This window comes from Nicotiana tomentosiformis, chromosome 4, assembly GCF_000390325.3.
Source record: "Nicotiana tomentosiformis chromosome 4, ASM39032v3, whole genome shotgun sequence".
In the NCBI taxonomy this organism is placed as follows: Eukaryota; Viridiplantae; Streptophyta; class Magnoliopsida; order Solanales; family Solanaceae; genus Nicotiana; species Nicotiana tomentosiformis.
Genome location: NC_090815.1, coordinates 41367552 through 41439640, shown reverse-complemented (window position 1 = coordinate 41439640; position 72089 = coordinate 41367552). Strand labels below are relative to the sequence as shown.

The window sequence follows — 72089 nt, the reverse complement described above, 5'->3', positions numbered from 1 at the left end:
TAGATTTCTGGGTTTCGGATGCTGCCCCGGATGCTATGGCAGCACTTCACTGCCAGCCCTTCTTTCAGACGCGGCCTCGGATGCTTCGCATCCGCAGTCCACTCCTTTGCCAGTCTTTGGGAATTTGGTCATAACTTCTTGTAGAAATGTCTAAATGACAAACGGTTTGAAGCGTTAGAAACTAGACTCGAAGATCTTTCATTTGATAGGTTGTCCAATACATAACTCCATATATATGTGTGGATATTCTTGTCCAAAATTATTTTTTGTGTCGAAACCTTCTAGAAATATCCAAATAAGATTCGGGGCATACGTTGGAGTCCAAAATTACCATTCAGACCTAACGGAACCATCAAAACTTCTTTCCGAGGTCAAATACTAAAAAGCCAAACTTAGTCAACTCTTTTTCATTTAAGCTTCCAACATGAAATTCATTCTTCCGAACTAATCCCGAAACACCTGAAAATCAACACCGACGATTCACAGACGTTATAATACATCATATGAAGCTATTCAAGACTTCAAATAGTTGAAAGGAGCATAAATATTCAAAACGACAAGTCGGGTCGTTACACTTAACTCACTTGAAACGATACTACTGCTAAGGTACGACCCCATTCATTTCTTTTCATTACATATTGGAGTAACACTTGCAGGCAACGGTCAAGGAATGATACAACTTTTAGGCCTGAAAGCACGCATTGCACTCTTTTTCCCTTGAACCAGTTTTGTCCCAAATGGGTTTTCTGGCAAGGTTTTTAACGAGGAAACAGTGGATCTTGCTAACTTAGAATTGAAGACTAGCTATGAACCGGTGTCAAGGATCACGTCAACAGTATCTGAGGCTTCTCTAAAGTTCGGCCTCTAATATTGGGGGGCTTCACCCTCGGACAATGATTTTAGCAAGAAAATAAACTTTATGCTCGAACAATCTAGGCTCGCTGGATAGGACTTACTGTAAGGACCAAACGGACAAATGAACCGTAACCACATAGACCACCCAAGCCATAACACAAAGCTTGAACACATTTGAAACTTTGTATATTGCACACAGAAATGAAAGAAAGTTTCTACCTTGCAGAGAAATACTTTGTCTCTAAATAATTATTACATTCTGTTCCCTTAAGACATCGAGCCCAAGGGTTACCTCTATCCGGGTCCAAGGGATCACTCTTATTCGGGGACTCTCGTCCAAAGATAGACTCGGACGGCTTAGGCTATCGAAGCCCGGGGGCGCAAAACCTATTAGGCAGTGCCCGAACTTTAAAAGCTACAGCCATTCCCATTCGGGGACTGTTATCTTGTGCAAGCCCGTATGACTCGAGATAATAAGCCCATTGGGAAACACACAAACTTTAAAGGCTACGACCATCCTAGAACGGCTCGGAGACGTCCGAGACCCGTAACCAAAACATAAGGCCTTCAAAATTTCTAACCCGGTTCAAAGGCTACCTTCGGCAAAATTATAACCTAAAAAATCCTAGGTAAATACTTCAGGGAAAGCTTCCGATCATACCGAGCCACCACGTATCTTGAGCAAAATAATATCGAGAACGAGCCTTGTTCGAACCTCCGAACGAGACCTAATCTTTGCAATCGTAAAGAAAAAGGCAAAAAAGCTTGAAATGTGTCAAAGGAAAAAAGCCTTGTATATATATTAAAATATCTTGACAAAAGCCAAACGGCCTCAACAAAAAATACAAAAGTACAAAAACATCTACAAAACACCTAAGCAGCCTGGTCCTCGCCGGAGCCCGCCTCATCACCAAGACCATCGAAGTCCTCTCCGGCCCCGAATCTGTCAGAACCCTCACAGTCCCCTTCATCCTCGGGATATGCCAACTTATTGGCCTCGGCCTCAAGCCCCTTAGCATTTTTGATCTCGACCGATAAAGCAAAACCCCGGGCATGTGCCTTCTCGAGGGCCTCCCTTCGGGACTTCCACTTCACATATTCAACGATATCTTTCAGGCGGTCTTGGGATGCCTCAGCATCAACTTTGTACTGGGCCACCATCTCATCGGCATCGGCCCTGGTTATTTCATCCACTAACTTGGCTGCTTTAAGCTCTTTGGCGAGGGTATCTAGATCGGCAACAACCGAGCCCAGTTGAGACTGGAGCTCTTCGATTGTTTGGGACCGGGCCTCAGATTTCTCCCTCATCACTTGAAGTTGAGACTCCGCTGAGGCCAATTGTGCCCGGACAGTCTCCTTTTCCGAGGCCAAGCAATCCATCTTGCCCTTCCACTCTTCGGCCTCGACCTTGATTATATCCGTCTCGGCTCGGAGTTGGTCAATCCGATCAATCTTCTGTTGGACCTACAAGTTTTGACAATTAGTCACCGTGTCTAGCACATCATTACTAACTTCAAAGATTTTTACCTGTTCCACTAGGTCGGCGTGTTCTTTCTGAGTCACGTCCAACTCGGCTTGAAGGCTCTTAACCTCTCCTTCACGTTGCTCGCTGAGAATTTTGTACATGTGTCTCATCTCAAGAAGCTCTTTGACTTCGGCCTCGAGTTAGCTCAGCTCATCCCGATACCGGAGGAAGGTTTCATGGTGAAGCACCAAGGCCTGCAAATATGAGAAGAAATATTAGGACCATCAAGAACTAAAGCTGAAAAATGAAAATGTTTGGCAACACCGTACCCGGTTCAACGCCTGTTGTGCCTCGTTGAACATGCATGGCACATCCACTGCATTTATTTTTGCCTGGCCTTTGTCGGTTACCAGGCACCGGAGGTAACTAGCTATCCCAATAGGGGCGGAAAGAACCCGGGCATCCTCCAGAACGGTGATGATAATTGACCGCTTTCGACCAGGATCCGCACTTGGGGCAAGGAAATGGTTGACCAGTATCGGGCTCGAGTTAGGCCCACCTGCCTCCGAGTATGAACGTTTCCTCGGTACCTCTAAGTCACCTAACCCGGTAGCGTCCTCCATGGCGGTGGAATCCACGCCATAAAAAAATCAGCGGAGTGGATCATCTGCTCTATGGACCCCCTCGTTGGGTCGTTCTTCCACCATTTGGGCCTTGTTGTACATAGACTCGGTAAACGAGGGTGCCTCGGTGATATCTATCACACCAAGTGCCTCCTTCGGGGCACTGCCCGATCCCGGGAAGCCTTAGCCCCAGCCTCCTCATCGACCTCCCTAGCCTGAGGAAGATTAGCCTCGCTAGTCTCTGGTTCAACGGCCCCCTGCTCTTCGAGGGGCGACGGCTCGTGGGCCACAAAAGGCTCTTCCCCCTCGGACTCGTCCCTAAGCCGATAGAGCAAGTCTGAAGCTGGTGCTCGGGAGCTGGTGTTTTCCTTTGGCTTGTGCACCAACCTTCTCCTTGGTTTCTTTTTCTCCGAGCTAGGGGAACTCGGAGCCCTCCTCTTTTTTCTCTCTCCGGCCTGCCCCGGAGCAAGAGACTCAACAAGCAAGTCCTCATCCCCGACTGGAGGCCTAAGATTGACGTTCTTAGGCAAACCTGTAAAAGAAAGTAAAGGAGATAAGGACGCGATGTTAGAAGAAAAATTTCAATACGACTTGTTCGGGAAAAGAACCTTACCATGGGAACAGGCCTCCCAATGGCCTTTTGAAATTTTGCGCCATGAGTGCTCGGAGTAGGGCATCTATGACACAATGCCCTAGACCCATTCCTTGAGCCGAGGGATAGCATTCGGAACTCGAGCAAGGGCTACGACATAACAAGCACCGATAAGAAAAGGGAATATAAGGCATAAAATCGGCACTTAAAGGGAATACTTACGTGATGCATTCCACCTTTCGGGGAATGACCTCCACTCGGCAGGTACCAGATCGGCGGTCCTCACCGAACAAAACATCCTTGCCAACCCCGATCCTGGTCCTCGTCGATGCTCGAGAATGGGTTTTTGCTGGCCCGACGTACTAGCTTTATCAGCCCCTCCTCCCTCCCGTAAGATTCAGGGATTGTATAAGCGGAGTAGATGATCGATGGTGAACGAGCACCCATCTATTTTGTTCAAAATGAATTGGAGGAGGATCGCGATCCTCCACAGTGATGGATGAATCTGGCCAAGGCATACGTTATACCTCCTACCAAGTCTACCGGGCCCAATGCAAAGGGATAAGTGTAAACACTTAGATATCCCTCGACATTGGTGGTAATGGCCTCTTCGGAGTCGGGGTCCACTATGTCTTTGTCGGCCCAGTTGCAGTCTTTTCGGACCGTGGGGAGGAACTCTTCGGTAATTGAGCAGATGTATCTCGAGGCCTCCTCACACCGACCCTGTACAGAAGAAGGCTTCTCAACCTTGAAGTAGTCGGTGACCAAACAACCACCGGGAATGAACATCTTCAAAGGGGGCTCTTCCGCTAGTTCATCAACAACCGTATCGGGGACGGTCTCCTCGACCTCAGTGGTCGGTCGCGAGGAAGAAGGAGCATCCTTCTGAGGAATAAATTTTGAGGTTTTTGCCACTGTTATGGAAGAAAAAGATTGGAAAAGATGGAGAAAGATTAAAAGTTGAAAGATCAGACTTGTTGTCTTGAATAGGAGATGAGTAAAAGTTTTTGCGAAGTAGTGAATAACCTTGAGTAACGGAGTAAAAACGCTAGAGAGTATTGAAATCCTGAAGGTGCGAAGGTAGAAGATTTGGTATAAAGTGAAAAATGAACATAAAAGGGGGTATTTATAGGAGTTCAGTGATGTTTCGCATCCAGGGACAGCCGACCGGCAGGTGACATGCATTTAATGCCATTATGACATGACTGACGAGACATTTTGGGTGTTTTGTCGTTTCTGCCGCGATGTGTCGAAGTAAGAATCGGGAGCTCATGTCGTTTCTCGCCATTTACTCTCCGAGAAATGAGGAGACTATCTGTATACGGGTAAAACCGGGCTCATGATATACCCTGGTCTCTGAAAAAATAAGCGAAGCTCGAGACATGATGACAAGGGACCGAAATCGAGGCATAAGTCTCATCGAGTCAGAATCCGGGGACATGACACCCGCCCTCGAGAATATCGGGGTCATGGTTCAGAATTGGTCCTAGTCTTGAACGACTTCAAAGAACATTATCGGGAAATCAAGCACGGTCAATGGAAGGCCATAATATTCGTGACCAGTCGGATATCACGGCAAAGATTTCGGCACGTATCGATGAAGAACCGGCAATCAGTTAATCAAAGGACTTTTTACCTTTTATAGAGTTGTACCTAGAGTAGGATTCCCCTACTATATAAAGGGGGTCTGATAATTCATGACAGCCATTGTAAGACTCATTCCAAAGCAGTATATTATTATTTTCTCTGTTATTAGCTCTTTCTCTTGTTCATCAGTGTTGGCCATAGTGAGCCCGGATCGAGGGTGAATATTTCACTAAGGCTGGAACTATCCTCCTAGTGTGGTTTAAATTCATTTTATCTTTGTTTGTTCAATTTGACTTAATTTATCGCTTTGTATCAAATTAATACGCGTATCCTTAGAACCACTTATAAATTTTATTGTTATACGATTTTGAGGGTAAACAGTTTTATCACTGGCATAGAAGAAACAAAGAGTGTTATATTTTCTGTATTGCTGTAATAAACAATTAAACTTTCTGAAAAAATAAAACAAAAAGTTAGTAATACTTGTTTAACGAAATAGATTCTGAAAAACAAAAAAAAATAGTATAGGAATAAATCGAGCCCACTGAATACACAGTGTGTCCTTAAGAAAATTATTCTCCTCAAGTACCCGAGGTGCTGGAATATATCCTCCCAGGATAGAATGATTTAACTCACCAGTGTATTGGTACCAAAAACTCTGATGAACTGCGAACCACTCAATGGTCGTAAAACACACTGAAAAATATTGTGCACAAGAAGAAGAAGCTCAGAAAAATTTCTTAAGGAAAGATTTAGAAACAACCATGGCTGTTGGAAAAGGGGTGTTTGAAATATTACGGAAAAAATATATTTAAAATAATTTGGGAAAGAAAACGGGCCTGACCGAACCGGGTCGCAGGTCATGGGTTATTCCGGATTGAATTTTTCGTTAATTATTTAATTAATGAATTGAATAATTGAAAGGAATTTTGTCCAAAAAGATTAATCAATCAATTGATCTTTGACCAAATCCGAAGCCGAAGCCGAAGCCGAGATGAGCGAGAGATGACGACGACGGCGCGAGGCTTGCCTTTTTCTTAACTCTTTAAGAGCTAGAAGAAGAGAAATTATATATATACCCATCAAAAGCCTTTTCTTTCTCCGATATGGGACAATGTCCCTTTACCAAGGGAAACTCAAATATTTCATTTTTCCTCCATTTCTCATTCACCTTTTAAGCTACACAAGCTTAAAATCCCAACAATCCCCCACGTGAATGGGGAATGGCTATAAAATAAAGGAATGCACGGATGCGTGTGTGTTTTACATGCAAGAATTAATTGCATCTGGATAAGTAGGTTTCCCTTTGAACTTTCCATAGTGAACTTATATCGGATATACTCGGTCAATCGGTAGATTTGATATCTTTGAACCGTCGATCTTTGTTGTATACCTAGACAACATAAGTCACACAATCAATCCTTAACCATCTATGGTTCTCACGGTTGTGTTCGTTTTAGCCATGAACATCGCCTAGTTTCATGAGTGCTTAGAGAATGGGCCTTTACTTTCATTCCCCTTAAAGCGACTTACACTTCACACTCACATAGGTGATTTCTAAACGTGTAATCCTATAGACACACTATCTGGTCATATCCTGCCAGACTTAACAAATCATTAAAAAACCTTTAAGCTTTGTTGACTCATCAAAAAGCCTTAATGCTTTACCTTGATTTCTGAACATTGTCTTCATCACGAGAATGGGTTGAGTTATTTGACAATGTTGAACCGTCATTCATAACTTTGTTTGATCTCTTTGAACCTAGCTCGTGGTATCTCCAGTCTGCTAGGTAGAGTTACCGTCATGATGACTTGTCCTAGACCTTAACCCCATTCCCTTTGATGATCTTTCAACTGCCTCTCTAGATAGGCCTTTTGTAAGTGGATCCAACACGTTATCTCTTGACTTTATGTAGTCAATTGTGATAACACCACTAGAGAGTAGTTGTCTAACGGTATTGTGTCTCCGTCGTATATGATGAGATTTTTCATTATACATAACGCACCCTGCCCTGCCTATTGCCGCTTGACTATCACAATGTATACAAATAGGTGCCAAAGGTTTGGTCCAAAATGCAATATCTTCCAAGAAATTCCGGAGCCATTCAGCTTCTTCACCGGCCTTATCTAAAGCTATGAATTCAGATTCCATTGTAGAACGGGCGATGCACGTTTGTTTGGATGATTTCCAAGACACTGCTCTACCCCCAATTGTGAAAACATATCCACTCGTGGATTTAACTTCAGATGATCCAGTGATCCAATTTGCATTACTATATCCCTTGATCACGGAGGGATATTTGTTATAATGCAAAGCGTAATTTTGGGTATGTTTGACATACCCCAAATCTCGTTTCATTGCCATCCAATGTATGTGATTGGGATTACTTGTAAACCGACTCAGTTTACTAATAGCACATGCTATATCTGATCGTGTACAATTCATGATATACATCAAACTTTCCAATACTCTTGCATAATCTAATTGTGAGTCACTTTCACCTTTATTCTTTTGAAGTGCATAACTCACGTCAATTGGAGTCTTGGCAATTTTGAAATCCAAATACTTGAACTTGTCAAGTACCTTTTCAATGTAGTGAGACTGTGATAATGCTAGACATTGTGGAGTCTTGTGAATTCTGATTCCTAAGATCACATCAGTAATTCTTAAATCTTTCATATCGAATTTGCTAGCCAACATGCGCTTAGTAGCATTTATATCTGCCATGTTTTTGCTCATTATCAACATGTCATCAACATATAAACAAACAATGACTTCATGACCTGGAGTATTTTTAATGTAAACACATTTGTCGCACTCATTGATTTTAAACCCACTTGCCAACATTGTTTGGTCAAATTTGGCATGCCATTGTTTGGGTGCTTGTTTAAGTCCATAAAGTGACTTAACAAGTTTGCACACTTTCTTTTCTTTACCAGTTACCACAAAACCCTCAGGTTGTTCCATGTAAATCTCTTCCTCTAATTCTCCATTTAAGAAAGTTGTTTTAACATCCATTTGATGGATTTCAAGACCATACATGGCCGCTAGTGCCACTAACACTCTAATAGATGTTATCCTCGTTACTGGCGAATAAGTGTCAAAGTAATCAAGGCCTTCCTTTTGTCTATAACCTTTGACAACAAGTCTTGCCTTATATTTGTCAATAGTGCCATCAGCTTTCACTTTCCGTTTAAAGATCCATTTCGAATCTAAAGGCTTATTTCCTGGAGGAAGATCTACCAATTCCCATATATGGTTATCCAAAATTGATTGAATCTCACTATTGACTGCCTCTTTCTAAAATGCTGAATCAGAAGATGACATAGCTGCTTTAAAAGTTTGAGGCTCATTTTCAAGCAAGAATATCACAAAATCTGGTCCAAAGGAAGTAGATGTTCTTTGACGTTTGCTACGCCTTGGATCTTCTATACTTGGAGTATTTTCCTTTGGTTCTTCCCGAGGTCGTTTAGGTCTTTCACTTAACGACTCACATTCAGTTTTATACGGATAGATGCTTTCAAAGAATTCAGCATTATCTGATTCCATTACCGTATTAATGTGAATTTCGGGATTATCGGATTTATGAACCAAAAACCGACATGCTTTACTGTTTGTAGCATATCCAATGAAAACACAATCAACAGTTTTTGGTCCGATTTTAACCCTTTTAGGTAAAGGAACTTGTACCTTTGCTAGACACCCCCACACTTTAAAATATTTCAAGTTGGGTTTTCTTCCTTTCCATTTTTCATATGGAATAGATTGCGTTTTGCTGTGGGGTACTCTGTTGAGTATTCGGTTAGCTGTAAGGATAGCTTCGCCCCACAAACTCTGCAGTAATCTGGAACTTATTAATAAAGAATTCATCATTTTCTTTAATGTCCGATTTTTCCTTTTCGCAATTCCATTGGATTGAGGTGTGTAAGGTGCAGTAGTTTGATGGATAATTCCATATTCCGAGCATATTTCTGCAAATGGAAATTCATATTCTTCACCCTTATCACTTCTAATCATTTTGATCTTTTAATTCAATTAATTCTCCACTTCATTCTTGTATTGCTTAAATGCTTCAATTGCTTCATCCTTACTATTAAGCAAATAAACATAACAATATCGAGTGCAGTCATCAATAAAAGTAATAAAATACTTTTTCCCACCTCGAGATGGTGTCGACTTCATATCACAAATGTCAGTATGAATTAAGTCTAAAGGATTTGAATTTCTTTCAATAGACTTATAAGGATGTTTTACAAACTTAGACTCAACACATATTTGACATTTTGATTTATTACACTCGAATTTAGGCAACACTTCTAAATTAATTAACTTCCGCAAGGTTTTATAATTGACATGTCCTAAACGAATATGCCATAAATCATTTGACTCCAATAAATAAGAAGAAGCTGCAATTTTATTCATACTGTCAACAACCATTACATTTAGTTTGAAGAGGCCCTCTGTGAGGTAGCCCTTTCCAACATACATTTCATTCTTGCTTACAACAACTTTATCAGAAACAAATACACATTTGAATCCGTTCTTAACAAGCAAAGAAGTAGAAACTAAATTCTTCCTAATAGTAAGAACATGAAGAACGTCATTGACCGTTAACACCTTGCCGGAAGTCATCTTCAGGAATATCTTCCCATAACCTTCAATCTTGGTTGTTGCAGTATTTCCCATGGAAAGCTCTTCTTCGGGACCAGCAGTAGAGTAAGTCGCAAATGCTTCCTTGACAGTACAAACATGTCGAGTGGCTCCAGAGTCAATCCACCACTCCTTCGAATTTCCAACTAGGTTGCATTCCGAAAGCATTGCACATAGATCATCAATGTCATAATTCTTCTCCACTATGTTGGCATGTCCCTTCTTCTTATACTTTTTCGGGAGACGACAATCAGGGGCTTTGTGACCGGTTTTTCTACAATTGTAGCAGCTGCCCTTGAATTTCTTTTTGTTCTGCTCCTTAGTCTGTCCAGAAGACCTCTTTCTCTTCTTACTTTTTGGAGCAGTCTCCTCAACGATATTAGCTCCCATGATCGTTGAATTTCCACGAGACTTCTTCTCGGCTGTTTTGTTGTCTTCCTCAATCTTGAGACGAATCACAAGATCTTCCAACTTCATTTCTTTGCGCTTGTGCTTAAGATAGTTCTTGAAATCTCTCCACGAAGGAGGCAATTTTTCAATCATTGCAGCCACTTGAAATGCTTCATTCACGACCATACCTTCAGCAATAAGGTCATGAAAAATAAGTTGAAGCTCCTGAACTTGGGTTCCAACAGTTTTACTGTCTATCACTTTATAGTCTAGAAACTTGACAACCATGAACTTCTTGAAGCATGCATCTTCAGTCTTGTACTTCTTCTCAAGTGCGACCCATAATTCTTTTGAAGTATTCATCGCACTGTACACATTGTATAAGTCATCCTCTAAAGTGCTTAAGATATAGCCTTTGCAAAGAAAATCTGCCTGCTTCCACGCCTCAACAATCATGAATTTCTCGTTGTCCGGCATGTCCGCAGCAGGCACTGGAGGTTCTTCACTAGTGAATTTCTGCATACCAAGTGTGGTAAGCCAGAAGAATACCCTTTGCTACCATCCTTTGAAGTTGGCTCCGGAAAATTTTCCCGGATTCTCTGCCGGTGGAACAGCAGTCCGGCTTGACGAGGCTATCGTCGTTGCCGCAATAGTCGGAGAAGAATTTCCGTTATCAATTGTTATTTCTCACTGTAAACAACAGAAGAGTTCAATTAATGGCAAAATCAGAACAGTGCACAATACTGTTATTAACAAAAAAAAATAATATGTATAATAAATAAAACCGAAGTTTTTATATATTGTTTTACAGAAAAATGATGAAATTTTTATGTTCTTCAAATCGTTTTACGAATTTCAATACTCTGATGAAGTTTTTATATCTTCAAATCAGAATAGTAAAATTCAGAAGGAGTAGAAAATCACACAGGTTTTAATCTCCATAAACAAAATACAGGAAAAAAAAATTCCTTAAGAATGTTATATTTTCGGTATTGCTGTAATAAACAATTAAACTTTCTGGAAAAATAAAACAGAAAGTTAGTAATACTTGTTTATCGAAATAGATTCTGAAAAAAAAAAATAGTATATGAATAAATCGAGCCCACTGAATACACAGTGTGTCCTTAAGAAAATTATTCCCTTCAAGTACCCGAGGTGCTGGAATATATCCTCCCAGGATAGAACGATTTAACTCACCAGTGTATTGGTACCAAAAACTCTGATGAACTGCGAACCACTCAATGGTCGTAAAACACACTGGAAAATATTGTGCAGAAGAAGAAGAAGAAGCTCAGAAAAATTTCGTATCCGGGAAAGAAATTTTGTCCAAAAAGATTTCCAAATCCGAAGCCGAGCGACGATGACGCGAGACTTGTCTTTTTCTTAACTCTTTAAGAGCTAGAAGAAGAGCAATTATATATATACCCATCAAAAGCCTTTTCTTTCTCCGATATGGGACAATGTCCCTTTCCCAAGGGAAACTCAAATATTTCATTTTCCCTCCATTTCTCATTCACCTTCTTTAAGTTACACAAGCTTAAAATCCCAACAAAGAGAATTCAAGTGAGACCATGCACTCATAATCTATCGAACATATCTTTAATCCAAATTGGCATGTTCTCATAACATGGTGAATAAAAAGGTAACAAAATGTGTTTGCTTAGCAATCTGTACGAAAAAACTTATATTGCTAATGTGAGTATTGTGTAAACTATATTGAAGAATTGTTCAATTTAGCATATTATTTTGTGCAGTTCAATCTAAAATAAAATAGTAATAAAGAAAACAAATGATACAGAAGAAGTGCAAAGAGTCTAATATCTTCACATCCTCAAATGTTCTAAATGGAAAAAAACAGCGAGCTTTCGATTATTCAGCCGATTTAATCAACATCGCACCATCTATAAAACTCAAATTAATAAAACGCCACAAATTAAAATAAATTACGCATGAGCAGCAGCGAACTCTGATAACTAATGCAAGATGTAGAGTTACAACATGTCACAACTCAATAGAAATCAGGTGTAGATCATTATCTCCATAATACATGAAATTTATCTGAGAATTCATTGGAACTAATTAGAAGTAGAACTGAAAAGGACAAAAAGTTGACCAACAGTGCAGCAGTTATAAAACTCAAATTAACACAACGCCATAAATTGAAATAAATTACTCATGGTAAGCTAAGAAATAAGGTGAAAAAGTATCCAGAGAGGTTCTAATCACTTATTGAGTCATAGAATAGCAGACATAGCGTTACAACGTATCAGTTTGTACACTCAAATTTTAGCAAGCTGCAAAAGTTTCACCTAACAGAACTAAATGCTTATTCAAAATGTTCACTTTGCTCCACTTTGTCAATACTATATGTCCCTCCAGTTTTTAGTTTCTTAATGAGGTTTGGAGCTGTTGTGGATGTAAGGCATCGGATGGTTACAATTATCACAATTTCGGTACACAATACCCAAATTGCCACAAACAAAATGCGCGCAATGCTCATAGTTTAAGCATCTCATAATTTTTTAATTGACACAAAGGAAGTACAAAAGTTAACATTATAAAACAGCAAATACGTATATATTTATGCAACCAATATCTAATCCGTCTATTCAACTGATCTAACCAAAAGTAAACTATCTATGAAACTGAAATTAACAAGCACAAATTAAAATAAATAGAAAGAAGCAGAAAGATACATTTACGTTTTAATACTTCCCCTTTTCTTTTTCTTTTACACAACGATACTATCTCTACTTTTATGATGAGCCATGGAGTACACACATAGTATAACCATTTTTCTTTACAGCAAGAACTTATAGATATGCCGTTGTAGACAGATTTTTTTTACACAGAGTTAAATTAATAAACATTAGTTATTGCATTAAATTTTTCGAAAAGCAAAGAGTTGATTAATATACATCTTGAATGAAGGAAAAAATAAACATCTTATAGATGGGAAAGCGAAAAACGAAATTTCAACAGTTTAACCCAGTATATACAGTAGAGCATAATAGGCTGACCGAATAGCTCTATGGACGACAACCAAGCATAGGATATATACCAAGGCTCCAAATGTCCTCATTGCGTCATGCTCCACACTTTCCACTGCAACTTCAGCAACCAATGTATAACACAACATGTAAAAGCAGTTAAGATTTGCTAAGCTAAATTCTCATACTTGCTATGTGAAAATAAAAGATTTTTATTTAAAACAGAATAAGAAAAAAGATACCACATGAAGCCATGCTAATATAGTACCTCAATATATATTTAATCTTGAATCTCATGAGATGTATGTCGATGAAGTTGTCTTAGCTCTTAAACTTGTGTAGTTTTCTGTTGAAGCCAATTTGAGAAAGTTTGAAGAGTGTTCATATCAGCTCTGTAATGCTTCTGTGTAAACTCAAGGAGAGTAGGCCATGTGAAGTAGGGATATATTCTATGGTTGTTTGTTGGGCTCACTACATTATCCTTCTTTGGACAAAGAAAGAAAGCAAGTGATTTCCTAGGAGTCTTGTTGTTTACCACTGCTCTATGCAAGAAACTTTTGTATGGAACCATTCGAAAGCGCCGGCCTGCAAAAGGGCAAAATTCAACCAAAAATGTTACCCCACGTACTGAATTACATGATCACTTTTTCATAACCTATAAATAATTCAACTTGTTTTTGCTGCAACAATATCAACAGGGCATCATTTTGTACTTCCTAAGTACTCATGATGTATATTATGTATTCTTGATTTAAAAACTTGAGAATTACATTCAATTAATTCATTTGTAATCTAGTCGTTGTTATCGTAGCTAACATACATGTCCTAACTGTCTTTCCGATAGCGCTGCAGAGTTTGCTATTGTTATTTTAATATTGTAACAAAAGTTTATTTATGGAGTATTCCCTCTGTCCCAGATTATTTGATAATTTTTATTTTTTGAAATCATGTTGTACTGAGTACAAAAACACAAAAGGTAAGAAGAGCAAGAAAGGTGCCAACATGAAACCTTATAATTATTTTTCACGTAAAATATGGAGTAGTATATTGTTTGTCTCTCTTTATATTTCAACAGAACATTATACTTTTTCTAGTACGTTAATTCGCTTACCATAGATGTGTCGCCTATGTTAATCACAAATGCGTTGAAATTTGGACTGATAGAGCGCCATTCAACCTGAAGCCCGCCAACACAATCTTGATGTAGAATGGTTAATGATGTTGGATCACAATGTGTCCCTAAAGTGAGGTCTGGTTTCTGACATGGTGGATCTCATTAATTATAGATTCATTTTCTCCAAAAAAAATCTTTGAAGTGTTCCCTCCCTACGCCTAAGCCCATTTCCAAAAGTTCCATGATCTCTAGAGAAAGTGTACTCATTGAATTGCAGTATTCTTGTAAAACATTGACAAGAGTGGGTTGCTCAAGTGGTGGTGAGTACCCTCCACTTCCAATCAAGAGATTGTGTTTCGAGTCACCCCAAGAGCAAGGTGGGGAGTTCTTGGAGGGAGGGAGCCGAGGGTCTATCGGAAACAGTCTCTCTACCCCAGGGTAGGGGTAAGATCTGCGTACAAATTACCCTCCTCACACCCCACTAGTGGGATTATACTGGCTTCTTGTTGTTGTTGTTGTTGTAAAACATTCCTGCGCAATTATATTCAAGAAAAAAAGGAAATAAAAAGTAGTCAACAAGTTGTCATGTTGTTTTACCCAAGATGGCTGAAGGTTTCACCCATTGTGTTTTGGAAATACTCTTCGACTATGTGAGATGAGTCTTCTTCAGCAGAGTATCGAAAAGAGAGTCTCTTTCCAAGGTAGCTTAGATGAAAACTTTCCAGTAAAGCTACGGGAATAATCACAATGCTCTCCAATTTTCCTTGAGTCTTTTGCTTTTCAGAAAGAACATGCCCATGTAACGATGGGCGTCTGCTTTCGATTAACACACAATGAATATCTCAGTGCCACACATAGTCCGCTTCCGGTTAAAGGTGTGCACTGACCACTCAAAGTGTCCCATTTTGAGGCACAAATATTAAAAATAATTAATGTGTGTTCCATCATTTAAACTGCAATGCATATTATAAAATATTTACCAATGCTAAATATATACATGTACAGCAACCAAAAGATTCTCCGGCTTGATGTCTTTGTGTATTACGTGCTTCCCATGACAGTATATGAAGGCTTGGGGTAACGATGTAATACACTGTTCCAAGACAAAAGATGAAGAAAAAATAAGCAAACTTATGGTCAGCTGGTCAATTCGAAAGTAGTTAGGATGTAAAGGGCATGAATATGGTTAAATGCTGAAGATATATAAATCTGTTGTATCTAGAATGGGGATCAAAACTGAAGATTAAAAGAAAAAACTCCCCATCTGCTCATCTACAAATTGTCATGATTCTTTACGTAAAGATTTTGAAGAAGGGAATTCTACAGTTTAATAACAAATGCAAAAGAAGTTTTGTAATTCAACAAGAAGTAACAGCTGCGCATGCACACTACAACAAAAAAGCCTTTTAGCGGTAATTATTTGGTGGCAATAAGATAATTGCCGCTAATTCGCTTAATAAAATGGCAATTGACCATTTGCCGTTAATAAAAACATTTTTGTGGAAATAGAGAAGAACAGACTAAAGATCATTTTTTATGTCTTCGCTCCATTTTTTCCCTCCATTGAGATGAATGTTTTATTCTCTTCAGAATCAATTTACTCAATTAGTCCTTTTTGCCAAACAAAATTTTGCTCATATAACACTTTGAGCGATCGTGATACCATCTCCGATCAATCTCCGACGAACTCGCTATGTTTTTCTCCGGTGAAAATGAGTGGTAAATTCTTCCATTTTCTATCCTCCCTCACGTTCTCGAGCATTTGTTAGGGTTTCTGTTCTCACAGTTCCAAAATCAGTAATAATCTAGCGCCTTATTTTTTAGAGCAAAATCGGGGAAAGAAATTGAGAGTAGCGATGTTCCAAGGTGTTTTGATTGATTTGAGAGAGCAGAGAAAGAAAATAATGTTGCTTGTTACGTTCTGAGAGCAAAAATCGGTGTATGTCGTGTTGGTCGAGCATTTTTGCGGCTAACTTGTTTGTGAAAATGCCTCTCAGACTACTTGACATTAGTTGTGGAATTTTTAGTGTATCGAGCACTGTTGCTACTGCGTTTGGCATGAAATGAGTAGTTATATTCTCACAGTAATTTTGGTAAAAATTACAGGCTGTGTTGCTATCTCGGGTATAAAGGAAGTGCGATATGAATGGTAATTGATAGATTTGTTCTTGTTATGATATAGCTTTTATGTAAATCATGGGATTAGCAGGTGTTGTAAGCTCGACAGTCAGCACCTGATAGGGAATAGTCTGATGTGCTTATGCTCTACAATAAAACCTCGGTTAGGCTTTATGTCGGCTCATTAGAACATCGTGAAAATGCCTTAAATTTAAGTTGAATTTCATTTTCTTAATACAATGTTTATACCAAGACTGAAGCAATCTAAAATTATTACCGTTATACGTAGTTCGTTTAAGGTTCAATATTTTTGTATGATTATTTGCACAACTGTATTAGCAGGTTACAAAAAAATATTTAATATCTTCTCGAGTTGGAATGCTAGTTCAGTATTGATGAGAATTAAGGTGTAAGTATTGAACTGATTACTTGGTGAAATATGATCATTGCTTTCAGATGGACTCATGGGTTTTACAGTTTGTTTGGAATAACCTTCATAACGTTTTTTCTGCAGCACAGGAAGAGAAGGATACACTATATGAAGTACAACTAATTTCCAACACAACACTATAGATTGTGAGTAATTTTGCAACTGTGGGTATAGCCTATTGCTATAGAAGGCTCATTCTGCCATATTAATATCTTGATACTCTTGGGAATGATTAAGCAATCTTTGAAATTTTAATGGGTCCTTCTATAGATCTTAAAATCCTCAAAAGGACAACATTTGGGTTTTGTTGTAATTGTACTCTTGGGAATGATTAAGCAATCTTTGAAATTTTAATGATCAGGCTGGCATCTCTTTTGGAGTCGCAGCTGTTGTTTCTATTAAAGTTGGTAAGAGACCTGAGAATGTTGGAAAGCTTATAACGGTAGGTTCAATTATATATTTGCTGATAATGTTGATTTCTGTGCTGCATTTTATTTTCGTCTCTAACTTACCAAACTTTAGTATTCAGTTTTCAATTCTTGCACTTCAGTGAAGATTGTGATTTTGAAAATATAATATGACTCTTATAGGTGCTACTCTAAGAAGTATACTGATGGAGTGATGGACCAAGGATTGATCTTCTAGACAAAGCGTAAGCATGGTAGATCATTGGATAAGGAGTCTCCAAACACAGTTGTATGATTTTTTATACAATTTTTGATTAAACATCTGCTATCGAGTTAATGCTCGTGCCTATGAAATGCACATTTTAACTTCACACATTGTGGCTCACTCGTCACTACGTATGCTTCTCTGTAGTGCTTTTCATGTCTAATGCATCATAACCTGTAGAGGCTTCAAATGATGGAGTGATCCTCATAATTTTATGTCTCTTCTTCCGGCTGTTTTTTTATCATTTCTTGTAGCTGGAATCCTGAAAACACTTGAAAGGCATATCCTTAATTTTTTCATAGTAGTGACTTCTAACTCTCCTCACTATTATCAATTCCTTGGAACTTGGGACCCAACTCTTCTTCTATATTACCTTAAAGATATGAGTTCTAATAGGACAAATTTCCTTCCATCAATAAGTGATAGATTAATACTGTATTAGATTTTGATAGAGCAAAGTACAATGAACATGTCTTTAAACAAGGAGTTTTAAGCCAATCCTTGTGTTTGACCTTAAAGAATATATAGTCAAAGCTGGTGATTTTGGTTTTAGCTTGAAGTCATGAAATTTAGGAATGGTACAAAGGCCTCTATATCAAAAGTTATTTTCTGCAGAATAGTTTGCTTTTAAGGCTTAGACTGTATTAATAAAGTATTTCCATGTTCTTCTAGAATCTCTCTGTTTTTCATGAAGACGTGGTCTTATGATTTGAGAGGCATAATATCAAACATGGCTCTGTTATCTTACTTTTAATTCTTTGTTGGTTTAATACCTTGACATCTTGCTTAAAAGGATTAGTTATCTTATTATGATGCTAACTTAACAAACTGTTCCAAGACATTATGTTACAAGTTGATTCATAGTATGATTGATTCTCAAATGCTACAATAATAGTACTTTAATTCCCGCTATATTGTTGGATTTGCTCTCATATGTATCATAATATATATTTTATCTGTAAGAAGTTCTTACTGTGTGATATTGAATGTAGGAATTTAAACAAGAATATTTGACTCAAGATCATGCAAAGATAGATGTCGAGAATATCACATCCTTAATAAGGGAGAAGAAGATCAAGAACATTGCATTGTTAATAAGGGATGTGGTCTACAACCTAAAGTTTAGTTGTCTTGTACATTATGATACTTGCATCTTTTACAAATCGCTATATGAGTTGGTGTGTTGAGTTTGATAGTTCTTGTTTTAAGTGAATGACATTATGAGTTTGATAATTCTTCTAGTAAGAACCTTGTAACTGATTGTTCTTATGTTTGATATTATAAAATAGTACTTGGTTAAATACATGAATTGAGGTGAATTTATGGTCAATTTTAGCTGCCATAACAATTGTCACTAAAACATATACCTTTTATTATCAATTATTGTATTTTTGCCGGCAATAACAAAAGCCGCATATTATGTAGGATAGTACAGTTCTTAGATAGCTTTAGTGGCTATAGTAATTGTTGCTAAATAAATGCTACTAAAAGTAATTATTTTTAGCGGCAATAAAATGGATCTTTACCATCATTTGGCATAAATGCTGATAGAGGCTTTAGCGACTTTGGATCCAATGGAATTAATCAATTGCCGGTAAATATTTTTGCAACAATAACTATTGCCGCTAAAAAGAAAATTTATTGCCGCTAAAAGCCTCTTTTGGTGCAGTCATGTGATACGTCGTTCACTAAAATAATTGCATGTTCACTCTTGGCAGCATATTTCAGGATCAAATACACACGTTTCTGCATTAGTAAGTATGATCATCAGTCTGTTGAAAGTTCTTCTTAAGACCCAAAATTGAGAGCAAGCAATGCAGAAGAAGCTACAGAAAGAACCATAATTTACCTGGTCATAAAGGTAACCATAAGGTCTCAGAGTATTTGGATGGCGAAGGTGGCTTTATATTTCTACTCCACGACAAAGCTGGTGCTCAAACTGGGAGTGTTTTAGTTGGGTGTTGAACAACAGTTTTAATACGATAACATGATTGCTCTATTTGCATGAAAGGACTAACCTTAAGTATTGGAAATGTGATCGCAGAATGTAATGTCTGTTTAATAAAATTCGAAAAATCTTTTATCTTATTGTCCATAAGATATTATCCTCAATCCCCTCAGGTCTGAAATTGAAGTTTGTGATAGTGCTGAAACAACTGAAAATTAGGACTAATCATGAAAAAACTTTAGATATAAAACTGAGAACCTTAAAAAAATTCAGAAAACTGTGTACACAGGATAATAAGAGAGGGAAAGAGCAAAGGACATGTGGAGAATCCTAGGTCAAAAACATCAGGCAGCTGCTTTCTTAATGATTTCATCATAAACAATATTAGATGTAGAATGTTCGTTATGGCTAGTTGGTGTGGATGGTCGGATCAATAATTTCGCACAATTTAAAATTTTGACTCTTGATAAGGTAACATAAAGTTGATCGTATGAAATTACAGGTTCTCGTAAATAAATTCCAACAAAATCTAAAGTTTGACCTTGTGCTTTATTCATAGTGATAGAAAAACATAATCTAACATGAAATTGCGTTATTTTGATTGGCGTTTTTTTGGGTACAAAAACCAAAAAGTCCAATTGGCAGTCAAAGCCAAAATTCAAATTGGACTTTACAAAGTAGGATAATTGGGTCCCAAAAACTAATCATCATTCATCGCCTATAGCTATACATATCCACAATCCCTCTTCTATTAGCAGCATATAATAGAATCTAAAAAATGGAGAAAGCAAACATGGTGGCGTCACTTATGAGTTATGGCAGAGAAACAAAAATCTGGCAAAACATATGGTCAGATAGCACAAGAAACAGGTCTCACAAATGTGTATGTCGCTCAACTTTTGAGACGTCAATCTCAGCTCAAATTTGAAACTGCTCCAAAGCTTAAGGCTGCACTCCCCTGCTTATCTAATGAACAACTTCATGATATGATGGAGGCACCCTTGAGGTCTTATGACCCTAATTTAATTCAAGACCCCATTGTTTACAGGTTACTAATTTCACCCATTTCTTGATTTTTTTTTATTTTATAAAGATTTGATCTTTGGTTGGCTGTCAGCGTAAAACTAATCAATTTATAATGAATCTTCACATTACCCCCAACTTATTTGGGACTGAAGCGTTGTGTTATTATTGTATAAAAATTTGATTTTTATGGTGTATGGTAGTTGATAGAGCTAGACTAAGATGAGGGATAGAAAAAAACTTGAAAATCTTGTTAACTTAGATTCAAGGCTCACAATTTACAGGTGGCCCACTTCACCCATTTCTTGATTTTTTATTTTATTTTTATATAAAGATTTGATCTTTGATTGGTTGCCAGCGTAAAACTAGTCAATTTTATGATGAATCCTCATTTGGGACTCAAGTGTTGTTATTATTGTATAAAGATTTGATTTTTATGGTGTATGGTAGTTGATAGAGCTAGAGTAAGATGAGGGATAGGGAAAAACTTGAAATTCGTTGTTAACTTGATTCAAGGCTCACTATTTACCGGTGGCCACTTTACCTATTTCTTGATTCTTGAATTTTTTATATAAAGATTTGATCTTTGGTTGGCAGCCCGCATAAAACAAATCAATTTCATGATGAATCCTAGCATTACCCCAACTTGTTTGGGATTGATACGTTATTGTTATTGTATAAAGATTTGATCTTTATGGTGTTTGGTAGTTGATAATTGGAGTAAGATGAAGGATATAAAAAAACTTGACATTCTTGCTACTTTACTTGATTCAAGACTCACTTTTTACAGGTGGCCCCCTTTACCCGTTTCTTGATTTTTTAAAATCTTTTATATAAAGATTTGATCTTTGGTTGGCCGCCCGTGTAAACAACAAGAAGAACTACAATTCAGTGAATTTTCACAAGTGGGGTATGGGAAGGGTAAGATGTACGCAGACTTACCCCTAATTTGAAAGGCAGATAAGTTGTTTCCGATAGACCCTTGGCTAAAAAAGAATGAAAAAAAGTAACGGAAACAAGTATTAACAACAACAAGATAAAACAAGAAAACTGAAGCCAAGAAAGCAAGTAAACACCAAGTAGTAATAACAATCTAAGAATAAAGAGATATCATACTAACACTAATGCTATCGAACTGAGCACACATAGGGAGAACGCTCGACTACCAACTAACCTACTACCTTAATCTTCGATCTCTACACCCTCCTATCAAGGGTAATGTCCTTATTAAGCTCTAGTTGTGCCATGTCCCGCCTAATCACTTCCCCCAAGTTTTTTTTGGCCTACCTCGACCTTTCTTTGGCAGGCAGCGTAAAACTAGTTAATTTATGATGATTCCTCACATTACTCCTAACTTGTTTGGGACTGAGGCATTGTCATTTGTGTTGTTATTTTTGTTGTTGTATAATGATTTGATCTTTATAGTGTGTGGCAGCTGATAGAGCTAGAGTAAGATGAGGGATAGGAAGAAAACTGGAAATTTATCTTAACTTGAATCAGGGCCAAATGTTTATAGGTGACCGCTTCACCCATTTCTTTTTTTTCGTATAAAGATTTGATCTTTATGGTGTGGGGTTGTCACGACCCAAAATTTACTATAGGTCGTGATGGCGCCTAACGCTGCCTTCAAGTAAGCCAATGGTGCTTAATCAACTTAGTCACTCATTTTATTATTTTTGAAATCATGAATCCCATTAAATAAGTAGGGTAAGGTTTGTTACTCGCAGAAAATCCGTGATTTTTATTTTCAACTTTTATATAAAATATAAATTATAAGGTGAAATGATAATAATTATGTGAACTAAAATAATGAACATACAGTAGGAACCTCCAAAACCCGGTGTCACAAGTGCATGAATATCTACTAAAGAGTACAATAATAATACAACATTTGTCTGGATTACAAATTAGATAAGATAATATAAATAACTATGATGGAGACTCTGTATGTTGCGGATTGTAATATGGAATGCAGCTCACCGTAAAGTCTCCGCAATAGCCGTGCCTCTCCGCCCAAAAGACCACCAGAAACATATATATATATATATATATATATATATATATATATATATATATATATATATATATATATATATATATATATATATATACCTTCATAAAAAGTGCAGCAAGTGTAGCATGCGTACGTAAATCAACGTGTACCCAGTAAGTATCTAGCCTAACCCCGGAGAGGTAGTGACGAGAGGTCGACATCGACACTTATTAGTGGTCCAATAAACCAAGTACAACAGAGAGTAAATAAGTATGAGGCATGGTAAAAACAGTGTAAACAAATTTAAGCATGGGTACGATCCTCCTCTAAACAGTAAATGCAAGCCCTCAATTATCGGTCACCTCCTCAACCAGAGTATATATGGAAAACGGTCCCCACCAGATAGATCGTCACAACTCAAATCAAGAAAACTCATGGATACGATGGCTTCTTGCCAAATATTACGCACGACGCTGCCGAGGCGAACGGCCTGGTCCCATAAGAGTATTTATAGAAATGCCGAGGCGTACGACTCTATCCCATAATAATGTGTACATTGCCAAGGGTCGAACGGCACGAACCATAGATGCATTTATTATATTGCCAAGGTAAATAACACGCTCCCATGAGAATATGATACTACCGAGGCGAACGACTCGATCCCATTAGAATAAAAGGCTTTAACTGGTCCTTGACCCCAGTCACGAATATACGTGTGAGTTATGGAATTTAAGAAAAGTTTGCAATGAGTATGCACAACACGGGAGAAATCCATGAGGGAAGCACAAATTATTCTGCGGATTATCAAGTAGCTTGTCAAATCTCTAAATAGCGAGTCTATCACCCTATGCAAGTCTAGTCTCAAGTCGTAACGCGAAATAAAAGAATTAAATTAGCAAAGATAACTCAAATAGTAAAATTATAACATAGCGTGAGCCTAAGTCTACCCGAACATAATCAGTATTTCTAGCATACGCACGGACACCCGTCACCTCATACATGTGTAGCTCCCACAACATGTAGCACATAAGAATATAATACCTACAAGGTAAATTCCCCCTCACAGGGTTAGAGATGAGACTTACCTCGCTCCGAAGTTCTATAACCGGCTCTCACGCCTCTCTAACACCTCAAACCAATGTCCATCGATCCGAAACTAGTCAAACAATATGCAAATCAATCAAAATATACTCCAATACGTATAATTTAACAATTTATAATGATTCTCAACTCTGCTCGAAAAGTCAACCCTCGGGGCCACGTTCCCGGATTCCAAATATTTTCGAAGATAAACTTTACCCATGATGCCACGAACTCAATATATGATTTATTCCAAATTTCATGTCTAATTTTGTGGTAAAAATCTAAAAATATCAATTTCTAAAGTTTCTTTCAACATCTCACAATTTCTACTAATTTCTATATTAAAATCCTTATAGAATCCATGTAATTAGGGAACAATATGTGGGAATTACTTACCTTGCAATAGATGATGAAAACTTCCACTTGAAGCTCTCCACAAATCGCCCAAACCAAGAGAGAAATGAGTGAAATGAGGAAAATCCCGGCTTAAAATAATCTGCCCAGACCTTTCCTCTTCACGATCGCGGGAATACCTTTGCGATCGCAAAGGCCAACTTCAGCTGCCCCAGATTTCCCCTATGCGAACGCTACAACAACCATGCGATCGCGAACCTCTGTCTGATCAGCCTACGCGAACGCGAAGGCCAAACCTTCATGCCTCAGACCAATGCCTTCCGCGATTGCGAATGTATCCCTGTGATCGTGAAGAACAACCTCGCCAGCTCCCAGTCAACACTATGCGATCGGAGCCTATCTACGCGATCGCGATGAACAACCCAAACACCAGAAACCAGCAATCACAAACAAAGGGGAAACAGTCTGAAGCCACTCTGAATCATACCCGAGGTCACCGGGAGCCCGTCCAATTATACCAACCAGTCCCAAAACATAACACGAACCTGCTCGAGGCCTTAAATCACACCAAACAACATCAAAACTATGAATCGACGATCAAGTCCCCTTTTTAACTTCCAAACATTCAAACTTCGATGAACTCGTCTAAATTTCACTTAAATATTCCGGAATGACGCCAAACTTTACGTACAAGTCATAAATCACAATACGAACCCATTTCAAGGCTCAGAACCTCAAATGGGCATCGGTAACATCAAAATACACTTCGAACCAAACTTATAAAATTCTAAAACGTTCAAAATGCCAACTTTCCATAATAAGCTTCGAAACACTTCCGGACTATCCGATAATCAACCCGAACACGCGCCCAAGTCCAAAATCATCATACGAACCTATTGGAACCTTCAAATTTCGATTCCGAGGTCGTTTACTCAAAAGTCAAACCTTAGTCAACTCTTCCAACTTAAAGCTTCCGAAATGAGAATTTTTCATTCGAATCAACTCCGAACTTCCCAAAATCCAATTCCGACTGCGCGTACAAGTCATAATACATGAAGTAAAGCTACCCAAGTCCTCAAATGTTGAATGACGCGCTAGAGCTCAAAACGACTGGTCGTTACATTCTCCCCCATTTAAACATACATTCATGCTCGAATGTGCCAAGAACGGTTCCGGAGTTGTCCAAAATCACTGTTTTAACACCTCGTGCACCTCTCTGTGCTGCCATAACCTACGTGAGCACATTAGCTCGAGCTTGACTGAATATCCTCCCTATAACCGTAGCTAACAAGCCTTAGAACCAAATTTCAACATCCAAAATTCTCTGCGAGACTTGATTCTAACATACGAACACTGTATCAATTACTACACACTGCTCCAAAATATGATCATGCACCTATGCTGAAATCATACCATGCACCACACAAGTCGCCTGCCCATAATAGCATCCTCCGACCACAATATCTGAAATTTCACGAATATGATGCCCCCAATACACCTCATATAACACATATAAGCGATGTCCCAACTCTCGCAATACTTCCACGATGAAATAGATGTGTAAAACTCATAACCACCTGCCAATTCAATAGATCATGGAGTCTCTCTGTAACGACCCAGCCGGTCGTTTCGAGAGTTATAGCCTCATTTTTCTCATTTCTACTTCTTTTTGTGTTATTTAGCTATATTATGTTATGACTAGTTCGTTGATTCGGGACCGGAGTGGTTTCAGAGTGAATTGAGACACTTAGTCTTTTAAGTAGAAACTTAAGTTGGAAAAGTCAACCGGATGTTGACTTATGTGTAAACGATCTCGGATTTGAATTCTGATAGTTCCGTTAGCTCCGTTAGGTGATTTTGGACTTAGGAGTGCGTCCGGAATGTGATTTGAAGGTCCGTGGTAGAATTAGGCTTGAATTGGTGAAATTGGAAATTTGGCGATTTCGGTCGGCAGTGGAAAATTTAATATCGGGGTCGGAATGTAATTCCGGAAGTTAGAGTAGGTTCATAGTGTCATTTATGATGTGTGTGCAAAATTAGAGGTCATTCGGACATGGTTTGGTTAGTTTCGGCATCGGTTGCCGAATTTGGAAATTTAGATGTTCTTAGGCTTGAATCCGAGGGTAATTTGATGATTGGATGTTGTTTTGAGTGATTCGAAGATTCGACTAAGTTTGTATGTTGATATATGACTTGTTGGTATTTTTGGTTGAGGTCCCGAGGGCCTCGGGGTGATTCCGGGTGGTTAACGGATTTGTCGAAGTTGGAATTTTCAGCTGGAGCTGCTGCTACTGCTATTTTTGCACCTGCGGAAGAAAACCTCGCAGGTGCTAGGCCGCTGGTGCACGTGGTGAGTGAGCAGGTGCGGGAAATGCTGGGCCAAGGCTGGGAATGCAGGTGCGAAGAATTGGCCGCATCTGCGAGCCCGCAGGTGCGAGGCCTTGAGCGCAGATGCAGAGATGAGAATTTTGGGCTGGTTTCGCAGATGCGCACCAGGGACCGCAGATGCGAGAAAGGTGTCCGCATGTGCGGAAGCTGGGGGATTAAGTGAGTTGCGCAGGTGCGGTTGCGTGGGGTGCGAGAAAATGGCCGCAGGTGCGAAAAACCTGGGCAGAAACCTTAAATAGAACCCTTCGCGATTTTGGTGCATTCTTCACCATTTCTATTCGGTTTTTGGAGCTTTTGGGAGAGATTTGAAGAGGGAATCAAGGGGGTTTTGTTGAGGTAAGTTACTTGAGCCCTAATACTTGTATATATGGTGATTTTCCGTTATTTAATCATGGTAATTAGTGAAAATGAGGGGTTAGGACTTGGAATCTTTGGAAAGTAATTTAAGGATTCGAAGGACCAAACGATGTCGGATTTTGATGAATTTGGTATGATTAGAATCGTGAGTGAATGAGCTTTCTAATTTTGTAAATTTTGTCGAATTTCGAGACGTGGGCCTGAGAGGCGGGTTTGAGCCAATTTCGGGTTTTGGTCTAATTTTGAAGCTTTTCTTGTGGAATTCATTCCATTAGCGTATATTAATGGTATTGTACTGATTGTGAATAGATTTGGAGCATTTGGAGGCCGAGCCCAGAGGCAAGAGCATTGCGGGGTAGAGATTTGACCGGTTTGAGGTAAGTAACGATTGTAAATCTAGTCCTAAGGGTATGAAACCCCAAATTTTGTATCATTCTACTATTTTTAGTGACGCACATACTAGGTGACGGGCGTGTGGGCGTGCACTGTTGGGGATTTGTGACTTGGTCCATCCCGTAGCAACTGTAAAGTTGCATACTTTGTTGAAACCATATGATACTTATATGTTTTAGAAAGAATTTCTATAAATTGGGCTGAATGCCATGTTTGGGCCTTGCGCCAGTGCTGTTTGGACCCTTAGGGGATGTTTCCTACCATCCTCTCATTGTTTTCGATTGAAAATCTATACTCAGTCATGTTTATACTTGTTTACCGCATAACTCAGTTTTATGACTCTATTTTGATGCATATAAATATTTTGGGCCGAATGCCCTATTTTACTGAAATGCCCGAGTGGCTTGAGAGGTTTATGACTGAGTGAGGCCGAGGGCCTGATTTGTGAGGATGAGTGTGGATCGGGGCTGCCCACCTGCAACATACTTTTTCATTATGGCACGTGAGTTGTCCGTGCAGATTATAGCGCTTGGGCTGAAGGAGCCCCTCCGGAGTCTGTACACCCCCCAGTAAGCACAGGTACCTACTGAGTGCTAGTGTCGAGTGCCGAGTGCTGAGTGACTGGGAGGCATGAGTGATTGTGAGGTATGCCTGAGTGGCAAGAGTGATTGTGAGGTATGCCCGAGTGACACGAGTGACTGTGAGGTTTGCCCGAGAGGCTGTTTATGAGTGATGTTTTGCCCAAGGGGATGTTTATGATTTCATCATTTTTGCTCACCTTTGTATTTTTCTTATGTCTGAAAACTGTTGAAAAATATCTTTAAATGATTTTTCCTGGAACTGGATTAAACGAGATGTTTTGATTCAAATCCTGATTTTTAAAAGCATGTGGTATTTTACTGAGATTTCCCGATATGAATGTTATATGCTTTATTGCTCGTCACTACTGCTCAGTCTTTATTTATTGTTGTTACTTACTGAGTTGGCGTACTCACGATACTCCATGCACCTTCTGTGCAGATTCAGGTGTAGCTGGTCACGGTAGCGGTTATTGAGTGTTCTGGTTGCAGATTTTCTTGGAGATAGCAAGGTAGCTGTTTGGCGATCGCAGCCCCTGCTCTTCTCCCTCTTATCTGCCTCTAGTTGTATTTAGCTATTTTCCAGGCTGAGTTAGCCTTGATATTGTTAGACAGATTGTAGTAGATGCTCATGACTAGTGACACCCCGATGTCGGGCTTTTCCTTCCACATTGTTATTTTGATTGGAACTCCTTTACGAAGGTTTTTATGTTAAATAACCTTGAAATTATCTTTAAAATGAAAATATTATTTTGTTTGGGAAATGAGTCGGCTTGCCTAGTTCCACGATAGGCGCCATCACGACAGGGGTTAGTTTTGGGTCGTGACACTCTCCTCCTGACAAGAACCATTACCTCATTCTGAACTGAATAACGATATTTTCACTTTAATATGCCCTACATAACTTCGATCGCACTGATCTCAGGTCCAATAATCTCGTCTCACCCAGTACAAGTTGATCGGGCAATAAGCCACCTCAAACACCATCTAAAATCTCATACAACACCATCAAAGCGCCAACAAGCTACAACTTGAATATGACTCATAAGGAAGAATGAACTCAGATAAGGAACTACCCAGCCCGCGTACGAATAAAACGGCCAACGGATGCTATAAACCTTTCTCGAAAACGAGAAACAAGACACACAAAAATAAGTATAGGGAACCGTACTCAATATCTCACTGTTGCGGCATGCAACCCAATTCAAGCATGACATCGTTGCGGCGCACAACCCATGGTGGCGTGCCTCCCGATCCAAACAATGTAACCGTGGTGGCGTGCCACCCGATCTACACATAACAACCAATAAGGAAACACCCATCAAGCCAAAATGCTTATACTTACGAAATGCCCGAATGTCGGCCACAAGCACGCCAAGTGCATAATACAAATTCTGGGGAGACGGACAGCACCATACGCTACAAAAATCCAAGCACGACTAAGGTGCAATAAATGACCTGTATCTCGAGAGCCATCGTGCTCATACAACACCACAAGCTACATAGGATCACAACACACATGCGAATAATCAAGTCGTCTCACAACCCACCTGGCACAATAGAGTATTACATGGAATAGTTGAAAACGGGAATAACATCCAACGCTCGAAGACTCCTCCATAAGCAGTACTATGCTGAATGAACATATCTGATCTGATGTAAATCTACTAACGGACCTCAAGCTGATTCCGCTTATCCCATATTGGGCTAATAACCTTCCAAGGATCCCATAATAACCCTATTCATGACACATAAGAGCAGTCGTCCAATCCGAAACAAACTACCGCAGTCCACAACCAAAGGAATAGAGCGCCCTTCAGGCATAAACTCTCACATTAGCGATAGTACCCTAATCTCCATACTTGGTTTCAATCCTTAACAATCAAGTGACTAACATGTCACACTTATACAATTTTCCCGTGGGTTATAATCCCACGACCTTCCGCACTAAGGTAGCAAGGCCTGCACATCTACACCTCCAGCCGTACAAATTCTGTAAAGTAATTCAAGAATCCGCAAATCAGTAGTCAATGCATCTTCCACAGAACACCATTCTCAAGTGACACTAAGATAATGCCCGTTTACTCTGAACACCTGAATTCTTCCCTGCTCATCCAAGCTCGTGACATTCTTATCAACACCGAGCCACAACCTTGATCCTCAACTTCCAATTCACATGCCTCTCACTGTACCTATAATACAGCTATGCGAGAGTAAAAGAATTCGTCAGATGCCTTGAACTACTAGTAGAATGAACACTTCATTGGCTAGAAACCTTTCACTTAACTCATTTCAGAAGAACCATTGCAACACGCAACTGAATTCCCATAACTGTAAAAAAATACAAACCTCAAGTCGTGGTCTAAATTGCCATAACTCTTTCGGGAACCATTTATACATAACAAGGATATTTGAATCATATACCTCCCAAATCAATCAAATCATGGTGGATGTCAAGCCTGCACGTACAACCAGAAACCACTTGTATAACTTAACACGCCGAAGGAATGGATCATTGCCACAATTATGTCGATTTAAACCATTACTAACCAACCCCACTTCTTCCAATTTACTCTTGAATTGCTTTAGAAATAATAATAGCTTCATTCAAAACATAACGAAACCCAACAACAATCATTCTAAGTGACCCAATTCACGAGACCACATCGTCTCAATACCCATGAACCATCGCATACCCTCCTTATGCGCACAATAGCATCTCCAACTGATACACCCATTCTGAAAGATCCCCTATGAATCTGAAGTTGTCTACTTCCATCTCTCTAACATCGCACCTCAAACCCCTGGTGCTAACATAGAAATACTCCAAGTCCCTTTCATAATCCACTTGCAAAAAATCGATCCTTAACCACACAACGGACCCAATCGTAGACGGTGGTCTCCCCCACTTAGCTTTAAGATACAATCACATAAATGTAAAACCCACAAGGAAATCTGGGACACTTTGCAAGTGGCCCATGAAGGAACACCTCAAGTGAAGAGGTCTAGAGGAACACTACTATATTCTCAATATGAGAATTTTACCATGAAGGAAGGGGGAACCATCCAAGAGATGTATACAAGGTTCACCACATTGACAAATGAACTTAAGTCTCTTGGAAGGATTATTTCTAAAGAAGACAGAGTTGAGAAGATTTTGATAAGGGTTCTACAAGTTACTTGGGAGAGAAAAATCACTGCCATTCAGGAATCAAAAAATATTGCCACTTTTAGGTTGGATGAGCTAATTGGAAATCTCACTGCTTAGGAACTTAGAAGACAAACCATGAAGATGGATGCACCCAAGAAGGAAAGGAGCCTGGCACTCAGAATCACTGAAGGTTCTGATCTAGAAGATGATGAAATGGCTATGATCACAAAGGACTTCAAAAGGTATCTAAAGAGAGGAAAGTGTCCTTCAAGAAGTGGAAGCTACAGCAAACCAAAGGCTCCTGAAACGCAAACCAATGAGGGATGTTACAAGTATGGTAAGACTGATCACCACATCAAGAACTGCCCTCAATGAAAAATTGAATGGAAGAAGGAAAGAGTTGAATGAAGAAACAGAAAGAAGGAATAGGTTCATCCCAAGAAGAACAAAGGATCAACAAAGGCTATGGTTGCTGCTTGGGGAGAAAGCTCAGATGAGGACTCAGATGATGAAGATGAAGATGAACAAGCACTTATGGCAATTGGAGAATCCGATAAGGAATTTGAATTAAGTATAATCCATCTAAAAGACAAGATTAAGTTTTTGTCTAAAGAAAGGCTATCTAAGTTACTTCTAGATTTTATTGATAAATCTGAGGATATAAACAATGAAAAGAAATAGTTGTCTAAGGAATGTGTGATTTTAAAAGCAAAGTGTAAGAACCTAGAACTTAGAGTTAGTGAGATTGTAAGTGAAAACACTGCACTAAAGAACCAGGTTCATGAATTTGAATCAAATGTCCTAGAACTTAGATCTGAAACCTAAAATTGAAATTAGGAACAAGTAAGAAGATAGCTGATTGCACACAACTCACTCTAGAAGAAAATGAAGGTAAACTAAAAGATGAGTTGTATAAGAAGGATGAGCAGGTAAGAATTTTGATAGAGGATCTAGGCAAGGTCAAGCATGAACTAGACAGAACTTGTAAATGGAACAGGTCCTCCGATTCACTGTCATGGCTACAGGAACATCACAGTAGCAATAGAAGAGGAATTGACTTTGGGAATATGCTCCCTAAATGGGATCCCAAAAGCAAGTATCTCACACTTCCTGAGAACAAAATTTGCACACATTGTGGTAAGACTGGTCACTATAAAAGTGAATGTACTGCAAAAGAAAAGGCTAGTCAAAAGAACAAAAAGTTTGTTCAAGGGAAAAATAGGTTGCCAGGTTAGGCTAAAAAGAATTTGATTCATCCTTTTGCCTATAGAAAGGGACCCAAACTAGTTTGGGTTCCTAAGACTAACCCCTGATTTCCTTTTGCAGGTCTAAGTGAATGGGAGAAGCCAAATATGGTACATGGATAGTGCTGCTCAAAGCACATGACAGGAAGCAAGAACCAGTTCCTTTCACTTGAGGACCTCAAAGGAGGTAATGTCTCCTTTGGAAATGGAGGTGAGATCATTGGGGTTGGTAAGGTAGGTAAGACTGACTCTCACTCGATTGAGAATGTCTATTTGATAGACGGCCTAAAATACAGTCTAATTAGTGTATCACAACTGTGTGATAGAGGTAACTTGGTAGCATTCACCTCTACTAAATGCTTTGTGATTAATCTTACCACTGACAAGATTGTTTTGCAGGGAAAAAGAGTGAACAATATATATATTGTAGATCTGTCCACATTGTCAGAAAATGAACTCACTTTCTTAAGTGTGTTGGACAATGATACCCTCCTTTGGCACAAGAGACTTGGACATGCAAGTCTAAGTCAACTCAATAAATTAGTCTCCAAGGACTTGGTGATAGGACTGCCTAACATCAAGTTCAAGCAAGACAAAGTTTGTGAGGCTTGTGCAAGGGGGAAGCAGGTAAGATCCTCTTTTAAATGCAAGAAAGTGGTAAGCACCACCAGGACGATAGAACTGGTCCATATGGATCTCTGTGGTCCAATGAGAATATTAAGCAGAGGTGGTAAAAGATATGTGATGGTGCTTGTTGATGATTACTCTAGGTTATACTTGGACGTTGTTTTTAATATCTAAAGATGACGCATTTGACAAGTTCACTTATTTTGTTAGAAAAACTCAGAAACAACTAGGTAATCAACTTGCATCAATTAGGTCTGATCATGGCACTGAATTTAAAAATGCTGCTCCTAGGACTCCACAACAAAATGGAGTAGTTGAAAGACAGAATAGGACACTTGAAGATATAGCTAGGACTATGCTTCTTTCTAGTAAACTTCCCCATAGCTTCTGGGCAGAAGCTGTAAATACTGCATGCTACATCATAAATAGGTGCATGACTAGACCTCTTGTTGAGAAGACTCCCTATGAGTTACTTAAAGGGATAAAACCAAATATATCCATCTTAGGGCATTCGGATGCAAGTGCTTTGTGCACAACAATGGTAAAGACTCCCTAGGCAAGTTTGATCCCAGAAGTGATGAAGGAGTATTCTTGGGATATTCTTCACATAGTAAAGAATATAAGGTATATAACAAAAGAACTATGTGCGTTGAAGAAAGTGTTCATGTGATTTTTGATGAAACTAACATTCTTTCTGAGAGACGGGAACATGATGATGAAGCAATTGGGCTGGTAATAAACTTAAATGAAACCACAGCCCAGACTGAAGGTGCACTGGAAGAAGGAACATGTTCTTCCACCCAGAGCAACATGACACGGGGAACAAAACAAAGAGGAAATGATACCCAAACCTCAATGGAACTTGTCCATGAACTTGTTCCACAGCAACAAAACACTAAAGGAACATCAAGAGGAAACCAGCTGGTTGTGAAACCTTACAAGTATCAAAGTTCTCATCCCATAGAGAACATAATTACCGATCCAACCTATGGAATCAAAACCAGATCTTCATTAAAGAATCTTTGTACTTTTGATGCCTTCTTATCTCTTATTGAACTTAAAAATATTGCTGAGGCTTTGCAGGATGCAGACTGGGTAAATGCAATGCAAGATGAACTCAACTAATTTGAAAGGAGTCAAGTTTGGCATCTGGTACCAAGACCCTTGGACATATCAGTAATTGGCATAAAATGGGTCTTCATAAACAAGCTTGATGAGGATGGAACAATTACAAGAAACAAGGCAAGATTGGTGGTTCAAGGATATAGCCAAGAGGAGGGCATAGACTATGATGAAACCTTTGCTCCAGTTGCAAGGTTGGAAGCAATAAGACTCCTTATAGCCTTTGTTGTTTACATGGAATTCATTCTCTACCAGATGGATGTCAAGAGTGCCTTCCTCAATGGCTATCTAAAGGAAGAATTGTTTGTCAAGCAACCTCCGGGGTTTGAAAGCAAGGAAAGTCCTGATCATGTGTACAAACTTGACAAAGCACTCTATGGGCTCAAGCAGGTGCCAAAAGCATGGTATGAAAGATTATCAAAGTTTTTGCTTGAACATGACTAGAAGAGAGGTAAAATTAACAATACTTTATTCTTGAAAGAAAAAGGTAAAGATCTCTTGGTAGTTCAGATATATGTTGATGATATAATCTTTGGAGCAACAACTGATAAGTTAAGTAAAGGGGAGTGAATTTGAAATGAGCATATGGAAGAGCATGATGGGAGTGAATTTGAAATGAGCATGATGGGTGAGCTTAATTTCTTTTTAGGCTTACAAATTAAACAAAATTCAAATGGAACTATGATCCATCAGCAGAAGTATGTAAAAGAGTTGCTTAAAAGATTTAAAATGGAAGATTCTAAAGAAATTGACACTCCTATTGCAACAGCTACAAAGTTGGATATAGATGAACCCGGTTCATCTGTTGATCAGAAGTTGTATAGGGGAATGATTGGCTCATTGTTGTATCTCACTACTAGTAGACCTGACATTGTTTTTAATGTAGGCTTTTGTGCAAGATTTCAGGCAAACCTGAAGGAGTCTCACTTGACTGATGTCAAGAGAATTTTGAGATATCTAAAAGGCACCACTGAGCTTTGTCTTTGGTATCCAAAAGGTAGTAATTTCAATCGTGTGGGATATGTTAATGCTGATTATACAGGTTTTCTTATGGATAGAAAGAGCACCTCAGGTATGGCACACTTTCTTGGCTTATGTCTTGTGTCTTGGGCTACTAAAAAGCAAAATTCAGTGGCCTTATCTACTCTTGAAGCTGAGTATGTTGTTGTTGCCTCATGTTGTGCTCAATTGTTATGGATCAAACAACAATTAATGGACTTTGGAATTGATGTTGGTTGTATCCCCATTTTTGTAACAACACTAGTGCAATTAGTATGACCAAGAACCTGGTTCATCACAAGAGAACTAAGCACATAGATGTTAGGCATCACTTTTTGAGGGATAACTATGAAAAGGGGTTGATCACTGTGGAATTTTATGCTACTGACAAGCAAATAGCTGACATCTTCACAAAAGCCCTAAGTAGAGATCACTTTGAAAGGAACAGGTTAGAATTAGGGATGATTAAGATCACCTAAAAGGATCAGTTCAGAATTCACAACGAACAAAAATGAAAAAGAAATTGCTTTTTTGGTTAGAAAATCTGAAAATGTGTATATAATTAGATTAATTTTTGTTCAGACTCATACTTTCAATAGTATACTCTTGTGCCATGTGTTAAAATGACTCATTAATCTCTAATGATATTTTCTCTATTTTGGCAAATTTAGACTTACACAAGAGAATTATCAGTGAAGAACCTGGTTCATCAAGATAACACGGTATATTTTTTACACTCTGCATAATTTGAAATAATAATATTTGGATCATAAGCAGAGTCCTACTTAATTCCAAACTCCTTTTGGACTTATCCATTACAAGTGAACCAGTTCTGTTCAAAAGAGTCCCAACCGAATTAAAGTATCTAGATTTTAGGGATACACTCCAAAGTCTTTTCAAAACTGAAATTCAGTTTGATTAGACTTCCATACCCATTAGCATCCCTTCCACCACCCCAACCTCTAAGAAAGGAGTAAAGATGTTTGCTCGCAAGGTTGTTGCGGGGAGAGAACAAATCAAGAAAATAAATGAAAAATTGAAAGCAGGTAAGGAAGAAGAACCCTAGAAATCTGATGAATCATTCAAATCTGCTACTGAGGGGGAAGAAACGGTTTCTTATGAAATTGAACAGGTACAAATTTGGAGAATAGGTTTGTACTAGTAGGGTCTAAAGCAGGTGTTGAAACTATAGAGTCTGGAAGAATTGGTGGTAAAAATAAAAAAGAAAAAGAAAAATGGAGCAAGGGTGTTCGAAGTGCTGTGAGGAGAAAGGGTAAAAGAGTGGTTAATTCTTCACCCACTCCTGTGAGTTTAACCAAAAACACAAGTGCAATGGTTATTTGGGGAGAAAAATATACTAGAATAGGGAGAGTGTAAAGAAAATATGGGGAAGTGGGTCTGGCGAAGCCGCTGAAGGGCTGGTTCAACTTAGAAAAAATATAGATGAACCTGTTTCATCTGAACAGGAAACCCCCGCAGACCTACTGAAGAGAGTGACTGAAAGTTATAATCCAAAGAAGAAAGGGAGGTTGGTACAAGCAAGGATCATTTTGGGGAAAATACGTTGCCTGCTTGTGACTATGAAGTCCATGTCTCTCCTAAAGAACCTGGTTCATCTAAGAAGGCACCAGTGAATAGCAAGGTGTGAGCCTTGGTGCAAGAAAGTGGCGCTAAGGATGCTGAGATTGAGGGGCTGAAAAAAAGGTTGGCTGAGGTAGAGACTGAGAGAGATGCTCTCGGAACTGAGCTGGCAAGAGAAAAGGAGAAGAATGGTGGCATTCTTCAGGATATGCTAAAACTCCTCCAAGCCAAAAATCAAGCACCTAGTTCTTCCAAATCTTAAATTCCTAGCCCAATGTAGACCTTTCAGTGACCCAGTTTGGGATGTTTTTTTTTGTTTGCTCATGTTTTCAGTATTTTTATTTTTTTTATGCTTTGTGGAAGAATCGTATCAATCATCAATGAAATTCACTATTTTTGCTCTAACTGTTTGTTTATATTTCTTTGATGGTTAAAATTCTTAGCTTGATCTATGATGATTAATCCATGATTGCATTTGAAGTAGCCCCAGTGGCCATGAGTAAGTTTTAAAATCTGGTTATCTCATATTTTTTATGCAACTTTTTGATAATGCCGAAAGGGAAAAAAAGATTGTGCTTTACACTTTGAACAGTCATGTTTATAACCTAATGAACATGGTCCTTTATGATAAGTGAAAATTGTTCTAACGTTGTATTGATGTTGGGTTAAGTTGAAACAAGGCCTAAGCTTATGAAAAGCACAGAGTTTTTCATCATCAAAAAGGGGAAATTTATTGGCCTAAGCGAAGGTTAGTTTTGAAGATTAACAAAGGAAGCTCAGGCATGAAGCATGCATGAACTAAGTTTATCCCTTGTGTGCATAGACACGGGCAGATTCGAGCATATGGGATGCACGTGAAGGAGATAAGCTTAACTTGGTCTAATTAATATCTCCTGATCGAAAAGGGTTGCATAATTGATAAGGAGAAGGACTCCTTAATCAAAGAGAACACTATCCAAGATAAGGGCGGAGTTAGAGGTTGAGATCAACTAGAACTCTTCCACCAAGGAAGAGTAGCATTAGAACTCTAGTTATTTTCTACTCTACTAACTTTATAAATCGCAGGATGTTCTCATTCTACAGGTGATGCACAAAAGTAGAAGTTAAACGTGAATTGAGAGCAAAATAGCAAGGCATTTTGCAAGCAGTTCGTGTGTGATTCAGGTGTGCGAACCTGAAGCTACATGAACCAGATAGAAGAACCAGCTCCAAGTGTATGTCTTTTATTCTAGTTCAATTGTAGTAGGTGTTTTCATATTGTACCTTTCAGCTTTATCTAGAGGCAATTGTAATAGGTACTCAGAGTTTTCAAGTTAGAGTTAACTTGAAGTTGTCGCAGCAGTTAGAGATTGGTTGCCACAACGAGATTAGAGTTAATCCTAGGTTTACAAAAGTATTTTGTAAATGCAATTTTTTGGCTCAGTGATTTAGTGGAGAGTTTGGAAAAATCCTACTGGGAAGGAGGTCGTGATTTTTTCACCTTTTGAGCCAGGTGTTTTCCACGTAAAAATCTTTGTGTTCTTTAATTTCTGCATTTATTATTCCGCAATAGTAATATAAGGAATACATAGAAGAACCGGATCTTTCTATAATCTGTGCACGCGAAAAATTGGACACCACACAAATCACCCCCTCTTGTGTGGTATTGAAGTTAAAACACCATAACTAAAGCGTGGTCTCAACCCCTACTCTTATAGCTGAGGACAAATCCTAAACCAACTCAACTTACAAACAAATCCTAAACCAACTTTACTTAGGAATCTGGATTTGGTAAGAAAAGGGTTAAGTAATTCGGTCCTAATTAAGAAAGACCCAAAATATTAACAGGAAATAAACAAAAGTAAATCGAATACCTTTTCCACTTAAACGGATTAATTATTCTATATAGGAAGAATTACAAAAGTAAATTCATAACATGTGAAAACTGTTTAGTAAAATTACGAGGAATCAACACTTTCACTTTTCACTTTTCTCTTTTGGCAGGTTATTGCCTTTTATGTCCTTATGAATGACTTTCGCTTTCACAAGGCACAACTTTTCTCCTTATAATATGGGCCCGCCTCACTGTGTGATAGTTTGTCTATTGTCGGTTGTGTCACTTTGAAGTTTGTCAATTGTTAGTTTCAACTGAAAAATTAAATAAACACTTGCTCCCAATTATAGCATTTGACTTTAAAGATTCTTGCTCTTCTGTTAAGAAAAATATTTAGTTGCAATTTATAATCTTTTATATTTGTTGTCACTAAAGAGTGTACATGTGTAAAGTCCTCCCTTCGTTCACTTTTAATTGTTCACTTTTGACTTTGCACTCTTTTTAAAAAATATATGAAGTATGTATTTTATCATTTTACACATAATAATGATAGTATTTTCAAAAGCCTTGAAAAATGATTTGGTGAATGAGTAGTTAATGATAAGGGTACAACAGGAAAAAAAATCGGGAATTTAATTTGTTTAAGTTACTGGGTTCTAAATTAATAAATTATACATATTCGATGAATTTCTTAAGACAAATGGTTTGAACAAAAGCTACTGGGTTCGGCCGAACTCGTAGCTTGCTTTCTAGCTTCGCCCTTGTTTCCGGATAAGTTCACTTGCATCGTGTGGGATGAAGTATCAATGGCCAAAAGACAATTGTTAGAGGCTTTTGATTTACTATTGGAAGATCTAATGGATACAAAGATATTGTTTGGTGGAAAAATTGTCTTTGATGGTAATTTCAGACAAACTCTTCCTTGTTCGCAGCGGAAAAAAGAGGATTTTAGTCAAAGAAAGTTTGCTATGTTCTGACATCTCGAATCAACTTGAAAAATTGTGATTATCAGTAAATATGCGAGCGAGAACAGATCTACCTTTTGTGAATATTCGATGAAGATAGGGAGCGAAAAAGAAAAAATAAATTGCCAAGGTAAGATTGAAATTCCTGAATGTTTTGTTATTCCTTTTATTAGTGAAAAAGAATCGTTAAATCTTTTATTTAGAGTAACTTGTCCAAATTTGTATACATTTCTTATGATATGTCTTTTATGACTTCTCGTGTTATTTTGACAACAAAAAATGATTTCGTTGATGAAATAAATTATATGCTCATAACTCAATTTTTGGGTGATTCTAGAACATATGCATTTGATGAAACTATTGAAACAAATGATCAAAGTCAATATGAAGGTCTTGCATAGCTTACACCCTCCTGGTTTACCTCTGTATAAATTAACTTTGAAAAAAAAATATTTTGTTATGTTATTGCGGAATTTAAATCCATGCGAAGGTTTATGTAATGGTACACGACTTATATGTTATAATTTTGAAAAGAATATTATAAGTGCTAAAATTGCAAGCGGTTATTTAAAAGATGCACATGTATTTATTCCGAGAATACCGTTGTTATCGTCACAAGACGAAAAACTACCTATTCCTTTTAAAAGACCACAATTTCTTATTAGATTATGTTTTATTATGACTATAAATGAAGCTCAAGGTCAAACATTAGATTTTGTCGGAATTTATTTACGGTAACTTATTTTTTCACATGGTTAGCTTTATGGTGTTTTATCACGAGCAAAAAACTCAAATTCTGTAAAAAGAAATGATAGCAACAACGATTATACAACACACAATATAGTATATGAAGAAATCATTCAGGCAACTATTTTATAAATTGACAGCTATACTATAAGCAGCTAAGCTAGATACTACTTGGACGCAGCAGTGGCTATCGGGTAAGTAAATTTCTTCGATGGATGACCTGTTAAACATTCTAATCAATAGAAATTTGAATGGCTTCAGATTCTGCTAACTATATGAAATGAGCTACATTAGTTGTATCACATATGAAATAGCTATTAACTTGACAGTAATGCAGATTTGGAAAACATGAATAGGAAAAATTAGGTACCTGTTGTTTAATTCTTCTGATCAGAGTATGCATCGTCGTCGTAACAAAAATTTAGGGTTTTTACAGTTCAGTAGTTGCTCAATTGGCATAATCACATGGTTGAAAGGTTAGTTTAGTGTTCTATCTTTTTTCGTTATATATGACTGTGATTATTTTATTTCTGGGTTCTTGTTGATTTGTTGTTCGAAATCATATTGTAGTTTTATGTTGATTTTACGAAATTCAAAAACACCTTGAAAACAAATTGGGCTTTATGCAGACTATCTGACCATTTTCCATCTTTTTTTGTATCATAGTTGGGATTTTTTAACAAATGAAGAGAACAAAGGAGAAAGTCACAGAGAAAAATAGAGCAGGCGCGGTAAAATTTGCTAAGCACGCACGCGTCAAAGCGAGAAGAAAAGCGTGTATCTTGTTATAAATATATTATATTATGGATATTTATTTAGTACTACGTTGTAAATAAGTTTTCTGAAGAAACTTATCTATATGAGACTCCGCCGTAAATATGTTTATCTATTTAGTACTCTATTGGAAATAAGTCTCATGAAGAACCTTATCCTTTCGGTACCCCATTACGGATAAACATCACCCCCGGTAGAAGGTTATCCATATCTGGTACAATGAGCTTATCCTTTCAGTACCCTGTTATAGATAAACATCACCCTCCGGTAGAAGATTATCTATATCTGGTACAATGAACTTATCCTTTTGGTATCCCGTTATGGATAAACATCACACCCGGTAGAATATTAACTATATCTGATACAATGAGCTTATCCTTTCGGTACCCCATTATGGATAAACATTACCTCCGGTAGAAGATTATCTATATATAGTACAATGAGCTTATCGTGTCGGTACTCCATTACGGATAAACATTACCTCAGGTAGAAGATTATCTATATCTGGTACAGTAGCAACTTGCAGAAGCAGCTTACATAGCAGCTTGCTTTCTTCTATAAATAGAGAAGATTTCAGTTCATTATGAATATAAGTTTGAAGTTTGAATAATATATCATTTTTTCTCTATACTTGTCTTTATTTAACAGTCTTTATTTTATAACATGTTATCAGCACGAGACTCTGTCATCTCGAGCAAATACTTAGAAAGTATCAGAGGTACAAACTTTCTTTTTCTATATAATGTCAAATCTTTCTAAACTTCAATTTGTAGCCCTGGATATATCGGGCAAAAGCTACATATCTTGGGTGCTTGATGCTGAAATTCATCTTGATGCGATGGGTCTGGCAGACACCATCAAAGACAAAAATCAAGCATCAAACCAAGATCGTGCCAAAGCATTGATATTCCTACTCCATCACCTTGATGAAGGCTTGAAAATGGAATATCTCACTATTAAAGATCCAGTCATACTGTAGAATAATTTGAAAGATAGATATAACCACCTGAAGATGGTCGTTCTTCCACAAGCACGTTATGATTGGACTCATCTAAGGCTACAAGATTTTAAATCTATCAGTGAGTATAATTCAGCTATGTTCAGAATTATTTCCCAATTGAAATTATGTGATGATAATATTACTAATCACGATATATTGGAGAAAACTTTCACCACTTTTTATGCCTCGAATATGCTCCTGCAGCAGCAATATCGAGAGATGGGATTCAAAAAGTATTCTGAACTTATCTCACATCTTCTTGTAGCCGAGCAACATAATGGGATATTAATGAAAAATCATGAAAGTCGACCTATTGGTTCTTGTCCATTCCCTGAAGTGAATGAGACGAACCTTCACCAAGCTAAGCGTGGAAGAGGACGTGGCCCCAGTCATAGTCATGGCCATGGTCGGAGAAGAAACTCTAATCATAGTAATAATAATGCACCAAATAACCCTCCTCACCACTAAAAGTGGAAAAAGGAAGGAACAAAAGTATGAAGCAGTGCAAGAAGCAAAGGCAGAAAATGCATGCTATAGATATGGAGGAAAAGGGCACTGGTCACGTACATGTCGTACGCCAAAGCACCTGGTTGAGATGTATCAAGCCTCCCTGAAGAAGACAGAGAAAAATACTGAACCAAATTTTATTTCTGAAGATAATTTAGACTTCATGCATTTGGATGTAGCTGATTATTTTGTACTCCCGGAAGGAGAAACAAGTCATGTGATCGGTGATAAATCTGTAGAAATGTAAAAATTTTAATTTTTATTGTTTATAGTAGATAGTATGGTTATATAATTGTTGTACATAAATAAAAGTTATGCTTTGATAGTGATGTTTACTATCATATTTATTTTGTTTATGTCATTTTGAAGAAATTTTCTCTCATGATACCAGAAGTGTCTGAGAGATATTTGGTAGTATAAAATTTATCAAAAGCTCCTGAAGAGCTAATTGTTTGTCTAGAAGATACATGACACAAGTAGTGCCTGAATAATATTTGATTGTGAACAATAAATTGAAGTCTCCCGAAGAGCTTATATGCAAATTTGTCATTCATATTATATGATTGTGGTCAAAATATATGTTATAATAAATCAAAAGTTTACTAATACGAATGGCTATCATACTGAGACTATAAATAATTGGAAGATTGAAAATTTTCATGTTTCCACAATCTAGGGGGTAAAATAATATGCATGTGAGAACTTACCCGCCTTATTATTTGTACTATATCATATATCACAGTAAATCAGAAGTTTACTAATGCAAATATTTATGCCATAGTAAACGAGAAGTTTACTAAGAGATAGCACATGCCATGATAAAGTTGAAGTTTTCATTTGCTATTTTTAAATGAGCTATTTGAGAATTCATATAAGCATATACTGAAGAACTAGAAGATTCTTCAGGAATTCTCTTGTGTTGCTTATTCTCATAATAAATTGATTATACCAGCTAAAGTTGGGACTAAGACCCCTGAATTCTAGAATATATATATAAAAGATGAATATGGGCCCACTCACTTATCATGTGAACCACTTATAGATGCATATATGAGATGGTTACATGTGTGTTTATTGTCAACCTGCAGTTTGGCATTTGAAATTGCTTTTCTCAATTAAAAGCATAATTTTCATATTATGAAATCAAGATAATTCATCTTGATGATGCTGGTTTATATACAAGCTAGTTTAGCATTGAATACCTCGTATTAATGGCTAAACTATTTCTTATGAGAACAAAGCCTCATGTGTTGGTCTAAGATTTTCTAAATTACATACAGCAGCACTTGTATGCATCAGACCAACAATATATGATAAGTCCTCCCCTCACAATTGGTTTAGGATCAGAAACCAAATATTTTTACTATCTAATAACTTTTGATGTGTGGTATTTGATTAATATCTCTACCACAATGCACAAAGATAGGTTTCACAAAGAAGATTGGGGATATGTGTTAGTTTTTCTAACATTTGGGGATGAAATAAACAGGTGAAAAATATGCTATATGAATCGAATTATCATTAATATGATCCTCACTTAGAAGATAATTCAAATCAAATACCAGAAGCATTTGCTGATTCAAAATTAAATATCATATTTCAGTTGCAAATGCTCCTATTAAAATTAAAATCCCTGAAGGATAAAGTTTACTGCACGTATGAAGCGTAGTAAACCGATCGGCTCCGAAGGTAACAATTCTTGAAAAATGATAGGAGCAAATGATTGAAATGATCATAATGAGGATATGAGCTCTAGAAGAGCCCACGACATAACATTTCATGAAACTTCAGAAGAAGTTCAGGTACCTAAAAAAAAAAAAAGTGATGAGATCTCAACAAGTTATGTCGCTTAGGAACTGATACAAAATGATCGCCGACGATATATTTGATACAATATAGTTTATAATATTGTAAAAAATTGTGAGGATCGGACTTGTAGTCCAAACACCTAAAGATTTCATGCCATCTAAATGCAAGGCATACCCTAAATGACTCATTTGATTAAGTCTATATGAAGATCCCTGAAAGATTTAAAATGTTTGAAGCATATAGTTCAAAGTATCGTGAAATGTACTCAATCAGATTACAAAGATCTTTGTACGGTTTAAATCAATTTGGGCGCATGTGATATAATCTTCTCAGTACATATTTGATGAAAGAAGGTTACATAAATGATGTTATCTGTCCATGTATTTTTATAAAGAAAATGACATCAGAATTTGTTATACTTGCTGTTTATGTTGATGACATAAATCTTGTTGGAACTCTAGAAGAGCTCCAAAAGGCAATTGAATATCTTAAGAAAGAATTTGAGATGAAAGATCTTAAAAAGACAAAACTTTGTCTTGGTCTGTAAATTGAACATTAACATACAGGGTCTTTATCTATCAATCTGTCTATACAGAAAGGGTTTTAAAACGCTTTTACATGGACAAAGCACACCCATTGAGTACATCAATGGTTGTTCGATCACTTGAAGTGAATAAGGATTTGTTCCGACCTCCAGAAGAGGATGAGGAACTCCTTGGTCCCGAAATATCTTATCTTAGTGCAATTGGTGCACTTATGTATCTTGCTAATGCTACAAGGCCTCGCATAGCATTTTCTGTTAATGTACTAGCGAGAGTGAGTTGCTCTAGTGGTAAGCACCCTCCACTTCCAACCAAGAGATTATGAATTCGAGTCACCCCAAGAGCAAATGGGGAGTTCTTGGAGGGAGGGGAGCTAAGAGTCTATCGGAAACAGCCTCTCTACCACAGGGTAGGGGTAAGGTGTCACGACCCAACTGGAAGGTCATGACTAGAACCCGGGCCATACTTGCCGAGCACCAACGTACATTTTATCTAACCTTCCTTATTATCTTTAAGGGCCGACAAGACCAATATAAATGGTAGACATGGATCATGAACATCCAACAATGAAAGATAATGTCATGAACATACGTAACATGGGACGACAAGACTGTCAAGAAACTATATATAAGGTACGAGCTACCATGGTGCCATGAAAGACTATACAACAAAAATCAGCCGACAAGGCATTCCAAACCATACATGAGTCGACACCTGTCTATGAGCCTCTAAAAGAACATAAGTGCTACAACATTGCCGGAACAGGGCCCCGACATACCCATAATGTCGATAACAAAAATGCATACCAAGACCACGGCAAGTCCGGAGAAGGGATCTCGCCAATAACCGCTGAATCGGATAGCCTACTGTGATGGGGGAGCTGCGTCTACCCGTCTATCAGGACCTGTAGCACGACATGCACCGTCCACAAATAAAAAGGACGTCAGTACGAATAAAGTACTGAGTATGTAAGGTAGGAAAGCATAAGTAAGAACAATAATGTAAACAGTGATAGGGAATATACAACCTGTGACATCTGGGTACCTCTGAGGGCTACTGACATGAAATACATGATACATACATATATATATACATAAACTTTTAAAACATATGCCTTTGTGCGCATCATCATCATCATATCGTATCCGGCCGTAATAGGCTCGGTAAAACGTACCCGGCCATCATAGGGCTCGGTAGAATCGTACCCGGCCACGTGGAGCTCGGTAAAACCCAACTGATCAGTGGTTGCACAATAGGTGCCATACCCGGCCGACTATAGCGCGGCTCGGTAGAGTAAAATAGATACATATATATGATGCATGCTGGACTCATTGGAATCACATTTTGAACCTTTCGGAGTGACGTAAGGTTGGTATCCTTCGTACACGTTATTAGGATTAACTCTTCATCAAGAATCTTATAAGAATAAGGAACTACCAACAACATTGATAATATAAGAATAAGAGAAGTAACATCAATATCAATCGTTTCATAAGAAGGGCAGCAATGTAAGTACTGCTAGCTTCTAAGAGTAGAGTATCTTTGGGAGCTCGTTCATTACATTATGTACAATCGGAGTCGTGCAAAAGAATGAAGGGGATAGCCTCACATACCTTGTATATACTGCCCAACCTCAAGCTATGCAAATGTCACGACTCCTTAGTCTACAATAAGAGAAATGACACTATCATTATCGTTTAAGCGTCGTAACTATTATGTATCGACCGCAACCTATTTTACGATGAAACGGACAGCACCTCCCCTATTTATATGACTTACCACAAGTCAATAAAATCACCAAACAGCCCAAACAACATCATTAATAATCATATTGAGCCTCCAAAATAGTCCACCAACTAACAACATTACTACCAAGCCTTTCGATATATATTTCACAAGTTCTAGCATCAACGACTTAGCCACAACTTGGATAATCTTAAATATATATAGAGTAAGAGGTTCCTTACCTTTAAACAGAAAGAACAACTCCAATTTGACCTTAATTTTCCACGAAATATCCCTTCAATTCTGCCACAAGAACAAGGAAGCGAAACTAGCAATTAATTCGGGTTTTTCGGTACTAGAATTACTTTAGAAGACATGAAATCACCTAGGGTTGATATTAAAAACTTGAAGGTGTATTTACAGAACATAAAACACTTAAAAAAACCTCCCACACGAGCTGGAACAACACAAAAATCAGCAACAACAAGAAGAACAAGAAACTTACTAGCGCCACGGGATTCCCGACATTTGATTTGTGTTGTTTGCCCTTTGTTTGGGTCTTGGATCATGAGAGAACCTTGAGAGACTATTTTTAGGGTTATAAGGTCTGAATATACTGAAACATAATGACTTAAAACGGGGTTGAGGTATCTTATATATGTTCATATGTCTTAAACCGCCTTTGTGGGCCCCATAGAGAGCAGCTTAGTGCACTCTCGCAAAAACGCGAATATCTCTCTATTCCGAGATCGTATCGACGAACGGTTTAATGCGTTGGAAACTAGACTCATAGATCTTCAATTGGATAGGTATATCACCCCATAATTCCAAGCACATTGGGAGAAAAATGCAGTAACATTTGACCTAAAGTTTAAGTAAAATTATAAACCTAAGTTGCGACAACCTTTATCGACTTTTGTTTCATAACTCGCTTGACTTCAATACTTATGATACGGATATTATATGATTCAAATACATTAAAACAAGACCTCTTGGGATAGTTAATCACCTCTAGTTTACCTGAAAATACGGGTTACAACATCCTTGATTCGTTTAACTTCTAATACTTGTTAACCACTCTTATACACCCTTGTATCGTTTAAGACCAATATGATTAACTTCTTATCATCTCAAAGATAATCTCTTCTTAGATTTATGTCGACTAACTTATGGCGTGATCTATGGTATGCGAATTTGGGTTGTAACACCCTCTCCCCCTTAGGAACATTCGTCCTCGAATGTAAGGGTTTATGTGGTGTCTAACTCATCGTGGATTCCGACGGAGATTTCCGGCTGAGTTTCCCCTATAAAATAGACACTAGCCAAACTTGCAAGCAGTTAAACCCAACCTATGGCCTTACAAGACTATACAAAGCATTATAGATATGTACATTATCTGCATATCACCATTTTGTATTAAAAAATAGAGTATTCACAAGCTATTGCTTACCTCATAGAGCCGTTTCACCTTATAATGCGTCCTTTTTTCTCCCGGCATCCTCGTTATCTTCACTCTTGAATAGGTAAGGGTATTTAGACTTCATCTCCTCTTCTGCTTCCCATGTTATTTCTTCTATATTCTTGTTCCTCCATAATACTTTCACGGAAGCTACATCCTTTGTTCTCAGCTTGCGGACTTGTCGATCTAATATAGCCACTGGCACTTCATCATATGATAGATCCTTTGTAACTTGTACATCTTTGATAGGGACGACCCGAGAAGGGTCTCCAATACATTTCCTCAACATAGATACATGGAATACCGGGTGGACAAATTCCAATTCAGATGGCAATTCTAACTCGTAAGCAACCTGTCCAATTCGTCGAAGAATTTTGTACGGCCCAATATACCGCGGACTCAACTTACCCTTCTTCCCAAAACGCATAACACCCTTCATCGGCGAGATCTTCAGGAAAACCCAATCACCAACCTCAAATTCCAGATCACGACGTCGGACGTCGGAATAAGACTTTTGCCTGCTTTGTGCCGTCCTCAGTCGCTCTTGTATCACTTTCACCTTCTCAATGGCTTGGTGAATCAAATCTGGCCCATATAATTCTGTCTCACCGACTTCGAACCATCCAACTGGTGATCTACATCTCCTCCCGTACAGTGCCTCATACGGGGCCATTTTAATACTGGAATGGTAGCTATTATTGTAGGCAAATTCTATAAGTGCCAGATGGTCATCCCAATTCCCCTTGAAATCTAGAACACATGCTCGTAGCATATCTTCAAGCGTCTGGATGGTACGTTCAGCCTGTCCGTCAGTCTGCGGATGGAATGCAGTGCTGAGATTTACTTGTGTGCCTAAACCCTTCTGAAAAGACCTCCAAAAGTTAGCCGTAAATTGAGCTCCTCGGTCTGATATAATAGATACCGGCACACCATGAAGCCTAACAATCTCCTTGATATACAACTTTGCATAATCTTCAGCCGTGTAAGTTGTCTTAACTGGTAGAAAATGGGCAGATTTTGTAAGTCGATCAACTATCACCCAGATGGAGTCAAACTTATGATAAGAGCGAGGTAATCCAATAATGAAGTCCATATTAATCACCTCTCATTTCCAGGTCGGAATCTCTATATTCTGAATCAATCCACTGGGTTTCTAATGCTCGATCTTTACTTGTTGACAATTAGGACACTGGGCTATAAATTCTGCAATAGACTTCTTCATGTTATCCCACCAATACTGCTCATTAACGTCATGATACATCTTTGTCGAGACAGGATGGATAGAATATCGGGACTGATAAATCTCAATCATAATCTTCTCTCGCAACCCTGCCACACTAGGCACACATAATCGGCCCTGGTATCTCAGTGTCCCATCTCCTCCGATCTTGAAAGCTGTAATCTTACACTGCTGAATTCCCTCTCTCAATCTTACTAAGGTAGGATCTTCATATTGCCGTGCTTTTACCTCGGCTACCAAAGATGATTCTGCTGTATTCTGTACAGTAACACCTCCGTCATCAGAGTCCAACAATCTGATTCTCATATTGGCCAGCTGGTGAAGCTCTTTGGTCAACCCTTGTCTACCTGCCTCAATATGTATTAAGCTTCCCATTGACTTACGGCTGAGAGCGTCTGCCACAACATTGGCTTTACCGGGATGGTACAATATCTCGACGTCATAGTCTTTCAGTAATTCAAGCCACCTACGCTGCCTCAAATTCAACTCCTTCTGCTTGAAGATGTATTGTAAACTCTTGTGATCTGTGTAGATGTCAACATGGACGCCGTATAAGTAGTGCCGCCATATCTTCAAAGCATATATTACTGCAGCCAATTCCAAATCATGAGTCGGGTAATTCTTTTCATGCTTCTTCAATTGTCTTGATGCATAAGCAATCACCTTCCCACGTTGCATCAATACGCACCCCAAACCTATACCTGAGGCATCACAATATACCATATAACCTTCTGTTCCTTCTGGAAGAGTGAGCACTGGCGCAGATGTCAATCGATTCTTTAGCTCCTGAAAACTATGTTCACAAGCATCAGACCACTTGAACTTGGTAGCTTTCTGTGTTAACTTAGTCAATGGTGCTGATATAGAGGAAAACCCTTCTACAAATCGCCTATAATATCCTGCTAGCCCCAGGAAGCTGCGGACTTCTGACGGTGTTGTAGGTCTCGGCCAATTCTTCACTGCATCGATCTTCTGAGTGTCGACACTAATACCCCTCATCAGATATCACATGGCCAAGGAATGCTACTGAGTTCAGCCAGAATTCACATTTAGAGAGCTTAGCATATAACTTATGATCCTGAAGGGTCTGTAATACTATCCGCAAGTGGCCCGCATGTTCCGCCTCCGAACGAGAATACACCAGAATGTCATCAATGAATACGATCACGAACACATCAAGATAGGGCCTGAATACACTATTCATGAGATCCATAAAAGCTGTTGGGGCATTTGTTAGCCCGAACGACATCACCAAGAACTCAAAGTGCCCATATCTTGTCCGGAAGGCCGTCTTTGGAATATCCTTCTCCTTAACCCTTACCTGATGATACCCTGAACGCAAGTCAATCTTGGAGAAATACTTGGCACCCTGGAGTTGGTCAAACAGGTCATCAATCCTTGGAAGTGGATACTTGTTCTTTATTGTAAACTTATTCAACTGTCGATAATTGATACACATCCTTAACGACCCATCTTTCTTCCATACGAACAAGACTGGTGCACCCCAAGGTGAAGTGCTAGGCCTAATGAAACCCTTATCCAGCAAGTCCTTCAACTGCGCCTTCAATTCTCGCAACTCTACCGGGGCCATCCTGTATGGAGGGATAGAGATCGGTTGAGTGTCAGGCAACGCATCAATGCTAAACTCAATCTCCCTTTCAGGAGGAAAGCCTGAGAGTTCATCTGGGAAAACATCTAGAAATTCATTGACCACGGGGATTGATTGTAGCTTAGGCGGCTTCGCCTCCGCATCCCTAACACGAACAAGATGATAAATATAACCTTTTGAGATCATCTTCCTTGCCTTAAGATAGGAAATAAACCTACCTTTCGGCGTAGCAATGTTCCCCTTCCATTCAATGGCGGGTTCACCCGGAAACTGAAACCTAACCATCTTCATACGACAGTCAACATTTGCATAGCATGAGGCCAACCAGTCCATTCCCATTATCACATCGAAATCAACCATTTCTAACTCAAATAAATTTGCCGAGGTTTGACGACTACAAATCATCACAGTGCAACCTTTATATACCCTTCTAGCAATCACAGAATCTCCTATCGGAGTGGATACCGCAAGTGGTTTACTTATCAATTCAGGTTCAATGCCAAACTTATTAGCCACAAAGGGTGTAACATATGATAAGGTAGATCCTGGATCAATTAGGGCATATACATCATAAGAAAACACAGACAATATACCTGTAACAACATCCGGAGATGACTCGAGATCTTGTCGACCTACTAGAGCATAGGTTCGATTTTGAGCACCACTCGAACTCGGCACTGAACCTCTACCTCTACCACGACCTGTCGACTGTTGAAAACCTTGTGCTGGAGGTCGAACTGATGAGGAAGAACTAGACACATATCCAGTCGGTTGAGCCATACCACCACCTCCTCTGTTAGGACAATCCCGCATCATATGGCCACGTTGTCCGCAAGAATAGCACGCATCGGAACCTCGACGGCACAGTCCAAAGTGGGCCTTGCCGCACTGATCACAACGAGGTGTTGGGGGTCTCGTCTGACTAGTATCTCTATGAAATTGTGAGCCTGATGCCCTTGAACTCTGACCTGAACCAGAATAGGTAAATCGATCATACCGAGGCCTCTGAAACTGTAGGGGAGCACTAGCTACAGGTGGCGCCGAACTCCTCGAAGATTGAGGCCTGATACTGCATCTGAACTTATCAGAATACCCTGCAAATCTCGCCCTCTTATGCTGGCCCCTATCCTGCTCCCTATCTGCCCTTTGCTGGCGCTTAAGATCCTCTAGGGTCTGGGCATAAGCCTGAATACGGGAAATATCCATGCCCTCTACCAAGGAGGCTGTTGTGCACTCATTTATCAGATGTGGTCCCAACCCGTTCACGAACAGATGCACCCTATCACTCATCTCGGACACCATATGGGGAGAATACCTTACTAAAGAATCAAACTGTATACTATACTCTCGTACACTCATATTACCATGTCGAAGGTTCAAGAACTTATCAGCTCTAGCTCGTCATATCTCAACTGGCAAGTAGTGATGAAGAAAGGCCTCAGAAAATTCCTTCCACACGGCTGGAGGAGCATTCGGACCCCTAGATCTCTCCCAACTATCATACCAGAAAACCGCTAAATCCCGTAACCGATAAGAAGCCAACTTTACTGCCTCCGTATCACTAGCATGCATAACCCGCAATGTACGATGAACCTGATCAATAAATGTTTGTGGGTCCTCCTTGGGGTCTGATCAGGTAAACACTGGAGGGTCTAGATTAATAAAATCACGAACTCTTGCACTAACCGGTTTATCAGCAGCACCGGTATTCTGCCTCTGAGCCTGAGCAGCTACCAAGCTAGTCAACAACTGCACCGCATTGTGCATATCATGGTCTGTAGTGCCAGACGGGGGAACTGGATGTACTGGGTGCCTCCTAATATCCTCTGGAGGAGACGGAGAGGTATGAGACGGCATCTCACTCTGAGCCTCACTTTGGCATGCTCTGGCTGGAGGCACCTGAATGTCACCCTCTCCCACAGCTGTATCAAGCCGTTTACTAATCGCTTGCTTCCTAGTCGAAGGCATCGCTGAAAGAAAATAAGGTGAATATTAGATATGAACACTTACGACTCAACTCTACGCACGATCTAGATTCAGGAACAAGGTAACAACCCTAGATGTCACGTAGCCTCCTGATTATAAATATGGCGCGCTACACATCCATAATCAAAACTCTACTAGACAGGCTCATAGACATCCCCTAGGACAGACTTGCTCTGATACCAAGTTTGCCACGACCCAACTGGAAGGTCATGACTAGAACCCGGGCCATACTTGCCGAGCACCAACGTACATTTTATCTAACCTTCCTTATTATCTTTAAGGGCCGACAAGACCAATATAAATGGTAGACATGGATCATGAACATCCAATAATGAAAGATAATGTCATGAACATACGTAACATGGGATGACAAGACTGTCAAAAAACTATATATAAGGTACGAGCTACCATGGTGCCATGAAAGACTATACAACAAAAATCAGCCGACAAGGCATTCCAAACCATACATGAGTCGACACCTGTTTATGAGCCTCTAAAAGAACATAAGTGCTACAACATTGCCGGAACAGGGCCCTGACATACCGATAATGTCTATAACAAAAATGCATACCAAGACCACGGCAAGTCCGGAGAAGGGATCTCGCCAATAACCGCTGAACTGGATAGCCTACTGTGATGGGGGAGCTGCGTCTACCCGTCTATCAGGACCTGCAGCACGACATGCAGCGTCCACAAATAAAAAGGGCGTCAGTACGAATAAAGTACTGAGTATGTAAGGTAGGAAAGCATAAGTAAGAACAATAATGTAAACAGTGATAGGGAATATACAACCTGTGACATCTGGGTACCTCTGAGGGCTACTGACATGAAATACATGATACATACATATATATATACATAAACTTTTAAAACATACGCCTTTGTGGGCATCATCATCATCATATCGTACCCTGCCGTAATAGGCTCGGTAAAACGTACCCGGCCATCATAGGGCTCGGTAGAATCGTACCCGGCCACGTGGAGCTCGGTAAAACCCAACTGATCAGTGGTTGCACAATAGGTGCCATACCCGGCCGACTATAGCGCGGCTCGGTAGAGTAAAATAGATACATATATATGATGCATGCTGGACTCATTGGAATCACATTTTGAACCTTTCGGAGTGACGTAAGGTCGGTATCCTTCGTACACGTTATTAGGATTAACTCTTCATCAAGAATCTTATAAGAATAAGGAACTACCAACAACATTGATAATATAAGAATAAGAGAAGTAACATCAATATCAATCGTTTCATAAGAAGGGCAGCAATGTAAGTACTGCTAGCTTCTAAGAGTAGAGTATCTTTGGGAGCTCGTTCATTACATTATGTACAATCGGAGTCGTGCAAAAGAATGAAGGGGATAGCCTCACATATCTTGTATATACTGACCAACCTCAAGCTATGCAAATGTCACGACCTTTTAGTCTACAATGAGAGAAATGACACTATCATTATCGTTTAAGCGTCGTAACTATTATGTATCGACCGTAACCTATTTTACGATGAAACGGACAGCACCTCCCCTATTTATATGACTTCCCACAAGTCAATACAATCACCAAACAGCCCAAACAACATCATTAATAATCATATTGAGCCTCCAAAACAGTCCACCAACTAACAACATTACTACCAAGCCTTTCGATATATATTTCACAAGTTCTAGCATCAACGACTTAGCCACAACTTGGATAATCTTAAATATATATAGAGTAAGAGGTTCCTTACCTTTAAACAGAAAGAACAACTCCAATTTGACCTTAATTTTCCACGAAATATCCCTTCAATTCTGCCACAAGAACAAGGAAGCGAAACTAGCAATTAATTCGGGTTTTTCGGCACTAGAATTACTTTAGAAGACATGAAATCACCTAGGGTTGATATTAAAAACTTGAAGGTGTATTTACAGAACATAAAACACTTAAAAAAACCTCCCACACGAGCTGGAACAACACAAAAATCAGCAACAACAAGAAGAACAAGAAACTTACTAGCGCCACGGGATTCCCGACATTTGATTTGTGTTGTTTGCCCTTTGTTTGGGTCTTGGATCATGAGAGAACCTTGAGAGACTATTTTTAGGGTTATAAGGTCTGAATATACTGAAACATAATGACTTAAAACGGGGTTGAGGTATCTTATATATGTCCATATGTCTTAAACCGCCTTTGTGGGCCCCATAGAGAGCAGCTTAGCGCACTCTCGCAAAAATGCGAATATCTCTCTATTCCGAGATCGTATCGATGAACGGTTTAATGCATTGAAAACTAGACTCATAGATCTTCAATTTGATAGGTATATTACCCCATAATTCCAAGCACATTGGGAGAAAAATGCAGTAACATTTGACCTAAAGTTTAAGTAAAATTATAAACCTAAGTTGCGACAACCTTTATCGACTTTTGTTTCATAACTCGCTTGACTTCAAGACTTATGATACGGATATTATATGATTCAAATACATTAAAACAAGACCTCTTGGGACAGTTAATCACCTCTAGTGTTACCCGAAAATACGGGTTATAACATCCTTGATTCGTTTAACTTCTAATACTTGTTAACCACTCTTATACACCCTTGTATCGTTTAAGACCAATAGGATTAACTTCTTGTCATCTCAAAGATAATCTCTTCTTGGATTTACGTCGACTAACTTATGGCGTGATCTATGGTATGCGAATTTGGGTTGTAACATAAGGTCTGCGTACACACTACCCTCTCCAGACCCCACTACTGAGATTATACTGAGTTGTTATTGGTGGTGGTGTTACTAGCAAGATATAACTCTTCTCCTACACAAAGACATTGGAACGGGATTAAGCATATATCATGATATTTAAAAGGAACACTTATGTGTTTATTTTATTCTAATAAAGGTAGTGCAGATCTTGTTGGTTATGCAGATGCAGGTTATTTATCTGATCCACATAAAGTTCGATCTCAAATCGGGTACGTATTTACATGTGGAGGTACTGTTATATCATTGCGCTCCACAAAATAATCTATTGTTGCTATTTCTTCAAATCATACTGAGATAATAGCTATTCATAAAGCAAGTATAGAATGTGTATGGGTGAGATCAGTGATTCATTTTATTCAAGAAAAATGTGGTTTGGAATGTGATAAAAGATCCACAATTTTATACGAAGACAATGCTGCATCCATAGCCCAATTACAGGGAGGATTTATAAAAAAAGATAGAACAAAGCACATTTCACCAAAATTATTCTACACACATGATCTTCAAAAAAATGGTGACATTGATGTGCAACAAATCCGTTCAAGTAATAATCCAGCAGATTTATTCACTAAATCTTTGCTAACTTCAACTTTTGAGAAAATGGTATACAAGATTGGAATGCGGAGACTCAAATATTTGAAACAAGATTTTTATCCGGAGGAGTAAAATACGCGCTATACTTTTTTTCTCTTACTAAGGTTTTTCCCAAGTGATTTTCCTTATTGCTACTTTATAGAAAGGGGAATCGACAGCAGCTTTCGGTCAATGTGATTTTACAAAAAAAAACCATAAAACTCCACTTTATTCCTGTTTTGCCCCTATTCTTCAATATAGCATTCATTGGCTGAAAAATTAGGAAAAAACCCTAAACCCTCCCACTTTTAATAGTTGTCTCCACTTTAGGGTTTTTTTTCAATTTTTCAGCCAATGCTATATTGAAGAATAGGGGCAAAACAGGAATAAAGTGGAGTTTTATGGGTTTTTTGTAAAATCACATTGACCGGAAACTGCGGGAGGGCTTAGGGTTTTTGTCTAATTTTTCAGCCAATGCTATATTGCAGAATAGGGGCAAAACAGGAATAAAGTGGAGTTTTGTGGGGTTTTTTTGTAAAATCACATTGACCGGAAGCTGCCGTCGATTCCCCTTTCTATAAAGTAGTAATGTTCTTGAATTTCTGAGGAAAAATTACTTATTCTGGGAACAAAAAACCATTTCTATAACATGAAGCTAAAAACTGAAGGGAAAACGAAGAATGGGGGCATTCTCTTTAATAAACAAAATCCAATATTCACCACACAGAGTGATACAGATACAAGGCCACATTCAATACCAAGGTTCTTTAACAAGCTGAGCACAGAAAAGTTGAACGAAAACACTCCCTATGATAAAATTAACAGACAGAAGTCCCAGAAAAAGTGAATTTGTTGAATTGTCACTTGTACAAGATTATACATTTAAGGCAGATTAGTGGAACTCGTGCAGCAACACGCTGACAATACAAAAGGTAAAAACTGGGTTAGAACTTTATGTTCTGTACAATATGCCCATCCAACACAATTATCTGAGAAAGATCTTCATCAAATTCCTGGCCGAAAATGACCAGACATTCATCTCTGTGTATTATTCTCTTCCAGTGAAAAGCCACAGAAAATCATCTCCTTCCATTGTACAAATATTGCCACCAACATAACTTCTATCCAGATAACTCAAAGCCTCGACAAGCTATTCATTTGGATCGGTTTCAACAGACACGGGATCAGGCTGTAAATTTTCTGAATCAATATCAGGGAAAACCTCAGATTGCAAAGAAGGAACAATGTTATTTACATGCAACCATGTCAATTCCCATAAGCTATCTCCACCAAGGGCGCTCCTCTTAACAAGTACCCCCTTAGACTTCATTACAGACAAGGTGTTCTTCAGGAGTTCAGGGACTAGTTCCTGAAGCTTTTCACTTTTTTTACCTCTAACTTTCACCTTCATACATTTTTCCATCCTGTTGAGGACGCCCAACCACAGTTTACAGAATGTGGTCAATTGAGATAGCTCATGAAGCAACTGGTGAAATACTTTAGTAAGTAGCTTTAAGGCAAGAACAAGTGTCTCTTCCATGTTCCGATAGTCTTTTTGTGATGCGAGCTCAATCAAGTCATCCAACATTGTGAAAATGACCATATCAAAGCACTGCAACCAGATACCATGTGGAAAGTAAATTTCATGCTCTCCGGTCAAGCACATTTGTAGGGATGAAAGAGCATGATTCCTAACTTCTCTCTGATCCAAACTAACTTTCCTCAGCCCCTGTACAAGCCTCAGCCACATCTCCCCAATATCTTGGGACAACTTCACAGCTTCAGTCTCTGCCAGAGCTTCCCTAGTATCTTTGGACCAGCGTGCTAAACAAGCCACTGAACCTGCCATGAGATCCACTGCCCGACCAGGTCTATCAGCAGGCCCAACACGAGACTCTGCAAAATTTCTTGCTGCATCGAGGCAAAGAACATAATTAGCTGGAGACAAATGGGCTCCATCAGACATAATAAAAACCAGAGCGTCAAATCCTGTTTCAGAAGCTTCTGGATGTCTTGCTGTTATGGAAAGTAAAAGGGTAATAGTTCTCCATCCCATTTGAGAACGAATGTGTGTGGCATTTGCTTTAACCAGACGACTGACTTCCTGTGTAATCTGCTCACAGTATGCATCAGCAACGCGGGCGTCAAGCTTGAGAACAAGTTGTAGTGATCTCAAAAGTTCATCAGCTAAGTTCTCTTTATAGGGAAGCAACCTCAGGCAGATGCGGAGGAGTCCAAAAACAGCTTTCTCAATCAAAGCACAAGGCATTACTGTTGAGTGGACAATATTAGCTATATGCTCATAAACTCCCTGCCAAAGAAGTCTTATTCTATCTCTGTTGTTCAAGGTAATTGCAATCAGCAGTTCCAAGCAGAACACTGCTGTGTCTTCATCTTCAGGAGAACTACTACCCTTCTGAGGTCTCCCTGCAACCCATATGAGTGCCCGTGCCAACTGTAGCAAAGAATCAGCTAGAAGAAACTTACTTTCTGTAAAGATGTTATCGATGTGACACTTCTGAATTGTCTGCAGTGTGCTATGGTGAGCAGCGAGTTGTTGCTCAGTAGGTTGAGACCTTGGCTCTTCAGTATCTAAAGATAGGAGCTGACTAAATCGCCCCATAAGTCCTGAAGATCTTCTAGGAGTACCTATGGATTGCATATGACTGGAAGATAACGAATTAGGTAGGGGCTTCCCATGTCCTGTATCAGAAGGTGCCTCTGATTCATCAGCCGCATCACTTGCTACACGAGCAGGAAGAAGGCCAAGCTTATGCAATCTCAAGACGCAATCCAAGATATTTCTCCAGCCAGTACGGATGAAATTACCGTATTTGTTTGCAATAGTGAAAACTGTAACAGTTGCCATCCTTGCTTTTGCATCATCGCCAAAGGCTAAAACAGGTTCCTCAACCAATGAAGGATTCAAGAGAGTTGTGAACTTACATAGAGATACTACCAGATCATCCAAAACATCTTCAAGATGATGGCAAGCTGAAATCTTTGCAACAGCCAAGAAACCATCAATACATGTTTGGTAGACATCCTCATGTTCAGCATGATCAAATACCACAGAGATAGCAGCAATAGTTGGACCAGACATTGTGGCAAACATATCATGATCAAGATAGGCTCTCGAATCACACACAATATATGGAGAAGTTTTCTTGGATTTGTGCATCAAGTCAATCCAACGGCTTGGGTTCATTTCAGCAAAACCAGCTCCTTGTTCTGGTGTTGTGCGGATCTCATTGTTGCATATAGAATGATATAATTCAGACAGATATTCACGAGGGAGATCATTACCTCCATTAATGTTCCGATTATTTCGAATGAAATCTTCCTCTGTCATCTTCTTCTTCACCTGAACATTATGCTGGTCAGTATTGAGCATTATAACTGAATATGACAACACCATAGCAGCATCTTTATTAGCTAGAATCTGTGGAGATTGCTCATAATATCTCTCTGAAAACGCCTCAAGTACCCGTTGTATTTTTTGAGATTCACCAGGCAGTCGAAAAGTTTCCAAAAATAACCGCAATGCAATATCCAGGTTCATGTCTTCGAAATCAAACGTTCCAGCAAATTCATGAAGAACTTGAATGCAAAATTCATCGTGATTTCCAAGAAAGTCCCCCACAAGATTCTTATCTAGACCAGCTGTAAACCTGAAAAAGCAAGCCACACTCTGGGGATCAAGTTTCTCTGGCAACAGATGTGTTCCTTGGAGAAATTCTAGTCCTTTCTTTGGGTCCCTATTGAAATGATCAGCTCCAATCATTAACCTTCTTTTTATGTACTTCCTCCTACGTACAAACGGTACCCAATGATTGGGATCACTATAGCTCTCACACTTAACCATCCAGAATGGAGCATACTCCTCAAGATTTATCGGACTTTGTTGCGAACTACATCCATTGCTTATCCTCTCAGCCATTCCCTGAATTACAGCAATCAGACCATCCAAAGCAAGAATGTTCATGGCAGACAACGGAGAGTTCACCGGGAATGCACTCTTTGACAATAAATTCGCAAGTTCTTCAAAAACATTGGTGCAGGTGATATCACAATCTAAATTTGCATACATTTCTACCATGAAGGACTTCTGCCTGCAAAAGTCAACAAGAGCCTCCATAGCTACTTCCTGCTGCTGGTATGAAGCCCCATAACGACTTTGTGCAAGTCTCAAGACAACACATGACAAGAAGGCCTCAAGTGGTAGCTTTAGTTCAGTTCGCAACTGCTGATACAGATTTAGAACAATGCTGCAGACAGTTGAAAGAATCACTGGACTCGTTGACAGGCCAAATACCATCAGATTTTGGAATAATTCATCCTGAACCAAACTCAACAATCTAGGGTGACTGCGTATAGCAGAGCCACCCAGTTCAACGGCTGAGTTGATCAAACAAAGGGCAAAAAGTGGAACATCTTCATCAAATGCTGTTGTATTTGCTCTGGGACCCATCCCTATATGTTCGACAACATTTAACAAGGAACACAAGAAGTGAAATATCTCAACCATGCATGGAACTCCATATGGTTCAGTCATTAGATGTAAATCATTAGGAACATTATCCTTCCCGTTATCACTCATGACCATGCCTTCATCTATAATACCATTAAGCAGAACTGTAGAGGCAGAAGAAGAAAAAGCTCCAGAAGGTGGCTGGCTATCATATTCAGAAGTACCAGTGCCATTCTCTGACTTGCTATTGAAACTGTACTCATTGTCAAGGCCCACAACCTACACTAGAAGAAATTTAACATATAATGCTCCAAACACATTCATATAGAAGAATAAGCAAAAAGCAAATGATCTATCAATATGATATCTGATATCTTTTGGAATATCTTCATTCGATTCCAGAACTTCTCTTTGATGCTAATATACGAAGACTACTTTGTTAGAGCATAATTCTTATCCTACTCCTCCCCCCCACCCCCAGCAAGGGCAAGAAAAAGAAAAGGGGAGAATAACAGATACCACCCCTCATATTTCATTTCGTAACACAACTTCCTTGTGGTTTACGATATTATGCTTACCTTCCTTATTTTGGATTTTCTGTAACAATTCTTTTCACCTATTTATCATTAGTGTAAAAAAAATTCAATTTGACTTATTTACCCTTATTAATATTATCTATTTTGTTTAACAAGTTCTTTAAGAATAAAAAATTTTAATCCATTGGCTGGCTCTCCCGAAACAACACACAACTCACACACCCAGAAGAACTAAACACAACAAAGCTCAAATCTTTTTTTATTATCATCATCATTATTGCAAGATTAATACATATGTCCCATTTTCTTGGATGATGGTTTCTCTTTTTTAGTAGCAGTAGCAGGAACTTCTTCCAGATATTGCAGTTGTTAATATTCTTCACACTTTTCCACAAAGGGGCTCCTTTTCTTCTGCAAACACTATTTCCGATTTCCAATTAAACAAGTAAAGAGCATAAGTAAACAGCTTTTTTCCAATTACAATCATCGATTTCCTTCTTTTTGATAAGGTATTACAATTGTTGAGTTTCAATTACAACAATTAAAAAATTGTTTCAGTGTTGACAGATATCGGTATCAGCCACGCCTTTCCCTTAAGCCGGTCTCCTCTCCCAAGTCCCACCTACCAATTCCCGGCGCCGATGGGGAAGTTTTGACTGGACAAAGCCAGATGTCAAAAGACTCTATAGTTCCGATTCATGTCAATTCACAGTTTTAATCCCATTAACTGAATCCAACAAAATCCAAATAATTCTTCTTCTCGATAACACCAAATCTTTCATTGTCATCATAAAAGGTAATCCTTCCACTAATTCCACAGGAAGAAGAACGTGGAATGCAACATGTTTGCAGAGTAAGAACGACTTTCCAATCAATGGATTTAGATTTTTTACTCTTAAAGAATGTGTTACATAAAAGGGTATATTAGTAAGGGTAAATTAGCCAAATTGTAAACTTTTTACATTACTGATAAATAGGTTAAAAGAATTGTTACATGAAATTCAAAATAAGCAAGATAACCATAATATCGTAAACCGCATGGATTTAAAGCCTCAAGTGTTTGCACCTAATGGAGGTGCTATTATTGCATTTGATGTTATTAAGATTTGACCACTTAATGAGTCTGAATAATCTGAATCATGCAGATCTTGAAAAGAGTATTAAAAGAGTCTTATTATTCAATGAGTTTTGCGATGATCACTTTTCACCACCACTTTGTCGACACAATCATCATCGTTAACCACCATCAACAAGCACCTCCACCATCACAACCATCACCACTGCCAACTGGCACCACCATTTACTATCACAACAACCAGCATCACCACCACCAACATTGCCAACCACCACTACCACCAACCACCGCTACCAGTCACCACCTTACAACCTAATATTTTGTGGATATAATAGTTAAATTATTTTACTTGAATTTTATACTTATTTAATTTTTAAAAAAATAAACTATAAATATTAAAATATTAAGAAAACTAACAGTCTTAATTATTCAGTTCTAAATACAACATCTTAATTCAGATTTAGACATTTTAATCTTAATAAAAACAAACGGTCCCTTAGTGTTACAAAGCAAAATTTGAGGGGAAAACTATGAAATTAAGACCGATTTTAGATGTACATGCAGAAGCAAAGAGAACTATCGATTAGCTTATGACGTCTAAGGCAAGTACTGGCTTTGTATTGAATTGTATAAACCACATGATCTAAAAGCTTAAGCTTTTAAAAGAGGCCACTTAGCCCACTCTTTTCCTTGTGCCAACACAAAAAAAAATTGTTTTATCAAATGATACCCATAAAGCGAAATTGGATCATGAGAAGAATTATAACACCATCTGTTTACTACCTTTTTTAATGATTTTGCACTCTAGGAGGGAAATGTAGAAAATTCTGATGGATCATTATTTCCCAAACCAGGAAGAAGAATGGTACATACTGCAGGAAGGATAACTTCAAGATACATATAATAAAAAAAAGAGGATGCACCAATACCGTGTTTTGGGTGGAACTGCCTCGTCTAACTATAGAATGTTGAGTGTTGTCGACATCCGGAAGGTGTGAAAAGATACATCTCACAAGTTCATGCATGGTGTGACGTGCTATCTGCTGTAAGAGCTCACTCTTGCTTCCAGCTTGATGAACTACTCTAAAGCACGTATTGACTATGGTGCAAACATGCTGATTACTCAACACAACTGATGCTTTACTTCTCATGCATGCCAAAAGTACTTGAAGTATCTTCATCAATACAACTTCTTCTGACCCAGGATCAGTTACCTCGAATCTGCAACTGGTCACAGCATCCACTACAGAGTGCATGGCATTTTCAACGTTGGCAGTATTACAATCAAGAACATCAAGACTCAAAATTTTGAAGACAGAAGACAATGCAACACCAGTGATTGGTGCCCCAGTTTCATCAGATCGAATAACATCCAAGAATGGCTGGAGATATAAGGCCGGACTGACGGCTTGCCACTGATGCTGCCATGAGAATATCTGTTTACGTAATGTCTTCAGAGACTGGATGAGTGAGTGCTCTAGTTGATCATCCCCGGATACATAACGACCACCCCACCTCGCATTTCTTCTCATGACTGCTAAAACAGCACTCACTTCAGAGTTAACCACACAAGCTATATCAGTTTTAATGGAAGAGATGGTCTCGCAATCTTCTGGCTCCTCTTCAATTGCCTTGATACTAGATTGTAGCCTTAAACGCCCCATTGCGGAAAATGTGTAACTCGAATGAACTCTGAATATGTAATCAAGAAAAAGCTCGCAGGGAGTATGATTGAAGCAAGTCAAAGCATACCCCTCATTGTCTACAAAAGACACCATTAGAATCGAAGGGGTCATATAACATATTTGTTGGAAAAGCAACTTCTCAAAAACAATCATAAGGAAGCAAAACACCCTCTGAATAGTGGTAAGATATAAACGCCATATAAAGGTAGTGCTTCTTATTTCAGGAAACAGACAGTACCAATTGTATAGATCACTTCTTTTTATCGGTACTAGTTGCATAGATAACTGACCCGTCTCAATTCCTAAAGAGGTCGTTTGGCTTGTTGAATAAATTTGGAATAAGTAGAGACAAAATATATAGTCCATTGTTGATTGTTTTTGCAGCATGGGTTGAATTATGGGTGGGGTTGTAATCACTTACCATGGGATAACTTTTATCCCACCGGATAAATTGATGCTTTTACCCCTTTTCATATTTCTCTTCTTCTTCCATAATAGCCACCAACTTACTTTAAGTAAATGGACGGGCATGGTAGTGCTTCCAAACAATTGACATATAGAATACACATCAAAGTAATATCCCACTACTCCTCAAAGATATTTCATATCAGATGGGATAAAACTATTCAAGTTCTCTGTTTAAAATAAGACCACCAAGAAAGGAAAAGGACAAAAATCTCTCACTCTGGCTGGTTTTTGACTAGTGACTAACAAAGACATCAACAGTCACAGTCAGAAGACCTAATCTGTCCATCTGCATAATCTCCCCTTGCTGATAAACAAATAAAGGAATAAGGGTCGAATACAATTAAGGCTCAATCCCAAGCAAGATGGCGTCGACTATATGACTCATTGTCCATTTCACTCCATTTATGCCGTCTCAGTCCAAATATTATAAAAAAAACTTAGTTTCACTAGCATTAGAAGCTCTTTACATTTTCTATAGCCATATAAATCTCTAACAAAACTAGAAGACTCCTAGCAGACATTGGACTTAAGGTAAACGTACTAATATTTCTAGATCAAAGGAATAGGGGTCGAGTAAAGCATTAAAAAATAACAAAATAATAGAAACACACATAACACTAACAATCAAAAAGAGGAACGCCAATATGATGTGACTAGTGACTAACTACCCATCAATAGTCTAAGTTACATGAAGTCATCTGGACGTCAGTGCAATCTCTCTGCTGATAAAATACAAGAGAATAAGGGAAATGAAGCATTTAAAAAATAACACCATGTCATCATCTATGTCAGAAAAAAAAAAAAAAAAAACGAAGCGGACCAAGGTGGATTATTTTACCAAAATTTAGCACTCAGTTGATGACCACTGGAGAAGAACAGAGTGCTTTTTGCCCAAAACACCAAGCAAGCACACATTAAACTTGCAGTTCATTTACTTATGTTGAGCCGAGGGTCTATTGGAAACAACCTCTCTATCCTCACAAGGTAGGGGTAAGGTCTGCGTACACACTAACCTCCCCAGACCCCACGGTGTGGGATAATATTGGGTATGTTGTTATTGTTGTTCATTTACCTATGTTGCTCGCTAGTAGCAAAATTCGAAACTATGGATGTTTAATCAGTTCTCCACGAAACAATATGCGCACTTGCATTCTTACTACAAGAACAGGCCCATGTACTCCACTCTCTAATACTACGTCTGTTCCATTATATATGGCAGTGTTGTGTTGCACGAGTAGAAACTGATGTCTTGACACAGGTTTCGACTTAACCTTTTAATTTGACTTATGTAATACTAGTGGTAGTAGAAGAGAGCATTAAAATAACACTTGAAAAGTCATTCTAATTAAAAAACATCACAGCAGAGCTTAAACTCCAAATAGTTAAATAAATTTGAGTTCTTGAAAGTCATGATAGTATGTTAAGTATATACAATAATATCACTAGCCGAAACAATGACAAACATTTCGCTAAAATTGGAATGGAGAGGGTATTTAATAATCTTACCCCCTCCGTCCCTATTTATGTGATATAAGTATTTTTTTAACTTTGTGATATTAAATATGTCATAACATTTGTATGGCTATAAAAGCTCAAAATTTACAAGTTTAAAGTTAAATTATTTCCAAATACAAAATTGACATTTTTTTAACGATTAATGTGGAAATAGTGTAAATAAAATGGAACAGACGGAGTAGACCAAGAAATCATTAATTAGTTGACAAATTAATTCTCAAACGACCTCAACTCAGGGGCTCGTGAGGAATGACTAATTATGGACTTATATTAGTAATATTTAACTTGACCCTTATATTAAAATTGGAAATTTGAAGTATTAGAAGGATCACAATATTATTACGGTAATCATTTCATGTTTGATGAAGTTGCTAGAAAACTGACTGCTAAAATACTAGTGATACTCAAAATGCAGATCATTAAACCCTTAAACTTCATAGCTTTTACGAAATGTGAAGCAATTAAGAATGCATTTCTTGTAAAGATCACACAAGTAACTCCGTAAAGTGGAGCTAAAGCTTTATTTGTGTAATGAAAAGTTACGACATAAGAGGATTAGGGTTTTGATTTCACAAAGAGGAGAAAATGTAGGAAGAGTAGAAGGGAACTTACGGCTCGATTTCGGAGGAGATCGCGGGGAGTTCGCCGAAGAAAGAGATAGAGAAGGAGAGTGGACTTATTTGAAATAAATTGTAAAATTTAGGCCCTCAAAGTGAAATCCATAAAGCCTAGACTTTCCAATTTCCATCCAATCAATCAACTTTACGATTTACATTTAATTTGTAGTACTTTCATATAGAGTAGCTTTTAAATGGAAAACTAACGGGAATGACTCACCAAAAGTATTTATCCGAAAATATTAGCAAAAAAACTTTTTTTTAAAATATTACTACAATTTATACTACAGAAAAGTATTTACAAAGTACTCAGCAGTTATATATGTTGTATATCCTCATGGTATACAATTCACATGTTGTATATCTTAAGGGGTCGTTTGGTAGGGAAACAGGTTATACCTAGATTATAATACGATAATTAAATAACAATAGGATTATCTAGTGATAGATCTTTATGGAAAGATGTTTGATTCATCGGACTAAAAATGGTATATATATATATATATATATGGTACAATATAGATATGTGTTTGATGTATACTAGATAAGTTGGGATAAATTTTTATTTTCAATTTTAACCTTGGATTATTTAAAAGACTTTGGGAAAAGAGCCTTGGAGAAGGACATCTTTGTTATTTTAGCATTTATCCCGGATTAATGAATTCGAGATTATTATCTCACCCTTATTGTGAGATAGAATAATATTCAATTGTGGAATTAATTAATCTTGAGACTGTTAAACCCTAATTGAAAAATTCAATTAAACGCATGGTAAAATAATTCTGTAATTAATCTCGGAATTATTATCTTTTATCTCACGTACCAAACGACCACACTGCATGTAATTCAACAACGCTATTATATTGTCTGGTTACTAATTCATTTTTCCTCATTAATAATGCCAGCATAAGTTAAATATTTAATATTGTTATCTAGGTATACAACAAAACTCGACGGTTCAAAGATATCAAATCTACCGATTGACCGAGTATAACCGATATAAGTTCACTACAAAAAGTTCAAAGGGAAACCTACTTATCCAGATACAATTAATACTTGCATGTAAATCACACACTCATATATGCATTCCTTTGTCTTATAGCCATTCCCCATTCATGTCGGGATTAAGAGATTGGTGAATGGGAAATAGAGGGAAGAAAGTGGAGGGAAAGTGAGCTCCCTTTTGCATTGAAAAGAGCAAAGTATCCCTCATTGGTGGTAGAAAAAAATGTGAATGTGCTTATATTGAGAAAGCATTTCTCTTGATGTTAAATGGGTTGAAAAGAAAGTAAGCATCGCGCCGTCGTCATCGTCGCTCGCTCGGCTTCGGATTCAGATTTGGTGAAAGATTGATCGATTACTCTTTTTGGACAAAATTTCTTTCAATTACTTAATTAATTAATTTAATTAATTAACGAAAATTCAACCCTGAATAACCCAGGACCCGCGACACAATCCGGTCCGGTTCTTTCCCGGATTATTTTAAATCCTTATTCACAGAATATTTCAAACGTGAAATGTTCCCACCTGTTCCAACAACCATGGTTGTTTCTGAAAGGTTGCAAACCTTTCCAGAAACAGTGCCAGAAAATGGCTATAAATATGGCTTGATCCCAGAATCTTTCCTTACGAAATTTTTTGATCTTCTTCTTCTTCTGCACAAAATTTTTCAGTGTGTTTTATAACCATTTAGTGGTTCGCAGTGCATCAGAGTTTTTGGTACCAATACACTAGTGAATTAAATCGTTCTATCCTTGGAGGATAATATTTCAATACCTCGGGTACTTGAGGGGAATAATTTGCTTAAGGACACACTGTGCATTCAGTGGGCTCGATTTATTCCGAAATTATTTTCAGATATTATTTCGATATTTTGTTGCTGCTAACTTTCTATTTCTGTTTTCTGTTTAAGAAAGTTTACTGCTTCATTATCCATTATAGTAATACAGATTGGAGAACAAATATAACAAACAACGTCCAATAAGGAATAATCGCTGCATTAAAAATTTTACATTACTAATTCCTACGTTACAATCTTTGAAATCATCCAAACAAACGTGCATTGCCCGTTCTATAATGGAATCTGAATTCATAGCTTTAGAAGGCCGGTGAAGAAGCTGAATGGCTCCGGAATTTCTTGGAAGATATTCTATTTTGGCCCAAACCTTTGGCACCTATATGTATACAGTGTAATAGTCAAGCGACAATAGGCAGGGCAGGGAGTGTTATGTATAACGGAAAATCTCGTCACATTCGACGGAGACACAATACCGTTAGACAACTACTCTTTAATGGTATTATCACGATTGACTACGTAAAGTCAAGAGATAACGTGTCGGATCCACTTACAAAAGGCCTATCTAGAGAGGCAGTTGAAAGATGAATGGGGTTAAGTCCTAGGACAAGTCATCATGTCGGTAACTCTACCTAACAGACTGGAGATCTCAAGAGCTAGGTTCAAAGAGATCAAATAAAGTTATGAATGACGGTTCAACATTGTCAAATAACTCAACCCATTCTCGTGATGAAGAAAATGTTCAGAAATCAGGGTAAAGCACTAAGGCTTTTTGATGAATCAATAAAGCTTAAAATATTTTAATGATTTGCTAAGTCTGGCAGAAAATGTTCAGATAGTGTGTCTATAGGATTACACGATTAGAAATCACCTATGTGAGTGTGAAGTATAGGCCTTCAAGGGGAAGGAAAGTAAATGCCCATTCTCTAAGCACTCGTGAAACCAAGCAATATTCATGGCTGAAACGAACACAACCGTGAGAACCATAAATGTTTAAGAGTTGATTGTGTGACTTATGTTGTCTAAGTATACAACAAAGCTCGACGGTTCAAATATATCAAATCTACCGATTTATCGAGTATATCCGATATAAGTTCACTACGAAAAGTTCAAAGGGAAACCTACTTATCCAGATGCAATTAATACTTGCATGTAAATCACACACTCATATATGCATTCCTTTGTCTTATAGCCATTCCCCATTCATGTCGGTATTAAGAGATTGGTGAATGGAAAATAAAGGGAATAAAGTGGAGGGAAAGTGAGCTCACTTTTGCTTTAGAAAGAGCAAAGTGTTCCTCATTGGTGGTGAAAAAAAAGTGAATATGCTTATATTGAGAAAGCACTTCTCTTGGTGTTAAATGGGTTGAAAAGAAAGTAAGCCTCGCGCCGTCGCCGCCGCCGTCGCTCGCTCGGCTTTGGCTTCAGATTTGGTCAAAGATTGATTGATTAATTTTTTTGGACAATTTGTTTTTTAATTATTTAATTAATTAACGAAAATTCAACCCGGAATAACTAGGTACCCGCGACACGACTCGGCCCGGTTCTTTCCCAGATTATTTGAAATTCTTATTCTCGGAATATTTCAAACGTGAAATGTTCCCACCTATTCCAACAGCCATGGCTGTTTCTGAAAGGTTACAAACCTTTTCAGAAACAGTGCCAGAAAATGGCTATAAATATGGCTTGATCCGAGAATCTTTCCTTACGAATTTTTCTGATCTTCTTCTTCTTCTTCTTCTTCTTCTTCTTATTCTTTACAAAATTTTCTAGTGTATTTTACAACCATTGAGTGGTTCGCAGTTCATCAGAGTTTTTGATACCAATACACTGGTGATTTAAATCGTTCTATCCTTGGAGGATAATATTCTAGCACATCGGGTACTTGAGGGGAATAATTTTCTTAAGGACATACTGTGCATTCAGTGAGCTCGATTTATTCCGAAATTATTTTCAGATATTATTTTGACATTCTGTTGCTGCTAACTTTCTGTTTCAAAAAGTTTACTGTTTCGTTATTCATTATAGTAATACAGATTGGAGAATAAATATAACAAACAACGTCCAATAAGGAATAATCACTGCATTAAAAATTTTACATTACTGATTCCTACGTTACAATCTTTGAAATCATCCAAACGAGGGTGACTCGACGATATCTATCATGCCGAGTGCTTCCTTCGGGACATTGCCCACAACCCAGGAAGCTTCGGTCCCTGTCTCCTCCTCGACTTCCCTGACTTGATGAGGATCCACCTCGCCTCCCTCTGGCTCGGAAGCTCCCTGACCTTCAATATGGTGGCCAGCGTGCCGCCGCAGCTCATCGATTTTGGGGACCACTACATGTTTGTTGGCCCGGCTGCAATCTTTTTTGACCTCGGAGAGAATATCCTCGGTGATCGAGTAGATATACCTCGAGATCTCCTCATACCGACCCGGTACCGGGGAAGGCTTTTTCATTTTGAAACCAGCACTGATCGGGCACCCTCCGAAGATGAACATTTTCAGAGGAGGTTCCAGTGTTGGTTCATCGGCATCAGTATGCGTAACGGTTTTCTCAACAGCTGGACGCGAGGCAGAGGGAGCCTTTTTTGAGGAACGGATTTTGAGGTCTTCGCCATTTCTTTAAAAATGGAAGAAAAATAAAGGAAAGAAGGTTTGAATGAAGAACAATGGATGATTGACGAATGAAGAACTCTTATGAAAGATCTCAGAAAGACGGAATAAAAGAACTTGGAAGTGTTGGAATCTCTTAGACACAAGAGCTAAAGGTTTGGATGAAAAGTTTAAATGAAGAGATGGGGGGTATTTATAGATTTCCAAATGACGGTTCGCATATGGGAGCGGCCGACCAGTAACTGACAAGCATTTAATGCCTTAAGCATTGTACCGACGGGACGTTTCAACTGTTCTTGTCGCTCACGTCATGATTTTTGTCGCTTACATCATGATTTATCGAAGTGAGAATCGGGAGATCATATCGTTTCTTGTCACTTACTCTCCAAAAAATAAGGGTACTATCTGTATACGGGTAAAATCAAACTCGAGATTTGACCGAGCATCCAACATGATAGGCCAGGATCGAGAGGTATGAATAAAATCCCTGAGATCAGCTCATGCCTTGCCGAATTAGCCACCGGAACCACCATACTTGCCTTCGAGTTTACCGAGATCATAACCGGTCCCGATTATAACGGTCTCAAGGAAATTATTGCCAGCTTATCCATCAAGGGCCCGAAAATCTCGCAACTAACCGAACATTACGGAGGAAGTCACGAAACATACCTAAAAAGGGGGACCAACAGTGAGCAAATTAATGACTTTTTACCTTTTATAGAACAATAGAATAATACCCTAAAAGTAGGACTCCTATAATATATAAAGGGGACCTAACAATTCATGAGAGATATTGTAACATACATTCATAAGCAATACATTACCGTATTTCGTTAAGTTCTTATTCTTTGGTGTCTTGGTGTCGATCAAAGTACATTCAGCTCAAGGCCAGCCAGCCTTCCTAGGCTGAAATTATCCAATTCGTGTGGTTTGCATTTAATTTATCGTTATTTATTTCAATTGCAATCTAATTTATCTCTCAAGTATCAAATTAATCTGCATATCCTTTAAACCACTAACAAATTTAATTGTTATCCGATTTTGAGGGTAAACAGTATCGAAGTACCCTCTTTACACCAATCCAGTGATTTTCGACTAGACATTGCATAAACTGACATAAGAGATTCACGACATGAGTAATCTCTAGGAGTGTAAGGGTCAAGTACTGAATAACACCAACAATACTACGAAATTCAGAGGCATCGACTGGTAAACCAACTGATTCATGCAAGCCATGTATCTAGGAAAGTGGTATGTGAATGGCTCTTGCACAAGCCATCTTGGTTTGTTCCAGAATGTCTTTGGCATGTTTTTGTTGGCTAGGAAACATACCATCTTTGCAGTGTATGATCTTAACACCAAGAAAATAATGCAGGTCAGCTATGTCCATTGCAAATTTAGACTTAATGTTAGAAATATTCTTTAGAAGCCGCTCTCATTAAAATTATTTTACTGTTTCAGCTTAAGAGTTATTTACTGCAGTAATTTAG

At 38.4% G+C, this 72089-nt stretch overlaps 1 protein-coding gene, 2 long non-coding RNA genes and 1 pseudogene across 6 annotated transcripts; 2 read left to right on the top strand and 2 right to left on the bottom strand.

Annotated features, from left to right (window-relative positions):
- Window positions 1-13481: 13481 nt before the first annotated feature.
- On the bottom strand, window positions 13482-15212 carry LOC104085164 (gibberellin 20 oxidase 1-like; annotated as a pseudogene).
- A 173-nt stretch (window positions 15213-15385) lies between these two features.
- Window positions 15386-18790, top strand: LOC104085163 (uncharacterized). Of its 4 annotated transcripts, none has more exons than XR_011415366.1 (5): window positions 15386-15986; window positions 16728-16961; window positions 17177-17257; window positions 17406-17511; window positions 18480-18790. It is a non-coding gene; the product is annotated as an uncharacterized lncRNA (long non-coding RNA). The 4 variants fall into 4 exon arrangements; XR_683780.4 differs by having other exon boundaries at window positions 15398-16794; window positions 16900-16961; XR_011415367.1 differs by having other exon boundaries at window positions 15481-15986; window positions 16900-16961.
- Window positions 18791-20135: 1345 nt separating this feature from the next.
- Window positions 20136-28334, top strand: LOC108943190 (uncharacterized). The gene is made up of 2 exons (XR_011415757.1): window positions 20136-20483; window positions 28047-28334. It is a non-coding gene; the product is annotated as an uncharacterized lncRNA (long non-coding RNA).
- Window positions 28335-56484: 28150 nt separating this feature from the next.
- On the bottom strand, window positions 56485-66341 carry LOC104098204 (ARF guanine-nucleotide exchange factor GNOM-like). The gene is made up of 3 exons (XM_009604876.4): window positions 66184-66341; window positions 62833-63665; window positions 56485-60571 (listed from the first exon to the last, which is right to left on the bottom strand). Exons 2-3 carry the CDS (start codon window positions 63565-63567, stop codon window positions 56972-56974), a joined length of 4335 nt encoding a protein of 1444 aa, XP_009603171.1. The 5' UTR covers window positions 63568-63665; window positions 66184-66341; the 3' UTR covers window positions 56485-56971.
- Between the last annotated feature and the right edge of the window lie 5748 nt (window positions 66342-72089).

Coding starts and splice junctions, on each gene's coding strand:
- LOC104098204 (XM_009604876.4), bottom strand. CDS start 63,567: ATGGGGCGTTTAAGGCTACAATCTAGTATCAAGGCAATTGAAGAGGAG. Junction 60,572..62,832: donor GCAGTTCCACCCAAAACACG/GTATTGGTGCAT, acceptor CTTCTAGTGTAG/GTTGTGGGCCTTGACAATGA.